This window comes from Tachypleus tridentatus, chromosome 6 (genome assembly GCF_004210375.1).
Source record: "Tachypleus tridentatus isolate NWPU-2018 chromosome 6, ASM421037v1, whole genome shotgun sequence".
NCBI classification, from domain to species: Eukaryota; Metazoa; Arthropoda; class Merostomata; order Xiphosura; family Limulidae; genus Tachypleus; species Tachypleus tridentatus.
Window position 1 is genome coordinate 141583126 of NC_134830.1, and position 71007 is coordinate 141654132.

General features: G+C 31.9%; 2 protein-coding genes across 5 annotated transcripts; both read left to right on the forward strand.

Moving 5' to 3' along the window:
- Positions 1-356: 356 nt before the first annotated feature.
- Positions 357-47816, forward strand: LOC143253876 (clathrin heavy chain 1-like). The gene is given in 31 exon segments (XM_076508382.1): positions 357-739; positions 7406-7613; positions 8120-8269; positions 8513-8631; positions 11034-11195; positions 15073-15186; positions 18059-18232; positions 18557-18754; positions 19440-19640; positions 19895-19987; positions 22613-22795; positions 22984-23121; positions 23278-23370; positions 24096-24167; positions 24988-25168; positions 26488-26558; positions 27010-27228; positions 28067-28332; positions 28641-29021; positions 29921-30104; positions 30389-30581; positions 31575-31732; positions 33193-33357; positions 34475-34631; positions 35508-35626; positions 38521-38802; positions 39841-40101; positions 40103-40123; positions 43806-44027; positions 45122-45197; positions 46546-47816. Coding segments are annotated over 31 exon segments (5007 nt in total). The 5' UTR covers positions 357-697; the 3' UTR covers positions 46650-47816.
- A 14204-nt stretch (positions 47817-62020) lies between these two features.
- LOC143253877 (dnaJ homolog subfamily C member 30, mitochondrial-like) lies at positions 62021-68074 on the forward strand. 4 transcript variants are annotated; one of them, XM_076508387.1, is made up of 2 exons: positions 62021-62084; positions 65819-68074. In XM_076508387.1, the coding sequence occupies exon 2, from the start codon at positions 65917-65919 to the stop codon at positions 66613-66615; it is 699 nt and encodes a 232-aa protein (XP_076364502.1). In that variant the 5' UTR covers positions 62021-62084; positions 65819-65916; the 3' UTR covers positions 66616-68074. The 4 variants fall into 4 exon arrangements, with proteins under 4 accessions (XP_076364502.1, XP_076364498.1, XP_076364500.1 ...); XM_076508383.1 differs by having other exon boundaries at positions 62032-62162; XM_076508385.1 differs by lacking the exon at positions 62021-62084 and adding an exon at positions 62236-62432.
- The last annotated feature ends 2933 nt before the right edge of the window (positions 68075-71007 follow it).

The following is a 71007-nucleotide window of genomic DNA, read 5'->3' on the forward strand; positions in this document are numbered from 1 at the left end:
CACATAATAAGGAAAATCGGCAGAATTTAATCTTATAATCATTATTCGTCCCTATTTATAATTAAATGTTTTATATAGTAGATTGCCGACAACTTCTTAAACAAATACTTCATTCAAAATCAACTGTAAATCATATGTAAGTTTCAGTAAACAAATTCTCTAGAACTGGTTTTTAACTTTTCTTGTTATTTGTCAGTTCAAAACTATATAAAGGTAAATATATACCTTTTGTGTAACTATGCACAAATAATTCTGAAACAAACAAGCGAAAAATGAATAAAAAAAATCAACATAATTTTTTGTTTGTTTTTTGGAGATTACTAAAAGTATTAAATGTTTATAAAACCAGGTAGCGCAACTAATATTTTAATATGTGGCACCGACAATTTTAAATGTTTTCATCCGCAAGTAATACAATTTAGTGGTATTTTATCGTTATTTTCTTGACATTGTAATTGATATTTTTCATTTCCGACAAGTTTTAGAAATTGTAAAATAGGTTTTTTAAACGCCAATTTTTTAATTTGAAAATTTATCTTAGAAAATTTTGGGAACTACTTTTTGTTGAAATTTACAGTCACTAGTCACCATGTTGGGAGGCAGTGGTTGGTACGAAGTGGTAGATGTCGCTGGTTATAACACTTAGTTTGAACCATCGGAATAGTTTAATTGATCACAGAAAAAGAAGACATTAAAAATGACACAGATACTTCCAATTCGGTTTCAGGAGCATTTACAGGTGAAGTATATAATTGTATGAAACTTATTACGGGCGAATAAAAGTAACCACAACTAAAAATTAAGTCTCATGTTTTGAAATATACAAGTTAGCTTTATTACAGAATATTTGCTGCATTTCAATGCTACTTGTAAGGTGCAATGACTGGTCACTATCATAATTTATAGTACTGTATTACTGAGTTAGGCTTAGAATTAAAGATACGCCCCCCATTCATAAAACTGAAAGTGCTCTTAATTCTTAATTTTGTTAATTCAGTTATAAACCTTAATAGTCGAAATACACAAAAATGTGTTTTGTTTTCAAATTACTCTTTTATATCAATGTAGTAGTTAATTGCGAGTAAGGTGAAAAAATGTGGGTTGAACCTAATTTCGTGTGTAAATTTATTATTACCATGAAAATTAGTTTGACGCCTACGTAGGTAGTACTGGTAACATGTCATAGGTTAATTAAGATAATTTTATAATTTCTACCTCTTGTGTTCTTATTTCTAACTGAATAAAGTTATTTTTGTTTATAATCTGACTGCACAATTTTTATTTGTAAAAGTTTGAAAGTGCAGTGTGTCTCATGTTGATTATTGCATTATTAGGCAGTATTGGCATAACTTTGAAATATTATACCATTACTGTGCTACTGCTGGCATGAGTAAAAGTAATATTATTAATACTTTAGTGGATACTATATACTTATGAAAGCACTGTATAATATATTATCTTGCCTTCAATTTTAATTTCAAAGGATTACACATGGTTTTCTATGTTTTTCAAGTTTTGGACTACAGTTAACAATGTACTAAGGGTAAAACTTTAAGAGTAAGCTGTTATCAAATGACCGCTACTGTATTATTATATTTTACAGCACGATATGTTAATATTAACTTCCAGTCAGAGCAAATATAAAAAACAGCCTGGTCATGAGTATAGCTAATTATATATACTTTTCTGTTTTTGATAATAAATTAGAATGTATTGTCACATCAGTTGAGTTGCTTTACTGTTAATGTAATTTTTGGCCATAATCCCATGATGTTCAACAACCTTATCTGAAGAGATTTAAGTTAGTCCTAAATACATATGTTAAGTTATCACTGTTAAACATAATTTATAATGAAAGTATAATAATAAACAATACATCAAAATAAAAAAATAGTGACATTTGATGTACTAAAAAATATATAGATTTCAGAGGTAAATTAAAAGTGGAGATGCCCATAAATATGTAATTCTATGTGGTAATTTTTTTTAGCATTGTAACATTAAAAAATGTATAAGCATATTGGCCATAAGTCTGTGTTAAACACTAGCATAAAATACCCATGCTCTGCTGTGGGGTTCTGGGGTCAACTCATGATTCACAGAGCCCTCAATGTACCAGTGAAATATCTCCATTATATTAATTACTCTAACTTTTCCAATGCAACAATTCTTTTATTGATTTGTCTTTTACTAACTGAACATAATTCAACTCTTTTTAAAAGCATGTAGATTTAATTTAGTTTCTCAGATTGTTTTCCTTCCTATGTTTTTATTTGAATTTGTTTCATTTTCCAATATTCTTTCATTCATATTTTGTTCTGTTCATTGCCATTTCCCAAACTTAATTCACTTTTTTTATTCTGATTTGTTTGTCTTCCAATGTTTGGGTTTGATTTTTTTTTTTTTTGAAGCCCCACTTATCTGGGTTCCAGTTAATAATTTTATAAAATTACTGATAACATGACTACATACATACTAACAAGCTGTTTATGAATGTCTTCTTTGCCAAATTACCAATAACATGACTGCATTCAAACACATACCAATAAGTCCATGATCGCATTGGTCATACTTATTTATTTTCCTGATTATATTTTGCTGCTATGGGTTTGATGCAATTGATTGAGCAAATTGCCACATATGAAGGGGTTTATGGGTTCCTGAAACAACATTGATTCTTATGCAGCGTTGCTCCAACGTGCCCCAGATGTAACTGCAACACGGACGTAGCACATTAATAATAAATATTTTCAAGATGGAGGTTGGTTGGTTGGTTTTCTACAACTAATGAATGGGACAAAGCAGTTTTTGATCATTTACTTTCATGATAATATCAGGCCCCAGATAAATTTAGGGACTTCGATAACTGGGATTGCTGTTTTTTTTTCCTAATTCACTAGTATTCTTTAACTTTTATTCCATTTCCCAAACTTATCTTTTTAAAACAAATATTTGTATTTTATTTTTACAGGTTTATTTGTCTGAACTCTTATTGCAGAATCATCAATATTTTTCCACCATTTTATTTGATGCCTTTTCTTAAACTTAATTCAAGATTTTGAAATCAATAATATTAATTTTAACTTTTCTATTTTTATTTTCTCCTTTCCACTAAGATGGAAGAAATATAATTTTTCTTTATTGGTGTTATTGCAGATGCCATTTCCTGAATTTTAAAAAAATGTATAATACAAAATTTACATGTTCAAATTTTGTAAAAAAAAATTTTTTTCTATTCTGTTGTCTTTTCTCCAGAGTTTTGTTATGTCACAAACAAAACTCTGTTTGTGATCTTATTTCCTAAATGTTTATTTAAATCAGTTCTAGTATTCTAAGGGTCTGTTCTCTAGGTTCTGATACCTTTGTTTCCATGCCTGTTACATTTGACTGGCTAAGAAATGTTTGAATCCATACCCTATTGAATCTTTATTACTTTTGGTAAAATCTTTTTTTTTCCCTAAATGTTTGCTGAATTTGTTGTGGATTTTTTTACCATTATATTTTCTTAAATAGTATTTGGCAAAAAAAACCTCCACAGAGCCAAAACATTTGGCCATATTTTTTGAGTTAAACTAAAATACCCAAGTATACTCCCTCAGTCCCCATAGTATCCATGCCAAGTTTCTGGTCTCTAGGTTCTTTCTTCTTGGAGCTATGGTGGTCACACTCACACTTATTACTACAGTTTTATGGTTTATTTAAAGTACTTTATTTTTTAAACCTTGGATTTAGTAAATACATATAGAATATTTTAATTAATAGAGGATTTAATATAATTACCAGTTTTAGTAATTTGGTCAACAAATACTGGTGTATCATTGACTTGTAATTTGTAATTACTTAGATTTTTTTTTTTTATCTTAAAGTTCAAAGAGAATAATAAAATTTAACTGGTGATTGATGCTACAGGAACTTAGTGTTTATATATTAGTATTACCTACAGTTGTATTTGTAACATTATCTCAAGCACGCACACTTGGTTAAATATTGTTTTGTTTTATGATATTAAAGAAGTCATGGATATTATAGATTAAGTGCTGGACAATGTTTTTCACTGGGGTAAGATATGTTAGGCAAAAGAAAGTTCCAATATTATTTGATATAATGTAGTAAGTATGCTAGAGCAGATGTTATACCAGTAGACCATGGATATTTAACTTCATTGAAAAGTAGTGTATGTAAGACACACAAGTTTATTTAAAGAAATGATTCACTTTTAATCCACCAGTTTCTGAATGATAGAAAACAGTACATATTAAAACTTCAAAAAGATTATACAATTCATTGAGATAATTTTGTAATTATTTAAGCTACTTTATTTTTTAAATAAGAAAACATTTTTAATTAAATATTTGAACATTATTACACAAATACATACAAGTTAACTATAAATAAATCAAAAAGTGAGATCAAATGTGTGGGTACAGCTGTATGAAAAACATGAATGATTATTTACATCAATATTACTGTTCCACACAGGCTAGATTTGTATGCCAAGCAGAATGATGGCAGTTGAAAACTGGAATGAAAATGTCAGTGTTTTGTGTACAACATAATAGTTACTGAGGAAATAGATGTATTTTTCATTGTTTGAAATGAGTTCAAATTACTTAAGTATAACTTTTCGTGGTATGTAATTTTTTTGCACAAATTTGAAAGATTGGCTAAGTCCATCTCTTCGCTATATGTTTATATTATACCATTAAAATCAAAAGTATGTGCAGTCATGTAAGAATTAGGTCAGAAGTTACATGCAAAACATTGAGTTGTATCATCTATACTGAAAAGAGGAATTACATATCCTCTGGTACCTACCAACTATTTGAGGACTAACAACAATAGTGGCAAGTGGCTCACATATTTAATCATTAACCTCCTTCAAAACCCTTAAGGAAATACTATTTGGACCAGGATCTTTATTGTTTTTTAAACTTCCCAGTTTGTTTTCTTAACCAGCTCAGAATTAATGCAGTCATCTTGTTTGATCTCATTTATCAACTGTTCAAGATGTCGGATACTGCCTAAATCTGCCTTTGTACAAACCAAAGAAAAAGCAAAAAAAAAAAAATTTAATAACTCTGACATCTCATAATCATCAGATACTGGTCTTGTTTTTCATCTCAATGGTTTCACCCCCATTTTAACGTTTTGTTTTACCCTTAATGGGTTTAAAGAAATCCTTGCTGTTAATTTTTACATTTTCAGCCAACCTTTTCTCATATATCCTTTTTTGTGTCCTATTTTTATGTTTTACTAACTTTTTAATATTTTATAATTTTCTAAACCTTTCATATTACAAAATAAACCAAAATTACATTTGTTTTCTTTATAGAACCATTTCTGATTGTATGGAGGAACTAATTTTGTTTAACTTGAATAACAAATTTACTGATATATAATATACTTCATGAAGAATTCTTATTTTTTATCAAACCTAAATTTAACTTTTTCTGGACTTAAAAGTTTCTAAATTTTACATTTTTTTGTTTTATAATGATAAAGAATGTTTAAGAATAAGAAATATAGTGCTTACCTTGTGAGCTTTCACTTTCTCTTGCCAGCTCTGGATTGTTAGCTCTGAAATTTTAAACTAATGATAGTAATTCTCAAATAAAACATTATTTTATTAAATAACACACCAATGAACATAAAATAACAATTAAGAATTATACAGTATCCTATAATATAATTTCTTTAGCTTTCTATCTATGCAACAACAGCCTTTCAAAATGGTCGTACTTTTCTCAATCCGTTCACACAGAAAAAGTTTCCAAATTAGAATTTATTTGGTTAATTCTTTATACAAGGAAGTGGGTAAACCAATACATTATTTTACAGCTCACTCTGTTGGCTTTCTGTTGGTTATAAACACAATACCTTTAAGCCTGAAAATAGATCTTTTGGGTTATATATGAAGGAAAGAGTAAAAAAGCTGGCATGACATGGAGCTCCCAAAATTCCAGGAATTATGCTGAGTAGAGAATAAGATTTAAACCATAGTTTTATTTTAGCTGAAGAATGTCAGTAGGATACAGATTACTTGACAGCACTTTGACCAGTTATTGCAGGGGTTATAAATAAATCAAATAAACCAATGTTTTAGATTAGGGTTTTGAGACATTTTCACACTAATGAAGATTGAACATATTTCTAAATGTTTTCTTGTAAAGCTATGAACTTCAAACTTGTATAATGTTAGTTTGATGCATTATCTTTGTGTTGATGTCGGGTTTATTTGTATTCCATGACAACTGAGTAGTTTAAATAAACTACTTTTATAAAGTTGTGACAGTTTGACCTGCCCATACAGAAAGGGCTAAAGTAGAAACTTTTAATGCAGTCAGTTGCAAGGCCATCCCTCAGAAGACACCAGGCCTGGTCATCAGTACCCCACCCCTAATCAGCCCTAGTTACAGTTCTTATTAACCATACTTGTGTTTGGAAAGTAAATTAATTTCTTGTTATATTTGTATGATACAAATACTGTTATATATGAATTCTGTTTAGACTGTAGCATTTCCTTGTTTAGCTGTTTCTCAATAATACATTTGCTCTTTCAGGATAATGATGTATAAAGAGGAAAATTTGTTTAAAATTTTATCATATTACAAAAATTATTGGATTATGCTTCAACATTACTCAAACGAAATCCCTTTATACAATTTCTGAGCTAAATAAATTAAAATAACTAACTGAAAAAACATAGCATTTTCTCAGTTTTAATTGGGGCATTTTTTATGAAAGATGTTTGCTTTTATAATGTTAATAGTAAACGGATATTGCGTAAACACATTTAAGGACAACAAAGGATCTGTTGGTCTTTCTGTGACATCTTATCCACCATACTAAATTTTAGAAATTAAATACATCACTCAAAGTTAGCCCTTTTCATATATTTATCATAATTTTCTTTAAATGCCAGTAACTACTTTCAACACTTGTGAAGGCATCCATTCCAAAGGTAACCTGCTATGTTAGAAAAATAAAGCTGTATTAGCTGAAGATGACTTTTGTTGTTTAAATTTATATTTGTTTTCAAGCCTTACATTAATCACTGGTAAATACAAAAAAACATAATTCATCAACACAGTCATTTCCTTGAACAAGCTTAGCCCTATCTATTTAGATATGAGACATCTTGCAGTACATTTTCCTGAAACAGTACAATCACCTGGTTGGAGAACTAAAAAATTGGGAAAATAGTTCCTGGTGAAAATATTGAGTGTCATTATATTTTTAACCAAAAAACTTTCTCCTTTTTTCTTCAAGTTGCACCTGAAATATTTCATAGGATAGAATTGAAAAGAAAAAGTATGAAGTCATCGTTATATAAAAAATAAGTTTACAAGTTTTACCACTTATGAAAGTTTGAGAAATTTTAAATAACTTTTGAATTTTGTACTAGCTCACTAATATTGGTATCAATGCTGCCAATATTGGATTCAACACACTCACCATGGAGTCTGACAAGTACATTTGTGTACGTGAGAAGGTTGGGGATTCTGCTCAGGTTGTTATTATCGATACTAACAATCCAACAAATCCCATTCGAAGGCCCATTTCTGCAGATTCAGCCATCATGAATCCTGCTTCTAAGGTTATTGCCTTAAAAGGTATGCTTTTTGTTCACTTTTGCACAATTTTATGAGTGTTGTGGGTTTTATTTTCTTGACAAACATGTGAAGGTTTGTTGATTGTTTCAGTAACTGAATTTATATTAAAGAAAGGTGTAAAATTAGTTGAGCAATAAGGATGTTTATTTTTAAACTAAATAATTATGTAGTTGATGATTCTTGTATATTGTACAATGCAAGCTAAAATTATTTGAATAAATAATTTGATCAAGGTTAGAGTTAATGATAAATATTTGACCAAATTGTTTGTAGTATTTCTTGATGATGAGAAACCCACTTGAAATAAAAATGTATCTTAGAACAGCTGGTATGGGTGTTAAGACTTTTATTGATAAGCAGAGAACAACATTTTGACCTTCCTAGGTGATCTTCAGATCTGAACAAAAGTGTTAACACCCATACCAGCTATTCTGAAATACATGTTTGTAGTATGTAACAGTGTTGTTCCTTCAAGTCGAATTCGTACATTTTATTTTTTAATTCAGCCATGAGAACTCTACAAATATTTAACATTGAAATGAAGAGTAAGATGAAAGCCCACACTATGAATGAAGATGTCATATTTTGGAAGTGGATCAGTGTAAACACAGTTGCCTTGGTGACGGAAACAGCTGTCTTTCATTGGAGCATGGAAGGTAAATACATATTCTGAAGTGTTTTTTTTTTATTTATCCATCTTCTGACAGTTACAGAGAATTTGGTATGTTTTTTACATGTTGCCAATTTTCCACATTTGTTTAACATCTCCCTTGTTTTTAATTTCCAGGTAGATATGAATTTAAAAACCACGTAAGGAAATAGCTGATAGTTTGTTTTTTGTTGAACAATTACACTTTGCACACATTAACATTATTAAAGGTAATTACTTGTAAAATTAGGCGATTCCCAACCAGTGAAGATATTTGACAGACATTCCAGTTTAAGTGGTTGTCAGATAATCAATTACCGAACAGATCATAAACAACAGTGGTTATTGCTTATAGGAATCTCTGCTCAGGTGAGAAAATCCAATATTCTGTAAGTTTGCATTTTGTTTTCTTTTTTTAAATTGACTGGAAAACTTTTAAGTTTCATTTTCTTTGTTTCTGCAGTGCATATTAGAAGGACATACAAGTATATACATATGCACACGTCAAGGCTTGACTTTTTTCCCAGTTTGATTGTCAAAAGCTTCTAGTTGCATAGCATGTTGACTTACAATTTTTGGTAGTTGACTGGTATTTAATTTGTATGTACAGTCTTCAAACTTGCTTTATTGTGTGTCAGTTTTGTTTTTTGGCCTGGTGTGGCCCGGTGGTTAGGGCACTTGCAATCTGAGGGTTGCGAGTTTGATTACCCATCTCCAAACATGCTTGTTCCTTCAACTGCGGGGGCATTGAAATATGATGATCACTCCCACTATTTGTTTGTAAAGAGTAGCTCAAGACTTGGCAGTGGGTGGTGTTGACTTAGCTGTTTTGTAGTTTTTCACTGCTAAATTGGGGATAACTAGTGCAGATAGTCTTTGTGTAGCTTTGCAAAAACATGAAGGTTTTAGTCTTGTTTTGAATTTTGTGCAGACTCACTGTCTCAACGTGGATATTAATAAGTTTTATTTTACTCATGAGTATCTTAATTTTCATAACAATTAAATATTTACAGCATTAATTGCATCTTCCTTCCACTTGCTGGTGCATTTGTTGTTTGTCTCTGTTGTCCACAAAACCTTTCCATCTAGTTGGGGGGGAAGGTTTGGAGATTTAGGAATGAATCTCAGAGCTGGGACTTTTTGTGTAGTTTATTTAGATGTTATTTGTTGAGTATGTTTCCAGATTAAATGATCAGTTTTAAAGGTCTAGAGATTATTTATTTGAGAAGGTATCAGATATGCTTAGTGAGTACGGCAAGCGACAGCAAAGTATTTTATCTCAAACAACATAGTAAGTTGGTTGACTTAGTTATTTGTAATTATGTTTAAAACATATTACAATTTTATATGTTATTACTGATGCCAGTAATATTTTTTTCATCACTTGATTTATATGAGAGCAATGGGAATTACTGATATTTCAATAAGAAAATGGTGATGTCATGACTGCAGTCATCTTGATGTCAGCAATTCTCTAAGTAGGAAGTGTTCAGAATATATTTCTAAAAAAAATGTGTGAATTTTTGTCCATTTTTTTTTCTTTACAAGAAATTTTTTCACATAAGATGTGCAACTGGTGCCTGCTGGAGGAAACCTTATGTCTTTTGTTAAGAATATTGAATTTTTTACAGTTAGCAATACTGTAACACAATTGTCTATCAACTTTTCATGAGTATTGATAGTTTTGTGATGCCACATGATAACTTGGAGCTTTTTGTTCACTAATGAAAGTACTCGGCACATTCGACGTGCTTACCGGATCTAAAAGTTCCCTGCTGGGGCAGCAGTAAGTCTTCAGGCTTACAATGCTAAAATTAGGGGTTCAATTTCCCTCAGTGGATACAGCAGATAGCCTGGCATGACTTTGTAAATAAGAAACGAACACCCGCACAGATCTGAAATTTAAATTGTTGATAAAGTAAACTGTGTGATTCTTCTACTCTCCAACCAGTGTGTAGAATCATTGGAATTCTGTATCATGTCACAAGGAAACGTTTTGTTCATGGAATGATAATTCAAAAAGCCACAGCAATTGCTGTGAAAATAATGAGCAGCAAGGGTTAATTGTAAATAAGCAGTTTTTGTTTTCTGTGATAAATATCCATGTATTTCTTGAGTGATAAAGGTTTCTGGTTACTTGAGGCTCTGGTTAGGGAAAAAAAAAGGAAAAACCAACAGTTGTCAGCTGTCAGATTCAAACCTTGCACGTGTGTGTGTGCATATATGAAAATTGTGTATAAATTTGTATTCTGAATGAATAAGACCAAATATTTGTTTTAAAATAATTTATATGTTTAATTAATGGCTCTTATTAAATTGTTCATTATTTTGTTATGGTATCTCAGTAGAAAACAAAATTATTGATTATATATATATAATGTAGTTGATTTATCACTTGATTTATGAGTTCTGGCACAAATAAGGAGGTGTAATAAAATGAATGTATGTTCTAAAGTTACTGAACTTTCAATTTTTATCGTTATTGGTTGAACTGGTTGAAAAATATTGATGAGAAAATTCATTCCTTTTAAATGATAAACAATAAAGCGTAACAAGGAATAATTTATTAAACGGTTTATTATGCTTTTGCTACAGACTTAAACTTGACTCTAGTCTGATAAACATAATGTTGGGATTCTAAATTATTCAAAGGTTTTTTATTGTCATGATGATTTGTTTAGTAAATTGGCTATTGACTTGTTACATTTAGTGAATAACAAATAAGTACATTACTAATTGGTAATTTTATGTTTTAAATTTGTTATGATTAGCAAAATAGAGTAATAGGAGCAATGCAGTTGTATTCAGTTGAAAGAAAAGTAAGTCAACCAATTGAAGGTCACGCGGCTGCTTTTGCACAGTTCAAAATGGAAGGAAATCCTGAACAGTCAACTCTTTTCACATTTGCCGTCAGGTCAGCTCAGGGAGGAAAGGTGTGTATTTGATTTTTTTTTTCTTTTCTTGTACCAGAGATTGATTTTTGTTTCCCCGATACACAGAAGTTATGTCTGTGAATTCTTATTCAAAGAATACTTGTGAAGTGTATTTGTTTAGCTTACTGGCTGACATAGTTAGAAACTGGTGGTGTAAATTTTCCAGGTGACTTTTTTTTGTTTAAATATGAAACTATGTGAACAAGCTGAAGACTGTTTTAGAATATCTAAAGATAGATGGAAATGCTGGAAATTGATGAAAAATGTGGGATAATGAATTTTGTCAGCAAAACAAACTAGTGTTTTCTTTGTGGGAGGGGGCTACACACACAGGTTGAATAGGTCTTGCAATGGATGAGATTTGAGATATAAATAACTTCCTTCTTTCAAACCATCTGTTGATTGACATAAATGACCCCTTACTGGTGTTGGTGGTGTGAACATTGAAATAGTTCAAGATGACTGAAATATAACTTTAATATAGCAGTTTTCTAATATCTAATGCAGTCAGTAGTGGGCAACATCAAAAGAGAACAATGATGTTAAGCTTGACATGGCTTTCTTAAAGTATTTGTTAACTAATTGATAAAAATTGAGCAAACCTTTTCATCACACAAATATTGAAGTGTGTATGAAAGTTAGGTTTATGTGAGTTTGTGTATGTAATCCGATGTTGTAGCTTGTACCCTGGGATCACCCCCTTTTTTAATGTGCAGTGCATTTAAAAAAAATTAAATGTCAATGTGTTTTGGTTTATGGGATAAATAATTCAGTTATATTTAATCAGAGTTTGGGATTATCTGTTTTAACACAGTCTTTTCTCATGATTTTGTCTATTCATTTAACTTCATTTAGATATAAATTATTTACTTTCACTAAAATGTGTTATGATTTTATTGACTAATGGAAAATAGTTTAATTTTAGCTCTATTGTAATGTTTGTTTTGGAAGTAAAGAAAACTTTTCATAAAAGTAACTGAATGTAGGAATGGCTAATACAAACAATTTACAAACAAGATAGCACAAACATATAGTAGTAGAATGGTAACAGAGAAAAATAGAACAAATTAAAACTAGTTTTGAATTCATACCTGTGCTGTTACCTAGAGATGACAGAAATGCCATCCCTACTGTTTACATTATTTTGGGAGGATTAATATTAGCTATCCTTTTGTTTTACTTCCTTATTTAGAAAACTTTTTCCTTACTTATTTTTTAATGCAGTGTTTCAACAGACACAGGAAGGTTGAATTTATAACCAAGTTCTAAATACAGTGAGGTTCCAACTGTAATATTTAATGTTTTACTATTATTGACTGATAATTCCTGTTTCACTCTGTACTCAAGCTTTTTAAAGGAACATCAAGTATTCTTAAGAAAGCTATCTTCAGGGGATAAAGATAACATATACACTAGAATTATGATTTTTTAAATTGCTACTAATTATTAACAATACTTAAAAGCAGATACTCTATTCAAAACTATGCAACCTCAGTGAAAATGTTTGACACCATTGATCCATTACTTTTAAATATATAGTCATTATTTGTTTCATATATCTTCTGTCATTTAAATATACTCAATGTGTTTCACTTGTAGTTGTGTATAACCAAAAAGGGTCAAACAGTGTATGAGTTGATGAAATTAGTAATGAGTTTTTAAATTTTGACAATCAACTAAGTTCATGGGGAAGTTTTTGTATGTCCTTTTTTTTTGCAGTGGTGTTTAGTTGAAAGAGTTAAGATTATACACTGAAAATCACATTTCTATTATGCAAAAATGATAGTTGTTAGGAATAGTAAAAAAAAAATGTTCATTTTGAGTTGCAGAAAGAGGCTTAGATATCTATATTGGTTGGGAAAAAAGCAAAACAAGTACTTGTGCTGGTGTTTGTGCCTACTTAAATGAAGTATAATTGCAGTTAGAATTAAAATAACATTTATTAGAGACTGAATATTTTCTTTTTCAGATTCAAAATGGTTTTGAAATAGTTTTACTCTTTTATTTTCATGGAATGAAGTTAAAATATGTGTGTGTGTTCAAAACCATGTTTCTGATAACATTTTAAGTTCAAAAATAGGGCAGTATGTTGTGTTTTTTTATGGTGATGTCTAATGTTTAACTGTTTTGTGTCCATATTAAAATGTAAGAAAAATTGTTAAAAATTTAGTGTATTTTTGTTGTTCCAGTTATTCTGTTGAATTTTACATGCTTTCTTTCATTTGGCAAATATTCTTGGCTAGTGAAAGTGGGTAAAGCTGTTTTTTGTTTAACACCCAGTTTTGTATTTACTGCTTGCTTCTTTAATGTATATAATTGAAATTTCCAGTATTTTCTGATTGCTGTGTGATAGTCTTCATTTGTATCCAATCTTCAGATTATGATCTGTATTTTATTTTGTGCTTAAGGGTTTTTCATTCACTTTGTTCTTATGAAGTTCTTTTCAAATATCAACAAATGTTGAATATAGTAGACTTAATTTTCAGAATTACAACATGTTCATGTGTTTTTATTTTGATCAAATTCATAGCTGACATGGCTGTACTTAAAGAATCTTTTTGATCACTTGAATGTCCATATTACTCAATGTTTCAAAATCACTATCTTCTCATTTTTATCCATCCACTGCTTTGCATATTGGTTTGCCCCTGTCCATTTGTTGTTTGTTCAATCCATTACCCAGAGTCATAAGGATGGATTTTGACCAAACATATAAAACAGGTATTACATACCAGGTTCTAGACCTGATTAACATTGAAGGTAAATTTTATTTGAAGGACTTAAATTTTTAGTATAACATTAATGGTGAGTGTAGGTTTCCATAAACACAGTTTACATTTGTTTAGGTAGCATCTGAGAAAAAAAAACCCAAAAAACTGAGTTGTCTCATAAATGTAGAGTTAATGAGGTTTCTAGAGACACAACTTTTATTTTGCCATATTATTTAAAACTGATAATTTTAAAAGCTATTTTTACCATCAGAATTGCAGTATTTTTTTATTGTGAAAACGTTTTTAGCATTTTTGACAACTTAAACTATTCAGTTGTAGAATAAGCCATTCTTTAAATTGGTGCCATAACACAGAATGTGCATGCCCTTTCAGCTGTTAGGGTGTTATAATGTTAATCAGTCCAGCTATTTGTTGATAAAAGAGTAGCCCAAGAATTGGCAGTGGGTGGTAATAACTAGCTGTTTCCCTCTAGTCTTATACTGCTAAATTAGGGACTGCTAGTGCAGAATGCCCTCAAGTAGCTTTGTATGAAATTCAAAAAACAAACATTTTAAATTGGTATAAATCACATTAGTTTTTGTTTGTTTGTAAAATTTCATATTGATATTTGACTATCAGATTTCATGTACCAAATCTTAGAGTATAAAGTGAACAGGTTAATATGTTAAATTATTTTTGAAGCTTTCTCATAATACTTAACTACTTGAGGTTAATTCTGAGGGTGAAAGTGTCATACCACACATTTCTGATTTTGTTTACACCTTCTAAAAATAGTGATGAAATTCTAGTGATACTTGTTGGTGCTTATGTCTTCAAGTTTTTAGGAATGTGATTGGTCAATTTGTTGACAGTACAGTGTTTGTTTTACTGTTGAAGGTTTACACAATGTATTCAAACATTTACAAACAATGCTTAAGCTAAAAGTGCAACATGTTTAGAATAGTGTAATAGTAAACAGGCTTACAGTATTTGTATATTTCATATGGAAGTTTAAAACAAGGAAACTAACAAATGTATTACTGAAATGAACTTTTTTTTTAATACTTTGACAATTTAAAATTTCTATAATTGTCACTTTTACCTTTTTTGAATGTCCTTTTACAAAGTAATTTGGTTTATAAGGTTTTTTTTTGCTTAATTTCTAGCTTCATATTATAGAAGTTGGTCAAGCTCCAGCCGGGAATCAGCCATATCCAAAGAAAGCCGTTGATGTCTTTTTCCCTCCAGAAGCTCAAAATGATTTTCCTGTAGCCATGCAAGTAGGTTTTCAGAACGTTTTCTAACAATAAGTGGTAGATTTTATGAGTATTTGTTTTTAAATTATGAGCTTGGTTGATTTGACCCACCATGCAACCTCTACTTGTATAGTCTACAGGTTGGATATTACTATTGGGCTGAGGAATAATTCATGAGCGTTTTTTCAAGTTAAAAAAAAATATTCATAAATGAAACGCTTTTGCAAAATATTTCATGTCATTTGGTAGATAATTTTTTGCTCTAATAGATGGTGTGTTTGATTTTCACATGTCTTTAATTTTTGCTTTCATTTTCAGCTCATTAAATGGAATGTCAAGTGGACAAAATCGAGCATTTTCGACACCATCTGCTTTTCGCAGTTAATTTCTTGCAATTTCGTTTAAAACAATGCATACTACATACCTAGGTATTACATGAAATAAAGTATCATAATAAATGTTTTGGGTGTAATGTGTTCATACATTGAAGTATTGTATAGTCTTGCATGTAATGCTTGAATGAAATTATTTAAAAATGCTCACGAATTATTCCTCAACCTAATAAGTTTTAATATTTGGAAAGTTTAAAAGTTGTTCAGTAAACATAAATCTTTCATGTACAGAATTCATATTTTTCAGTGAAGTATTTTAAATAAACTAAAAAATTCTCCTTGAATATATTGAGTATTGTTTTGAATAGCTGTGTGCAAAGCAATTTTCATGTTAAGATTAGAAGTACTTCATTTCATTTATATAATCCCTAAAACCTCCTTAGTACATTTAGAATATTTGTTTTCAGTAAAATTTTATATTTTGTTTACCCTAACTCTATACAACACTGGTCAGTTCGAGTTTGGTTAAAAAAAAATAAATTTAACTTTTCTTTCTATAATGACTTGAGATTTCAACATGAAACTACATTCATTTAACCTAAGTAACTTTAATAACAGTATACATTTATTTATACTTAAATTTTATTGTTGTCCTTTGATCACTGTTTAACTGCTGTTTGTGTTGTTATAAGTTGTAAATCACTTGGTGAACATGGAGCTCATGTTATGCTCTTGAATGACATTTCCCATGAGCTGCTCATGTAGTGCCTTGTCATACAATATTATTACATGATGACGAGAAACCCACTTGAAGTAAAAATGTATCTCAGAATGGCTGCTATGGATATTAACACTTTTACTAATAAAGCAGAGAACAACATTTAGACTATCTTAGGTCGTGTTCATGTTAACGATGTTCAGGTTAACTTGAAGATGACCTAATAAGGTCAAAACATTTTCTGTTATTAGTAAAAGTGTTAATTTTGATACCAGCTGTCCTGCAATACATTTTTATTTTTAATTATTTTACCTAATCTAACCTAACTAACCTAAAGAGATCCATGTTTTTACAAATGATGTGTTACATTGTTTTTTGTATACAGGTTTGTCTATTTTGCTTCCAGTTCATACTTGGGCCTAGCGTGGGGGGTTGTGATAACTAGGTGCCTTCTCTCTGGTCTTACACTGCTAAATTAGGGACGCTAATGCAGGTAGTTCTTGTGTAGCTTTGCGCAAAATTCAAAAACAGTTCGTACTTTATTCTCATGTGTCAACTTGAAGTCATTATAGAAAGTAAAAAAATTGTAACATTAAAGAACATTTATTTATCTTAAGTAGCTTTAAACTTGTAATGGTGTACAACTGTTTATATGTAAGTTTTGTTGCCTTTTGAACACTGCCTAATCAGTACTCTCTCTCTACGCAAGTAGAAAATCACTTGACAAATATGATGTTCATGTTGCCCTATTGAGTTGTACAGTACAAGGGCTACTCACAAGTTGCTTGCAAGAGTACCTTATAAATTTTTTTTTTTATTTTGCCTAATTAACCTAAAGAATTTCTGAAATAACTGCAATCGTTACTAATCTGTTTGCGTTTGTGGTAGTAACTAACAGAAGTCTTGTTAATCCCTGTTGATAGGAATGGATGTAACATGCATGGAAATATAAATGAGCAACACAACAATTTTTTTGCAGGCTTTTTAGATGTAAATAAAGCTTGTTTATTGTGTGCAGTAAGTGTAAGATATCCATAGTAGAGTATTGCTTATATTAGTAGAGAAGTAAATTCTCTAAATGCTCTACACAGCATTAAGCAAGTTTGTTGTCGTGGTATTTTCACTGTCATATTTTTCAGGGGTTCTGGTGGTGATCTTGCTACTGCATCCCACCATTACCTGAGCTGGCTTGTTTATGGTAATTATTCAAATTGTCTAAATAAAATGCAACATTTGTATCAATGTCCTTTGTTGGTCTTTTTATTGAGGAGTGATGGTGAATGTTTTATGGTACTTCCAAAGTGTTAGCCCAGGTTGTTTGGTGAGACAAAAGTGGAATATGCTGTGATGTCAAGTGTCACGTGTCACTGTGAAGTTGCTAGAAGGTGCTGCAAATATGAACTTATGAATTGCTCTGTTTATATTTTTATCTAAAATTATTACTGTGCGACCATCTCAGCAAATACTTGAAATTTGGAATAAGTTTTGGAGGAAAAGTTTTTTACCTACGGAAAGACATTTTATTTTAATGCAGGACAGTCAGACTGGTAAATCTTTGCACAAGTATTCAGAATTTCTTAAATTTGTTCACTGATGTGATTTTTATCATGAAATGCAGACAATCATAACAAAATGACCACCATTGAGTCATCAATGAATTGATGAACTTGCAATACTAAAATTCAGGGTTTGGTTTCACATGATGGACAGAATGCAGATGGGCCATTGTGCAGCTTTTCATTAAACTAATTGGATTAAAAAATGTGATCATGTAATGATATTTATATTTGGTAATCCTAGTTATGTGTATAAAATAAGTAACTTCCCTTGTTTTTCTTTTTTGTAGATTAGTCCAAAGCATGACGTAATTTATTTGATTACTAAGTATGGCTACATACATCTGTATGACATAGAAAGCGGTATTTGCATCTACATGAACCGTATTAGTGCTGATACCATTTTTGTCACAGCCCCTCATGAACCTTCATCTGGAATAATTGGTGTTAACAGGAAAGGTCAAGTAAGAATTGTGCATCTCTGACTCTTTACGGTATATGTATACCTTGTGTTACACATATACTGTGATTTTTTTTTTATTACATAAGCTTGTGTTTGAGTATGCATCCAAATTTTTTTTATAATAAATAGAACTGAAAGCAACTGTCGTGTAGATACGTAGGAATGATATAAAGATATTAGATGAGAAAAAGTCTGAAATAATTTAAATAACAATTAACATCACACAGTTGTTCAGAAATTGTTTAAGCATTTACATTTGTGTGTAATTTTCTTTACTAAACAGTATTTGATTAACAAACACATTTTCTTTTAAAAAAAACAAAAGGTTCTGTCAGTCAGTGTGGAAGAAGATAACATTATTCCATACATCACTAATGTTTTACAAAACCCAGACCTTGCATTACGAATGGCTGTCAGGAACAACCTTGCTGGGGCAGAAGATCTGTTTGTCAGGAAATTCAACACATTGTTTGGAAGTGGACAGTATTCTGAAGCTGCTAAAGTTGCTGCCAATGCTCCAAAGGTGCCTCATATTTTACTAATAATAAACCTAGTGGGTAAAGTTTACCTTTTTATTTTTTGATGGGAAGTAGTAGAAAATTGTAAACATTATATTGTTTGCATTGGTGCTTTATCCTAGTCATAAATGCTTATATTTTAAAATCAGGAACCTTGAAAATTGCTTGTACCTCAGGGATTTAGACCAAAATTACGTTATTGATCCTGTTTGCCATCTAATAGTATTAATAAAATTGAGATATTTGCCTGCATTTTTTCTTTTAGTTTGCTCAAAAAAGTCTTTTCTGTTTCAAGTAATGTTGAAGAGAAATGTTTTATTCTAGTTTATGGAATTTCTCACAGAGCAATGTGTACGTGGTATGATATTTTTAAAATCATGCAAAACCACTGAGGAGGACTATGTGCAAGGAAAACATTGTGGACATACCAGTACTACGTATAAAATGTTAAAAGTTAATACAGTTATTCAGTAGTTAGTGATAATTTCCAAAATTCTGAATTTTTTGGTAAATATATGAGGGATACCATCTTTTTCACAAGTGGTTGTGTTTTATGGTCTCGAGACATTTAAGTACTAGTACAAATAATAAGACATGAAATTTGGAAAAGTAAAATTTTGAACTGAATATTTAAACAGCTTGTATGTTGTCCTGTTCTGTAAGTACTAAATAAGACTTGTTTGATGCCAGGGTATACTGCGTACTCCTCAAACAATCCAACGCTTCCAGCAAGTTCCTACACAGCCTGGTCAGACATCTCCTCTTCTTCAGTATTTTGGAATCCTTCTGGACCAAGGCCAGTTGAACAAGTTTGAATCCCTAGAATTGTGTCGTCCAGTTTTACAGCAAGGAAGAAAGCAACTTTTAGAAAAGTGGTTGAAAGATGACAAGGTATTTTCAGTATTTATTGCTAAGTTTCCATCTAATGTGGTATAGGTATGTTGTTTTTCTTTCTGAATATTATTTCTTTTAAATAGAATATTTTGATCACAGACTAAACTCTTTTTTTGTGTTATGTGTCTGAATAAAATAGTTAATTTTACAATTTATCGTTAAATGTAAAGTCGAAGTATTTATTTTTTGCTTTGAAATGTGTTTATTGTAACTAAATGTATTTAAATAAATGAATTTTGTATGTGACTTAGCTTGAATGTAGTGAAGAATTGGGAGACTTGGTGAAGCAAGTAGATCCAACTCTGGCCCTTTCTGTTTACTTAAGAGCAAATGTTCCAAACAAAGTAAGTGTGGTAATGTTTTTTTCTTTTATGTATAGTTTAATCTAACATACTTTGGTTTCTTTTTTTAAATAAAAAAAATAAAACCTTCATAAAACTTAAGTGACTGAATAGTTTTGATGAAAGAATGTATATGTGAAAAGTTACATTCAAACAATAAATATTCATCTATCTATGAATAAAAATTTGAACAATAAAAATGAACAAAAAAAAAGAGAAGTAGTAATGTGTGTTTGAAACTTTGAGTACAAAATCATAACCAGAGGCAAGTAGTCTAAATCAGTAATGCAGTAAACATAAGTAAGTGTAGGAACTATTGAATATAATGTTCTGCAAAAGTGTTGTCTCTTTACCAAACATGAGCATTTTACTTGGGATGATGACTTAAAATTTTGTTTCCTGGTCGTGTCTTTTTGATATGTGGATTAATTGGCTTTATCAGTATTTGAAAAATGTTTTGAAGTTGTAGTGTTATCATACTTAAGAATTGATTGAATCATTTTTTTTATTATTCTGTAGTTTATATAAGACTTGCTATAGAAGCAAGATGTAAGCTAATATTTTTATTTATTAATTTCCTTTTCACTTTCTGTATTGTGTGCTTAGCTTGTAAGATTTTATTTTTTATAGAGATATTTAACAATGTTTTCTTGTTAGTTTTTGCCAGTTAAAAAAAATTCATAAAAAGTTGATGATGTTTGAGAACTCTCTAATAATACAAATAATTTATCTAAAATTCACTTCAAGACTGAATTCTGATGTATTTCTCGCACACACATAATTTGAAGAATATTATCTTTTATGTTGGAGCCAATTGTGCGTGGAAGTAATAAAACATTTTTTGTGTCAGAAAAACTTCATCTTTGTATAATACAGAGGTAGGAACTTGTTTAACAAAAGAAAAATTTGTTGGACTTGAGGAAATTCTACAAAATGTAAATATCCACTAATTTTTTTCCAGGCCAGGCTTACTGTCATGCCTGTTTTATATATATATATAATTTTTTATTAGTAAGCATTAATAACCCATAAATGTCACCAAAGTCGAAACTCGGATGTTTCAAATACGTGACATAGACATCTATTGAAGGATAATAAACAAAAAAAGAAAGTGATCAGGTTTATGGTGATATATTTAGGATTTCAACAAGTTCAGAATCAAGGTTACAAAAGTAACCTGCAGATTATTATTACAAAAACTCGGTGTTTTTAAACTGTTTTAGGTAAAAATCAACTTAAACATTCATAAGTGTACCAATTTTTAGCTTTGTTTCATCTATTGACTTGTTTCTGTACTGACAAAAAATGTAATGACTTGCACCATCTAAAAAAAATTCTAACAGGTGGCTAAAAAAACAATTAGGAAGTGTTTTGAATTTTTATAATTATTTCATATAAACTTTTATTGATGAGCAGAGAACGTTTTGACCTTCATAGGTTAACGATGGCTCAGGAAAGTTGAATTGTTTTTCTCTGCTTGTCAGTGAAAGTCTTAATATGCATACCAGCCATTCTGAGATACAATTGTATGTTTTACATAGACATTTTTTATGACCATGGTTTTGCCAGTAAAGGATATCATCAGTTACAAATGATGTGAAATGTACAATTGTCATGTTTTTCCTTAATTCTTTATGGATTACATTTTATAAATATGTAATTGTGGTTTTAATTCTTGTTTTATTACTTTTTATAGCAGGATTTCTTAATTCTAAAATTTGCAATTTTTAGTTCTCTCATTTGTTTACCTATAACTGTATGAAATAAACACTTTATACCTTCAGAAATTGCTGTGTGTTTATCCATTGACACAGTTCTCCATCTGTTGGGTTGAATGGGGTCTAAAGATAAATTTAAATATGTGCATGACATATTTACCATTTATATATATAAAAAAACCTGTGTTTGTTCATTGAAATATCAAAAGTGTATACTAACAGACCAGTTGAGTAAGCTGGAGATAACTTGTAGCAATAGTCCAAACCATTTTGGGACTAACCATGCTGACATTATTAGGTAGATAGTAGATGAAAAATTTGCTGTTTTAGAAAGACGCACGGTTTGCATTAATCAATAATTGTGTGTATGTATGTATGTATGTATGTAATACTACTGTCATTGTATGTCCATGCAATTACATCATAGGGTGTGGATAAATCTTCACCAAAATTGGTATGGGGGTTTGCTGGCATTTTTTTCCCACTACTTCACTCAATGTAGACAGATCTTAAACATTTGGTCCAGAGATTCATTGGGTCTTTGGGGAGATACATGCAAAATTATGGTTTCATATTTTGTTTTGCAGTTTTTAAGGACTTTTTTTTAAAAAACAAACAAACTTTATATGGGAAGCAAATTTTCATATACTAAGATAACCTTCCATTAATTATAAATTTACATAACCTCCATCCAGGGGTCAGTTAATCCAGCTGGTATATAAATGAAGGAAATTTTTATTGTTAGTTTTGTAAGGTTTTCTGTTCCTAATTATGGAAGTGATTATGAGTGGATGATAAGAGCTAATTAAAACTGATGTATTTATGTATGTACAAGTTTTATTGAAACTGAAAACCAAATTTGCTTTTAACCAACCCAATTAAAACGAGGCTCAATTTATTTCAATCTTAGGTTATCCAGTGTTTTGCAGAAACTGGTCAGTTTCAAAAAATAATCCTTTATGCTAAAAAAGTTGGATACACTCCAGATTATAACACTCTGCTTCGGCAGGTGATGAGAATTAATCCTGACCAGGGAGTCTCATTTTCACAGATGCTGGTTCAAGATGATGAACCTCTTGCAGACATTAACCAAGTAAGGAATTCCACTGACAACTTTTAATTTAGAAACCTACTTTTTCGTATATATATCAAACTGTTTTTTCCCTTTTGGCCATTTTTAAAAAGAAACTTCTAATGTGTTGGAAATTTGAAATTGTACAAAATCTTTTTGTCATTATTGGGAAGTTTGTTTTTAATTCTGAGGTTTTTGTAAAATCCCAGATTGTAGACGTGTTCATGGAATTCAACTTGGTGCAACAGTGTACTTCATTCCTTCTGGACGCTTTGAAAAATAACCGACCTTCTGAAGGACCCTTGCAAACTAGACTGCTGGAAATGAACCTTATGACTGCTCCACAAGTAAGTTTGACTTTATTAATTTTCATGTATTACAGTGGTAAGTTACAGGACAATGAGATTGTACTAGGTTGACTATCTGTATTTTAACACATTAAGATATACTTTTTATCAGGATGTTATTTGAAAATGAAAATTACACTTTTTTTCTTTTTTTAGGTTGCTGATGCTATTCTTGGTAATCAGATGTTTACCCATTATGATCGTGCACATGTTGCTCAGCTGTGTGAAAAAGCTGGACTTTTACAAAGGGTTTGTTGGTTTTTATTAAATTTCTTACAACCAGATTTACTATAGTTCTGTGAATTCAATAAAACAATTTGTATCTGTTCATATTACAACTGTATAAATAATAGTATGATATAGAAATGTAAAAGTTGCATGTAAAGTAATATATTTTGATTACCTTTTTTATGGTTCCTACATTATTTTTTTCAGTGATATTGCTTGATGCTGACCTTGTAAATAGTTACAAGGTCACCATGTTTTTTGTTCTCTTGTTTTTGAAATAGTTACTCCATTGTAGGAACATTAACCTGTTGCTGTTAAAATTAGAAAGCAAAAGATGGAATTTTAGTTACTGATTTACTTATTTTTTTAAATAATTTATTTTTTACTTCATAACTATTTCTTCTATTATTTGATATATTGTTTGATTTCATTTGAAACAAGCTGAAAGAAAAAACAATACACACTTAATGCAGAGAGAGAGAAAACTAGGATGTAAAGTTCAAAATGAAAGTTATGAAATGTATCCTTATCAGAGAGACTTCTGAAGAAGTAAGACCTACATAGCAGTGAGGATACACCACTATTTTTGTGAGCAATAGTTAACATTGCTTTGCTTTCACTTGTTGAGTATTTTGTTTATAGAAAAGAGGAATCAATCCTATCAGCAATGTAGGCTGCAATATTTGTGTAAAATTGATTTTTTTTCCAATTTAAATCAGTCATTAATTATAATTTGTAATAAATAGGCCCTGGAACACTATACAGACCTTTATGACATCAAACGAGCTATTGTTCACACACACCTGCTTAATCCTGAGGTGAGTATAAAAACAAAACTATTAAGACATTAAGTTAGGTATTGTGAAAATGTTTCAAGCTGTTATTGAAGCAGTCAGTTAGGCATTATAAAAAGGTTTTAAAATTAAAATTTCTCCTTGATGAGAAGTACACAAGTTTTTATGTAAACTACAATTTGTTTGAAACTTTGATGATTCAAAATAAATTAGTTATCTTGTCTTCTGACATTTTAGATTATTGAAGAGAAAAGGAATGTTAATTTTAGAAAATTAAATCAGAAAAAATAATTTGATATAAGTTCTTGATTTTGAAACCATTTTACTTTCATTAATTTCAAAGCTGTAATGGAGTTACGTTAAAGAGTTAGTGTGTGTGTGTGTGTGTGTGTGTTAAAATATAGACATTATACAACTGCAAAATAACTTGATCATTATTTTTAAGTGGGTGAAAGATGTCAGTTTTCTCAAATTGAGAAAGTGAAAATAAAATGGGAATAAATACAAGGATGTATGCTAACTTTTCATATTTTACATATTTTGCTGTTATTAGTGAACTATTTAGGCTTATCTGGGGCTGTGTTATTTATTTTTTTATTACTTGCATAAATTAAATGTGTTTTTGGTTCAGGACAATAAGGTTTCAAGCACCTGAACCAGTCTCTCTAATAATTTTGGATGTACTGGTGTATGACTGAAGAGACAAGATTGTATTCAATGATATTTGAAGGCTAGTATGTAATTATAAATCGCTCATGACTGTAAATTTATTTTTATTTTCCATGTATTGTCTTTTGGATTATATTTTAAGATGTACTGTATTGTTCTTTTATATTTAATATAGTGGCTGGTGAATTACTTTGGCTCACTGTCTGTTGAAGACTCTCTTGAATGTCTGAAGGCCATGCTTACTCATAACATTCGACAGAACCTGCAAATTTCTGTACAAGTAGCGACTAAGTACCATGAGCAGCTGTCCACCACTGCCCTAATTGATCTTTTTGAATCATTCAAGAGCTATGAAGGTTTATAGTTGCTATTTATGTTTTACTTTACATTATGGTATGAAGTAGTGATAATTTACTTCTGAAATACTTTTCATTTTACATTTCACTTTTGTAATGAGGCATGTGAACATCAAGGTTTCACAACATAGAACACAGATGGCAGCACACACAGGTTTGATGATCGTTTCAAGGGGGATAATACCGCATGTTGCAATGAATGGTTTTTGGTAACTGTGGGGTAAATCTGAATATTGCAGCCACTGAGTGTAAATGTCTATTTGGATTTACACAAAACAAAGCAGCTAAAGGGTTAAAGAAGTTTTAACCCAGGGTGTAACAGATAACATGTTTTGTTTTTGTACTTTTTGAGTTCACTGTTGTGTGGATACAGTAATCTGTAGTTGTATATTTATTTTTCATACTTTCTAAAACCCGGTCACTCTAATTATGCTTTTTTATTTAATAAAAAAGTGTTATTTGTGCTACTTCTCATCTTCCCCTACTAGATTATGTAACAGATATTTTGTCATCTACTTGTACTATTCATTCACCAATAATGTTATCACAGATTTAAAACTCTCCATCAACCAGATACTTCAGCAACACCACTACATTAAAACAAAGGTTAAAGATACTTCCAGGTCTTTTGTTAAGTAACACCAACTCTTAATCCTTCTACTTCAAAATCAGTTTAGATTTTTTTTGACGAGACTATTTGGTCGCGGCTCATGGTTGAGATAGGTTACAAAACGAGTGTGTGCTCTTTCTGATATGTTATAAACATCGTGACACAAAGATTCCGTTAATACTCAACCAACAGTTTCTATAGTCTTCATTATTGGTTAGTTTTATATATTTGCCTGTTGCATTGCTTAGTGTAACAAAATTACCAAAAACAAAAGTAGGATAAAATCGTTTTTTGTTTTTTAGTGTAAAATACAGAGGGGACTCCAACTGTTATTATTGAAGGTAATTGTATTTTATTGGTACTTTTTATGTGACTTGTATGATTTTTAACCACAAAGACTTGGGGACATTGATATGTGGTGCATAAATTGTTTAGAAACATTTTAAAAGATTAAGTTAATAATTAACCGGCATGTTTCTATGGCCGAACTGTTGAGTGCTATTAGACCTCCAACAATCCTTCTCATTGCTCATTCTATCTGATCTGTTAATTGATACTGCTTTGCCACTTTCACTGTAGTAGTTTATTATCTTTATATGAACTGCTACTGGCTAGTCTTAACACAAGTCTTTGTTTCTGGGTTGAATTTCATTGCTTAATGTTGTGTTTTGTACGTCTCTAAAGTGTAATGTTTTGTTATTATGTGTAGGTCTCTTCTACTTCCTTGGATCAATTGTAAACTTTAGCCAAGATCCAGAAGTTCACTTTAAATATATACAGGTCAGTATATCCAAGTAAATCACCAATCGGAAATTTTCAGAGTGTATCTTCTACTAAAAAGGTTAAGAAACAATTGTGTGAGGAGGTGGTGTGTGAGAAGGATGTTGAAGTTTCACATATTGTACTTAACCAGGTCTCATATTTATTTCACATATTTTTAGAAAAGTTTCACAAAAGGCTGTGGTAATAACAGTGTGATTATAATTTATGGTAAGCAAATAAGCATGCTTTTGAAATAAAGCTTTATTCAAACATTGTGTGTGTGTGTGTCCACACACAAACACATATATTCTTGCACACACAATCTCATTCAACCTTTAACCTTTGAACTCTACATACTACTAATTTCTTGTGTAGGAGACATCTTACTTTATATGATATATTTTTAACAAATTTGTTTAATAAGTTATCTCTCAAATAAGTTGAAATTATGTATTTTGAAATATTTCAGGCAGCATGTAAAACTGGACAGATCAAAGAGGTGGAAAGAATTTGTAGAGAAAGTAACTGTTACAATCCAGATCGTGTGAAAAACTTCTTAAAGGAAGCCAAACTTACCGACCAGTTGCCACTGATCATTGTCTGTGATCGCTTTGACTTTGTGCATGATCTAGTGTTATACCTGTATCGCAACAACCTCCAGAAGTACATTGAAATTTATGTTGCCAAGGTACTTTTGTTGTTGATCATTTTAGTACCACCTTAAGTCATGTTCCTGTGCAATGCATAACACTTTCACAGCTTTTATGTAATGTTCCAAGTTTGCAAAATTAATTATTATTGAGTTGTTTTTTTAAGACATTTATTCTCTTTAGTCAAAATTAATTTCATTACAAATTTGTAGGCATGCCTAACCATGTAGAAGAAATGCATTTCTTTCAAATAGGTTCAAGACAGTTTAGGCTTGTTTTTAATGTTGTTGTTGTATTTTTAACTAGCTGAAGTTTTAACTAATTTTGAAGTTTTGAATGGTATCATAAGAGCTCTTCAATATATTGTAGCTTCTTTCAACATTACAAAAGTTAACATTTAGGTGTTACTAAATTTCAAGATTGAAAAATTGAGAGTTTTCTCTCCCATACGGAGTGATATTGTAGCAGTTTAAATTACATTAACACATTTGTTTAACCTTTTTTGTAATTAATGTTTATTGCATTTCATAACTAAAAATTACATACTTAACTCTAGTTACCTTGACCCTTACTCACTTATCTAGACTTTTAGAGTACACTAGTAAGACCTTGATGTTTTCAGTTCACTAGACTTTGAAATATGTAATTTTTAGTTTTGAGAAAATTGTATTCTGATGCCAGTTTTAAAACATTCAAAGTAATTTGAGGTTTGTGGTCTTTACAAGTTACAATTTAATAAACAAAAAACATTTAGCTTTTCAATTTGGTTAATTTCTAGGATTGGGTTATATTACTTTTTATCTAAATATAATAAATAAATAAATTTTTGACCTAATAAAATTGTTTCCTCTCATGGATTTACCTTGACTTTACTAGGTCAACCCTTCTAGACTCCCTGTAGTTGTAGGAGGATTGTTAGATGTTGACTGTTCAGAAGATGTCATTAAGTCGCTCATCATGAATGTAAAAGGCCAGTTCTCCACTGATGAACTGGTAGAAGAAGTAGAGAAACGGAATCGACTCAAACTGTTGTTGTCTTGGCTGGAAATGAGAATACACGAGGGTATTGTCGAACCTGCAACTCATAATGCCATGGCTAAAATTTATATTGACTCGAACAACAATCCTGAAAGATTCTTAAGGTGAGTTCGAATTTTCCGATAAAACTAGACTTTCATGAATAGTGACTAAGTTGACTAAATTATACTAACTACCTGACATTAGAATTTAATAAATACTGTCAGGTCCCAATGCTTGGAGATCTTCTCTAGTTTTATATAATTACAAACAGAAGAGTATAATAACCTCTGAATCAGTTCAGTTTTTTTTTGTCTTTAAAAATATTTTCTTCAGATTATAAAAAATAATGTAACTTGTAATATATAAAAGTTATTCTTTAAAAATAGTCGTGTGCTGTACTGATGCATTCTTGTATTTTTTAATCTCCCAGAGAGAATCAATACTACGATAGCCGTGTTGTCGGTAAATACTGTGAAAAACGAGATCCACATCTGGCTTGCATGGCATACGAACGAGGAGAGTGTGACCGTGAGCTCATCAAAGTATGCAACGAGAATTCCTTGTTCAAGAGCGAAGCTCGTTACTTAGTGAGACGTAAAGACCAGGAGCTGTGGGCTGAAGTTCTCAATGACACCAACCCATTTCGTCGCCAACTTATTGACCAAGTTGTACAAACTGCCTTATCTGAAACCCAGGATCCTGAGGACATTTCTGTCACTGTAAAAGCATTCATGACAGCAGACTTGCCAAATGAACTCATTGAACTGTTGGAAAAGATTGTTTTAGAAAACTCTGCATTCAGCGACCACAGGTATGTTAGGAGAGCTTTGCATGTGTTAAAAAAAAACAAAAAACTAGTTGATAAAGAAAGTGAACTAAGTGTTTCATATTACAATTTTGGTTGTAAATCTATCAGTAAATAAAAAATAAGTGGTCTTAAAAATAAGCACAAAAAAGTAACTAGAATAACATCAATTTCCAATTATAAACCATATCTAAAAATCTTTCATTTGGATTATTTCTGTGTGCAAGTCCTTAATAGGTATTAACAAATTTGCTTTATGTTGTAGTTTGTACCACCAGAGTATAAAGGAAACCATGGTTTGAAATGTAGTTTGAAAGCTAGCTTGCATCAGTTAAGTATAATTTTCATGAAACAAAACCGACACCAGGAGTTTTGGTTTAAAACTGAAAAGCTAGTTTAAATATACTAGTTGTACTGAACTAACTGCCAGAATTTATAATTTACACAAGAGATAAGTGAAAGTAATTTGAGTTTTCTAATTTTATCAAATATTTTTTGTATTATCTTTACAGAACAGTATTATGTGCTGATGCCCATGTCTTAATAGTGTTACACACTTAAATATGTTCTGGCATGGCCAGGTGGTTAAGGTGTTCGACTCATCTGAGGGTCGTGGGTTTGAAATCCCATCGCACCAAACATGCTTCCTCCCCCTTTCAGCTGTGGGGGCATTATAATATGATGGTCAATCCTATTATTTGATGGTAAGAGTAGCCTAAGAGCTGACGGTTGGTGGTGATGACTACCTTCCTTCCATTTAGTCTTACACTGCTAAATTAGGGATGGCTAGAACAGATAGCCCTCGTGTAGCTTTGCATGAAATTCAAAAAACAAACAGAAAGACATGAATTAACCAAAGAGGTATTTATAGTATGTTTCGTTTTTCACTTCTGTTTATTTTTCAGAAACCTACAAAATCTTCTGATACTGACAGCTATCAAAGCCGATCGAACTCGTGTCATGGAGTACATCAATCGTCTCGACAATTATGATGCTCCTGATATTGCAAATATTGCTATTGGAAGTGAACTGTTTGAAGAGGCTTTTGCCATATTCAGGAAATTTGATGTCAACATTTCTGCTGTACAGGTATGGACAATTTTAAATATTTATTTATTACTGGAAGAGAAACCAAAAGATTATAGTTTAATCTTGGCACCTTATTTTGTAAGCTTCGATGATTAAATCAATTCTGTTTAACTGAGTAGATTTTGCTTAAGAAATAAAATATTAAGAGATATAAGCCTGGATTTTTTTTTTAAATCTTTCCTTACCTGAAAATTTATTCATAACTATGTTAATGTTGTTGGAGAGCATTGTTGTAAATAAGTATATTTTGAGAAACTCTGCTGTTTTTGTATGTCATATTCCAGGTACTTATTGAGCACATCCAAAACCTTGACAGAGCTTATGAATTTGCTGAACGATGCAACGAGCCTGCAGTTTGGAGTCAACTGGCAAAAGCACAGTTAGATCAAGGACTTGTGAAGGAGGCCATCGATTCTTTCATCAAAGCCGGAGATCCGTCGTCCTATATGGATGTTGTCCAAACTGCTCACAAGACAGGTAGTACACTTCCAAATCTTTCTGTTCTTGTACTGAAGAATCTCAGCACTTAGATACATTAAGATATGAAGAAAATTTAACCACGTGATATATATTCTCTATGTGAACAGAATATGGTGTAATCCAAGTAGGATATATGTCTGTTTTTAACCCTTTATGTATAAGATTTTTCAGGACTTTTCAGTTGGTATAATAGAACAATTTGAGAATGAAATTCAGTAACCATTAATGTCATTGCTCAGAATTTGCACAGGTTTTGAAATTTTGTAAAGTTGTTGGAAATGAGCCCATTTCATTACTGGGAATGTTGCAGAAATGTTTAGTCACCATAATTCAAAAGTGCTTAAATTACAGTTTCAAATATAATAATATATATAATCCATAAAATTATTGGCTTAATGTGAAGAAATTGAACAAAAAAAAAAGGTTATCATAATCAGGTTTGTATATACTTCATGTAAACTGTTACAAATGTTGTGACTTCCAAGACATAAGACTTGTCCACTGCAGGCACATTTTTTGAACAAAAATACCAGGAAAATGAAAGTTTTAATCACATGTAGCAGGATCCAGAGTCCTGAACCTTTTGTAAAGTCTGTAAGCCGTGATACTCGGAGATTGTGTTAACACTTTGAAAGAACAATGTACCAGTAGGTAGTATTTACTGAAATAACCAGATAGTTCTTTAATTTTACCAAAAAAGAAGGAAGGCAGGGTTGTTTTGCTTGTATCATAATAAACATACTTCAAAACAGTAATAAATGCTCTTGAAACTGATGGAATGTTTAAAGTAATTGCATAAAATTTAAAATTACGTCAAACATGCATGCACCAAAACTTTCAGTAATGTAACTATTGTAATTGGAAGAATTAAAAATATAAAAGTTGTGTTGTTAGAATTTGTCTTTAGTAAGTAATATTAAAGTTTCCATTATTTTCAAAAAGGATGTTTTGGGAAAATTAAAATTTTTGAATTTTTGAATTTTTTTTTAGAAAACTGGGAAGACTTGGTTAGATTTCTTCAGATGGCTAGAAAAAAAGCAAGAGAGTCTTACGTAGAGTCAGAATTAATCTATGCCTATGCCAAAACAAACCGTCTTTCAGACTTAGAGGAATTTATTTCAGGGCCAAATCATGCAGATATCCAGAAGGTAATTTTAATTGATGCTGTATTTAACATAATGTCCAACAAAATCAGTTTTTTTGTTTATATTTGAGCAGGAGATTTTCTAAATACAATATAGAAAATTCAGTGACAAAAATCTAATTTGGTGTAAACGTTTTTGGTGTTACTTTTTGTTGTCCAGTATAGCTAAGAGCATAATATTTTATTGTAATTTATTTATGGCTAAACAAAACCACAAAGGGACCATCATTTATATAATTATAAGTAGCATAGATGTATCATTTTATTAAACTTGTGTCCTTAGTTGATGATGCTATAATTGTCTGATGGATTGACCCCTAAATTTACTACAGGGTACCTATGTGAAATGTAACAAGTTTTTAGTGAAATGTACAAGTTTGTTAAAAAGTGTATTTACACAAGATGTTCCTGTGAGTTTCTGAAGTCGGGGTTTAAGGTGGTGTTCATGTGAAGAATAAAAATGTGCAAGTCCATTGTATACTTTCCAGATTGAACTTACATAGCTTCTAGAACCTTCAAAACTAGTATGTTTTTCTTCTGTATCCACATGCATTTGGTATTTACCCTCTATTATCACACTGTTGATAAATGGACAGTGTAGTTTAAAACAACTAGTTGATAACTGGCATAATGTCATATTGAATGGCACTCTTGTAAAAGGTCATGAATGCACACTTTGGTTTCCATTACTGTACACATGTTTACCCCTTAAACAGCAGCCATCATCAATTGATACTTCTACCTAGAACATTCTCATAGTTTAAGGGTTGAGGTAGGAGATCCCATATTTTCTCAGCACAATGATTCGATCAACATTGTGTCCTGACTGAAGTCTTTCTTCTCAATAAATATGTTGATACTGAATAACTTACTTTTATTTAAAAGATATGATTTATGAATTCAGTTTTTTTAAGTTTGCTTTTTAATGTTTCAAATGCAATTTTCTTTAATTAACTAATCTTGTTTATGTATTATGATGACACTTAAACACTTTTGTCCTCTCAGTCAGGGAAACCTTGCACAAAATAATTATAACGTATTGTTATTAGCCTGTAAATGTTTTCAAGTTAGCTGATTGATGAGAGAAGCTTGTTCATTGCTACAAAGAGCATTAAAATTTAGCTAAATTTTAATAAAGATTCAATATAAGTTAGTAGTTTTATTGTATTATTAATGTAATATTTTGGGCCTGGAATGGTCTGATGGTTTAGGGTGTTGAACTTGCAGTCTGAGGGTCACAAGTTTGAATTCCTATATGGTTACTATACAAACTGACCATCCTTTTGTAAAGAGTTTTAGCTCACATCATACTATCCAACCCTAAACTAGTTTGGACCAAAATCATTAGATAAAAGTTTAATGATATTAATAGGTTATTTTAATTAGTTTTCTTTGCTTCTAAGTGTTTGTATAACGTAGTTGATTTAAGAAATCTGTAAATGCATCTTGAGTTTCTGTTTTCAGATTGGAGACCGATGTTTTGACAATGGTCTCTATGAACCTGCCAAGTTACTCTACAATAATGTGTCAAACTTTGCTAGGCTAGCCATTACATTGGTTCACTTAAAGGAATTCCAGGGTGCTGTCGACAGTGCTCGTAAAGCAAATTCTACACGTACTTGGAAAGAGGTAACACCTTATCAGCTGACTAAAGGATAAACTCCCAAAATGAAATTAGAAATAGAAAATTAAAAGTTTTCAATATTTCGTAAGCAGTTGTTTATTTCTTCAGTACATTTTCATCAAATGTAGGAATGATTCTGTAATAGGTAAATGAAATCCCAAATACCTCCTCAGAGGTAGTCATTATATATATTTTTCAGACTTTACCTTTAATATTTTTCTTAAGCATTTGACCATTTGTATAATGAAGTGTGTATTCCAAAAGTCAGTGGTCAGCAACTCGTAGTTTAAATATTTGTTGTTTCAGTTGAAATCTGAATAACTTGTAGATCAGGAGTTCTAGTTGTGAATGAAGTTTTTGTGGTTTGTAATTCAAAATAATTTAATCATTAAAGTTAAGGTAATTCTAGTATTACAGAAAATATGCATTATTTTATGAAATCACTTGTTTATATTTCAGTTTGTTGTGTACATTTGTAGTTTTTTGTTTTAAGAACTTAACCTGCACTGTAATGTTAATTTTTCTTTTTGTACACTTGTTGAACTGTGTTTCTTTATAACTGTTACAAATGACTCAAAGCATTCTTTTTAATATAGCAGTTGCTTATGAGTTTCCTTAAATGAGAAAATAATATTTGAGAGTACATTGGAATTTTCTAAAATCGCAAAAGAAAGTAACTGCATTCATTATCTTGTGGCCAGGTGGTTAAGGCACTAGACTTGTAATCTGAGGGTTGCGGGCTCGAATCCCCATCACACCAAACATGCTAGCCCTTTATGATGTGAGGGCATAATAATGTGACGGTCAGTCTCACTATTCGTTGGTAAAAGAGTAGCCCAAGATTTGGTGGTGGGTGGTGAGGACTAGCTGCCTTTCCTCTAGTCTTACACTGTCAAATTAGGGACAGCTAGCACAGATAGCCCTCGAGTAGCTTTGTGCAAAATTCAAAACAAAAAATACAAACAAAACACTATCTCTAAGATTGGCAATATTTTAATTTATACTGCAAGCGAAATTGTTTTGTGACAGTTATTCATTTTGAAATGTGGTTTAATTTACAGACAATACAAAAACAATGTACACTTGATACAACTAAGTTGATGATTGCCTCTCATGTTTCAGGTGTGTTTTGCATGTGTGAATAACGAAGAGTTCAGACTAGCCCAGATGTGTGGGCTTCACATAGTGGTCCATGCTGATGAATTGGAAGACCTCATTAATTATTATCAAGACAGAGGACATTTTGAAGAAGTGATCAGTCTTCTGGAAGCTGCTTTAGGTTTGTGATGCCATTATTAACTTAATACAACAGCATTTTACTTATTAAACCCATTTTTTGTGAAATATCTGGTTTCGTAACTAGGTCTCTGTAATGAAAGATATCAAACATTTTATACAAAATAAACCTCCATTTCTCAAAGATACATCTCCTTTATCTGAACCTAACTTTCCTGACATCTATTACTCATGCTATTTGATTATAATGGAAAGAATAACTCAGAGTTTGTAATTTTTCTATGTCACAGTTCTGTGTATGCCTTGTTTATCTTACTAACTTTCTGTAATTCTGTAAGTCCACAGTTTTAATGGAGATGTTCATTTTTCTTGAGGGGTTTTAAATGTAAACATAAAGACAGCTGATAATTATTTTTGTTTTTGGTTTGATTGAAAAATCCATTTTGAAGTATAGTATACAGTAGTTGTGGTGTACAAACTAATTATTGTTTCAGTAATATTTTAAAAATAATGCTGGATATCTGATGCTCAGATGCATATATACACGACTAGATCTTACTTAGATTATTTGTATCATTGAATATGTACATGAGTATATCTTACTTGATTATTTGTATCATAGAATGAGAATTTAATGGATTTTCTAACTTTCATTCACAATTTGTGTGTGATAATTTTTGAACATTTTAAATGTGGCACTTGTGTATCTGTAATTGTAATCTGGTGATGAAATATTATAATTTTGGCAGTTTGCTTTGTTACAAAACTAATGCATTCTTGTACATATCAAGTTTTGTATGATCAGTGTTAGAGGTATGTTTTGTCAATAGTGTATGGGGCTAGATGTACACTGTTTCAAATATTTTACTTGTATGATTTGTTTGAAATATAAATATAGCTTAGATTTTCATGGCTGCAGGTTTGGAGAGGGCTCACATGGGAATGTTCACAGAATTGGCCATACTGTACTCAAAGTACAAACCTTCTAAGATGAGGGAACACTTGGAACTTTTCTGGTCTCGAGTAAACATTCCAAAGGTAAATTTCTTTTTTTTCACAATGACTGTTCTGCTTTCCTTCCATATAAATGACTTGGGGAAAAAAAACAATACTGTTTCAGGTGACAATGAGTTAAACAACCCCTTTTGAGTTGCTTTTAACTGGATATGTGAACTGATATTATAAAACGTCTTTTTTAAGCTTGTATTTTTATAATTTGATAATATGAATTATTTCACATGACACTTCTAGTTGTTTTAGTTCAGTTGACAGTTATTTTTAGCCTTTTGAGAAACAGTAAAAATAAACAGGCTCAGTGAGCATAAATTTTGGAATTTCACGTTCCTTAAAGATAAAACCGTAACACAATCTACACAAATAAGCTTTTTTAAAAATAATTTAAGTGTTTAGAGTCTGAGTGAAAGGTGATTTTTCATGTGAGTAACACTTTTTTATAATGCTCATATTTTATTTGCATGATCTCCAGAAGTTTTTAATTGAATAACAAGCTTTTTCCAGTAAAACTTTATTTTGTTGTACTTTCTCTTATCTTTATAATAACTGTTGCAAAATTGTTGAAGTGAAATGAAATGAGAAGTTGAAAAATATGAAATAAAATGAACATCTTTTTCTCTGAAAACATAATTATCTTGAAAGTGTTACCTTATGTATTTTAACAATTTCACCTGTTAACCTTTTCATGTTTTCGTATAATTTTATTATAGAACTTTGTACTGGGGAAATAGCTTATCTCCCCCTGAAAAGCAATAACTTATAGCAGGATCTCATTAGGTGTTTGATCTCTGCATTTGTAGACATAACTTTGCTAGGCCTCTTTATTTTTGTACTTGGGTGGTTGTCAAGATATAAATTAATGTACTTTCCAGTTATGTATTTTAGAATGCAAAGATTGTATTAGTCAATAGAATAGAATGTCCCAAAACTAAGGTAATTTAGCTAGCCTTCTAAGTGAATTATAAATAGGTTTAAGAAATTCTTGTAGCTGCAAGGAACTGAACAAATTCAAAGCTAACTATCCATGAATGCCTATGACAAATAAAACTAATACTCTTTGTGTAGAGGAAAACCTGGTCTTTCTTTTAGTTGTAAGCATCTGTTAGCTGTGTTGAGATGAAGTACTTGAAACTTGGGAGGGGTTCTGTAGTAGGTTTTACAAATTTTGTCAGCAAACCAAGAAGATGGGAGGTTCATGTTGTATATTCTTCCCCACAGTTAGTTATCTATAGTATGTTTTTAATTCACATGAGACACTGAACGTTGTGTGATTGAAGACAATTTATAGTATTAAAGTCAGAGTTGAGATAGGTGACTCAAAAGTAAATACTATGTTATAAATAAATGTTTTCTTTTGCTTAAACAGTATAAAAATTTAAAGTATAATCTATTTTGATCCCACACTTCTTGACATGCACTGATACATTCAAAATTTAATTGAATGTATTGACACTATAAAAGGTCATGACTGTTGTATGGAAAGACTTAAGATCTTTACTACCTAATCAGTTTTGACAGTAGAAAATCTTCCAGCTCTCATCGCATATTGTAGAGTAGCACACTTTACAAAGTAAACATAAATGTTGTATGTATTTATATGGAGGTAGCACACTTTACATAGTATACATAAATATTGTCATGCTTATCATGATATTAATGTCAGGCCTATTGTATTTTTATCACTTTATTTATAAAGTCGTATGGGAATCATTAAGAATTGGAATTGATAATAGCATTATTCCAACCACATTATGTTTGCAATATCTATTGCTAATAAAGAAGGCAGTGTCAAGAAGTATGATAGGCTTAATTGTAGTCTAATTTCAGATGTAATAATTAATTATAATCATGCTTAACTAGCTTGGAAAAAGTGTTCACATCATGTAGAAACAGTATGATTTTTGAACTACCTCAGTCTTCATCTTAAAAATATAAGCTAGCCTTTTAGTGATGACGAAAAACCCATTTGAAGTAACAATGCATTCTCAACATGGCTGCTATGGGTATTAATACTTTAAAAGTATAGAGCAACGTTTTGACCTTGTTCAAGAAGGTTGAAATGTTGTTTGGAACTTTAAAGTTTTAATACCTTTGAGAATACAAGCTAGCCTCATGATTAAAATTCACAATTATGTGTTTTACATATTTATTGCATTCAAATAAATTTTGAAACTTTTTTTTGTATTTAGGCATTTAAAGTAAATATGTAAGTATAATATGTAATGTTTTTCTCATGGTAGTTGGACAAAATCGTTTTTTGTTTTGTTTTTAATTACCTGTCTTTGGACTTAAACAATAGTAACCCTATTTCATCTCATACATTTGAGCAACTCTAAGTAAGAAAAATGAAGAATTATTTTCATTTTTTTAAAACCTACATAGGTGGGTAAAACAAATCTATATATCTTTTGTACTGAATCAAAAGATTCTAATATATTTTAGCTTATTACTGTAAGTAAATCCTCTTTCTCATCAAAATAGTAACTCCTAGTTAAGCATGGATTGTCCCATTAATTTAGTTTTCAGTGTTTAAGGTTATGCATATTCCCCCTCTTCCTGTTAGCATAACTGTTATAATTTAAAAAAAAATTAAGTAAAATTTGCTAGTTAGACAGTTTTTTATTTTGTTTTCATGAGGTCATCTGTATAATTAATTCATTATTAGTAGCTTGTATCAACTTTTAAAAGTTTTAACAAATTTTCTTTGAAACGTACATTTTGTGTTTATATTAAAATGCTATTTTTTCCTCATTTAAATTTTTTTTTCTGTCTCATTTTGGAAATACTCAGGAAAAGCAAATTAAGGATATCTTAACACTTCAAAAGGGAAATTTTGTTTTTTTCCATAGATTTATTAGAATTATAACTTGGTGTTTAATTACGGCTCATCCACTTGGGTGGGTTTTTGAAATTAACAGGTGCTTCGGGCAGCCGAACAAGCTCACTTGTGGGCCGAATTGGTGTTTCTTTATGACAAATATGAAGAGTTTGACAATGCAGTCATCACCATGATAAACCATCCAAGTGAGGCCTGGAGAGAAGGGCACTTTAAAGAAATGATAACCAAAGTGGCAAATATTGAGCTGTACTATAAGGCCATACAGTTTTACTTAGATTATAAACCAATGTTGCTTAATGACTTGCTGCTTGTTCTTTCTGCAAGGATGGACCACACACGTGCTGTCAGTTTCTTCACCAAGGTGAGATCAAATTTCTTCACTAATGTGTGGATGTTTAGAGCTTCCTAGAAACGACTCATTAACAAAGCATCAAGTTTTGTAGCTACTCGTTGCTGTTATTCACCGTCATTTATTATACCTGGTTTACCTGTCATGTTTGTCTATAGAAAAAAAACAAATTATGAAAAATGTCACACTTTTTAAATCATAGCTGTGCAAGAACGAAAAATGTAATGCTGGTATTTTTAGTAGCATTCATATTTCTTATTCATTTGTTTTAATAAAATCAAAAACCAGTTAAGACTAAACACTTGTGATAATGCAGGATGTTTCACTGTTGTATTGTGGAGAAAGATGTTTTACAGGATAACACTTGAACAACAAGGTACCTGTTGGTTCTCCTAGGCTAATCCCATCCATTATACTAACCTCTAAAATAAACTCAAAGCCAGTCCTTATCATTCAAGTATTTATCAAGCTTTTCATTAAACTTAACAGCATCCATCTATCACATCTCAAGTCAACCTATTCCAAACCCATCCACCCTCTTAGAAAAATAAAGCAATCTTATCTGAAGATGACTCCTACTTTGCCATAATTTTTATTTGTTTTATCATCTTACTGTTCTCACCACTAGATATGAGGATGAAGCCTCAACAATACCAAACAGTTGTGAACATCTCAAAAGAATTTCAGAAATCTTAATCTTTAGCAAAAAAAAGATAACTTTCAACATATGGAAGAAAACAACCATCTTAATATCAAGTAACTAATAAATTTTCAGCTTTACATTTTGTTAAATGTTTATTATAATTCCTCCCTTTTTGCTTGGGAAGTGCTGAAAGGAGTGACATGGTAATACACACAGTTCCATCCTGTTTGTAGGTTATGAAGTTCTTTAAGCCTGTTATAAACCCAAATAAATTGCAACTTATTGACATGACATTCTATTTTTAAGTTACAATGATTTTCAGTTTATTTCTCTACTTATTACTGTGATTAAGTTGTTTTATTTAATTTTCACTTTAGTCAATTTAATGTTTATTGTTTTTAATATAGGTGAATCACTTGCCATTGGTGAAATCATATTTGCGCTCAGTCCAGAACCTGAACAATAAGGCTATCAATGAGGCTCTTAATGGCCTACTCATTGACGAAGAGGATTTTCAAGGCCTCAGAACCTCCATTGATGCATTTGACAACTTTGACAACATTGCACTTGCCCAGCGTTTGGAGAAACACGAACTTATTGAGTTTCGGCGTATTGCTGCTTACCTGTACAAAGGAAATAATCGCTGGAAACAATCGGTAGAGCTATGTAAAAAAGGACAAACTCTTTAAGGTATGTTTAATTTTAATCTCCTTTGAACTTATTAATAAGTTGATTTTTTAGGCATGAAAAGTTGGTTTGTGTAAGAAGGACAAACAATTTAAGATATCTTTAATCACCCATGAATTCTTGTATTGGTGCATGTAATCAATCTGTAATGGTTGAAATCCTGCTGTAGTCTCAAGTTTCTTCAAATACAGTTTGTTTTTAGTATTGCACTGTTTAAATCAGATTGAAAAAACATGAAATGGTTTTCTAGTACGTAAATATATTCCAGAAATTCAAAAACTAACCACAACTTTTTAAATTTTAGTACAGTATATTTAGTACAATATGAATGGAATTAAAATAACATTTTCAAAAATACTGAAGATGCTCGCTTCTCACTATTTATTTTCTGTTGAGCGTACCCATGTGCAATATGTACCTGTAATTTCTGACAGAATAACTTGGTTTATGTTGACTACAGGATGTTGAATGTTAACCACAAATTATAATAAAAACATCAGGGAGTTAAAGTTCCTGTTGCAGATTAAGTATCATCGACAGTAATAAAAAATATCTGATTTGTATCTGTAGTGTGAATTATATACCAACTACGGAAATTAGTGAAGAAAGTAGATTTTATTATCAAATATGGTTTTGTTATTTTTTGAGAGAATTCTTATTATTATTGTTAAATCTAATGTGGTTTATTGGGAGCTTGCATAAGATTTGAGAACTTTAATGAGAAGCAACTGCCTTGTAAAATCAAAATTGGCATTGTTTCAGCTTCTTTAACAAACCTTCTGAAGAAGGCTTCAGTACAGAAGCAGAGATATGTTCTTTTCTTTCTACAAACAGCTGCATGAGACTTTACAGAATTAATACGGTTCACATTTATATAATTATAGTATTCTGAGCTCTAATAGTGAAACATTTGTAAAAGAGATTGTTTTCTTCAGGTTCATCATTTTTAAATTTTTGGTTGCAATTTACATAGTTAAAAAAATTAAAATATTCTGTCTTGCCCTGCCTTATTTCTTTGTCTATTTTCCTAATTTTAATCAATAGATTTGTAGATAAAGAATTCAATTTGTACATGGATAAAAACAGATCTATAGTACTTTATTGGAGTATGAAATCCTAAAATATATTAAATACTGTTTTAAAAAATTATTTGAAAAATACTTCCTTTGGTATTGGGCTATCTACCTTTTGTTGGTGTTCAGAAAATTAAGCTTCTTTGATACTTAACAGTGTGTGCAAACACACATCTCACTTAACAGAAGGTTCAATTAAAATGGGACATGTGTCCTCTAACTAGGTTGCTTTCACCTTTAGTATACAGTATTTACTAAATCGTAATATCTTAACATGAAGCTATCATCAGGAACAAAAAGAACATTAGAAACTATATTTACAAATTATCCTGAGTCTCAAGTGGGAATTATTTTAAAGCTTTCTCTTTAAATAACTTTATTTACTATGTCCAGCCTTACCATTTTCTAACATGATTAACTTGTACATGCAGCCACTGTAATTTAGACTACGTAACATTAAAATAAACATAGTATTATGTTTATTTTAGCACTGTCACACCTCAAAGTAAGAAACTAGTTCAAGTTCTCAAGATTCAACAAGATGGTGCAGTAAACATGGATTTAACCAATAATTACACATATAAAGTGCAAAATGGTAAGCGTAGAAACACAAAACTAAGAAACCTGAAATCTGAGTGGGGGGGGGGAATAATTATAAGCTTAGGAGCTAGCAACAAATTCAGAAAGGGAATGTTTACTGTTTGGATACCTTGACACACTGATGGAGTGATGTGCTTCCAGTACTTTGAATTTAAGAAGAAGAAAAAATCAGACAAGCTTTATATATTGGAAGTTATTAATTCTACAAAATTTTTTTCTCAAATGAATTTTCAGTTGAAACAAATTTATCAGGTGACCATGTTTGGATAGTTGCAATAGGTTTTCTGGCTGACCAGTATACATGACTGTGTCTGTTGAAATGGTTACTGACAGTGAAAAAGGTTTATCTGAGGATTTCATTTGATCCATCCTGTAGTATATGCTTTTATCAGCTTTAACTGCATCTTTGTTTCTTTCACTAATCACGAGGAACCTGGTACACACCCAGTTGAAAGTACCTTGTACTCTGGAAACTTGTTCTTTTAATGACAGATGTTAAGTATCTGTTACTCTAGAAGGATGAGTTCTTTTAATGACAGATGTTAAGTACCTGTTACTCTAGAACAGTGGTTCCTAACCTTTTTTATGCCCCGCACCCCTCACAGTGATTATTTATATAAGAATAAAGGTGAAGGTGGCCAAAATAGATATTATCTCCTACCCACTGGAACGCTCTCTCACACCCCTTGGGGGTGCGAGCACCCCTGGTTGAGAACCACTGCTCTAGAAGGATGAGTTCTTTTAATGACAGATGTTAAGTACCTGTTACTCTAGAAGGATGAGTTCTTTTAATGACAGATGTTAAGTACCTGTTACTCTAGAAGGATGAGTTCTTTTAATGACAGATGTTAAGTACCTGTTACTCTAGAAGGATGAGTTCTTTTAATGACAGATGTTAAGTACCTGTTACTCTAGAAGGATGAGTTCTTTTAATGACAGATGTTAAGTACCTGTTACTCTAGAAGGATGAGTTCTTTTAATGACAGATGTTAAGTACCTGTTACTCTAGAAGGATGAGTTCTTTTAATGACAGATGTTAAGTACCTGTTACTCTAGAAGGATGAGTTCTTTTAATGACAGATGTTAAGTACCTGTTACTCTAGAAGGATGAGTTCTTTTAATGACAGATGTTAAGTACCTGTTACTCTAGAAGGATGAGTTCTTTTAATGACAGATGTTAAGTACCTGTTACTCTAGAAGGATGAGTTCTTTTAATGACAGATGTTAAGTACCTGTTACTCTAGAAGGATGAGTTCTTTTAATGACAGATGTTAAGTACCTGTTACTCTAGAAGGATGAGTTCTTTTAATGACAGATGTTAAGTACCTGTTACTCTAGAAGGATGAGTTCTTTTAATGACAGATGTTAAGTACCTGTTACTCTAGAAGGATGAGTTCTTTTAATGACAGATGTTAAGTACCTGTTACTCTAGAAGGATGAGTTCTTTTAATGACAGATGTTAAGTACCTGTTACTCTAGAAGGATGAGTTCTTTTAATGACAGATGTTAAGTACCTGTTACTCTAGAAGGATGAGTTCTTTTAATGACAGATGTTAAGTACCTGTTACTCTAGAAGGATGAGTTCTTTTAATGACAGATGTTAAGTACCTGTTACTCTAGAAGGGTGAGTTCTTTTGATGACAGATGTCCTTCATCAGATTTTACCATATCTCACAACAGCAATACGTTTTGCCTGATGCATGGCTAACAATAGTATCCTCAGTTGGATTAAATAAGTTGTGGTACTTAAGTAAACTATAATATATTTCAGTTTTGTCTTTCCTCTTGCTACCAACTAAACCTAGCACTGGAATAAATCCACTATACCAAACATTTTTTAAATGAGTCCATTTGTTTTCCATCATAACTCATAGTGAATTACAGTATAAGTATTATTGCTAACAATAATTTTCTTGTTTTAATGCTACACTAGTTTTGTTAACCATTAACTGCTGATGTGTGTGTGTGTGTGTGTGTGTGTGTATCATTATATCCACTTCTGTACACACTAGGATGCCATGGAATATGCAGCCGAGTCTAAGATAGGTGACATAGCAGAAGAGCTTCTTGCTTGGTTTTTAGAAGAGAAGAATTATGAATGTTTTGGGGCCTGTTTGTTCCAGTGCTATGATCTTCTCCAACCTGACGTAATTCTTGAACTGGCCTGGCGTCACAAAATCATCGACTATGCCATGCCTTACTTGATCCAAGTCATGAGGGAGTACGTCACCAAGGTATGTACGATACTCGTGTAAGGAAGAGATTAATAACTAACTACTAACCTGTGTATCCCACAGTGTTTGAGAATTTCAGATGAGCCATGAAGAATAAGAGATATGATAAAAAAAAAACTGCTTACCCATATTTTTGAGATTGGAATTATGGGGTTTATGGGTGTTGAATATATAGCAATTACAGGAAAAGGAACAACTTCCATTGCATTTGGCTCATGTTAACACAGGGTGTTCGGAAAGTCACTGTGCATTTATATATTTATTAACAGACATGTTTCAATATAGAGTACAGGAGGTAAATATGAATGACAATTATAAACAACGTTGAAAGTGACCCCCATTGGCATCAATACAGGCCTGAATTCTAATTTTGTTTTTAAACACAGCTATCAGTTGCTGACTTGAAATAGACAGAATAAAATATTATTACAAAACTGTACAGTGACTTTCCAACACCCTGCATAAATCAGTGTTTCGTAACCTTTTTTGATCGATGGGCCCCTTTGTGAATCTAATTTCAAAGTTATGTTTTTTGTCCCTGGTTCATGGACTCCCTGAAGCCCTTCTTTCAAAAACCTTTGTCTCTTTAAAATTCACATTGGTAAAAATTTTCATGTGTGAAGTTTACAAACCTACTAGTTCAACATATGGTTGCTGCTATGTTGTAAGCCATATTCACATGTAAACTTAACAGTACAGTATTTCATAAAGCCATATTTAGCTGTGGAATAATTTGCTGGAATCTGTCAATGATGAATAATTGAGCACATAGGACAAAAAAATATTTGGTGTTTTGACTGAATCTTTTCTAAAACTGACTAAATCTCTGCACTATCGAAGTGGTTGTAGTAGACAATGTTTACATGGTTAGTTATTTCTAATTGTTGTGTTATGATGGCAGACAGTAAATTGCATGAACACGTAAGTAACAGTGGAATTTATTATGGTACTGTTTAGATCTGGATGGTATGTAATGATTTAGCTTTATTATAGATTACTTAAACATTTACCTCAAAGTTTTTAAGTTATGAGTTTTTAATTTTTTAAATAATTTTTAATAGTTGGAGATATAAGAATTTTTTTGTTATTTGTAGGTGGACAAGTTGGATGAACAAGAGAATGAAAGGTTATTAGAGTCATCCCAAAATGAACAAAAGACAATATTTTATGGTAAAGAAATGTTTATATATATAGTTTATTGTTAACATACCATCATTTTCATAAGTGAAGTTACTTTGTGGGATCTAAGTTTACCATTTTTCATCATCAATGTTCCATGTACTTGGTAGAGCACATGGTTTCTCTCATGAAAATATGCTTTAGTAGTCATTAAAGAAAGCTAAGTTTATAAAGGTATTCATGATGTGCTAAAAACACATGGGTCCAAGAAGTCTTGATAAAACTGAAATAGAAACCCTTATATAACCTGAGCACTTTTCAAAGGTGGACCTTTCTTCTTCAAGGGTAATCTGGGAATGCCTAGTACAATTGAAAAAGTGATATAAAGACTTTGTTTAGTAAAGTCATAGAGATCATCAGTCTGTGATGTTACTAAACTAAATCTTTATATATCACTCATTGAATTATACTGGACATTCCCAGATTACCCCTGAAGAAGAAAGGTCCACCTTTTGTCACTGCTTTGGTTATAAGAGTTTCTATTTCAGTTTCTAAAGGTATGTTATTCAACATCAAAGCTGGTATTTAGCTTGTAGACACATAAGTACAAAATGTCTGAGTATTGCTTAAACAAACATTTACTGATTGCCTTTTTTGGCTTTTAATTACTTTAAAAGATTATAAATATTGTACATTATGGAAAGCTGTAAATAAAACAAGAAAGTTGTTTTTGAGTTTTAACTTTTATAAGTTAAATTTCTTGATAAAGAAAGGCTTTTGTAGAATAAACCATAAAGTCACATTGACTTGTAGAATGACTACTTTTCCTGTGAGTTCATTAGAATTTGTTGCCTGTAGAATAAAGATATTAAATTAGACTACCTACAAGAAATAACCTTAAGCAGTTCAGTGATAAGTCTGCAGGCTTACTACACTAAAAATCTGATTTCAGTAACTCTGGGCAGAGCACAGATAGTCCATCGTGTAGCTTCGTACTTAACAATAAAATATCCAAATGAAGCCCAGAGGAACTTGGTTGTAACAATGTTTCAATTGATTCTTAACTGTGAATATTATTTCCTTAGTATTTTGTTACTTACAATGCACTTTCTACCATTTCCTCTACTTTTTCAATTTTAGTTGATTATAAACATACCTCAACATTAGTATTGACTTGATAGTTGGTATTGCTTTTAGTTACTTGGAAATACTGTTAACCAATTAAAAACCTGGATGTAGTTCTGTATATGTGTTATTAAATACTCACAAAAAGGAGCAGGTTTATTTTTGTGAATTTGTTTAATTATAATACCTCTAAATTTCATGGGCTTTAAGTTTGTTGAGCACACAGTGAGAAAATATAAGGTTTTTAAGATGATGATATTTGATTTTCTTTCAGCTCCTGAACCTCAGCTGATGTTGACTGCTGGCCCAGGCATGATGGGACCAGCGTACCAGTCATACAGCCAGCCCATGCCAGGCTATCAGAGCTATGGCATGTAAAACCATACCATTAGTGAAAGAAAACCCACTTTCTTCCTGTTCGAGAAAGAACAACCTGCAGGCACAGGACTAAAATCTGAATGAAATTGCTTTTGGGGAAATAGTCTAGTGTTGTACCTCTGTCTCCTGTTTTATTTTAGTGTTACTTTTGACAGAAAAAAGTGTAATTTTAAACAACTTATATATAAATTATTCAGCTAAAATTTAGCATTTTCCACTTTCTTTGATCAGCTCATTCCTGTGTTTGTAATAATATCACATAGTTGTGTTTTCCTTTTTGTATGAGCATGAGAGAGAGAGAAAGTATTGTTCACTGAGACATTATTTAAGATTGAGGGACTTGAGGATAAAGCAAGGACATGAATGTGTAGTTCTAAATATTTTTCTCTCGAAAATGAAATTTCCTTCTCAACGTTTCTTTAAGTGTGAATTAATTGTGCATTCTCCTTATAATGTTGAGGAATGACTTTCATTTACCATCATTTTGAATACTTATAAATTAACGTGAAATATAACCTTTCGTTGTAGGAATTACGAAGTAACCTTTGACATTTCATTGAGGAAGATGTGTAGAAATAGTAGAAGGAACATACAATAGCCTAATATTGTTTTATTCTTGAATTTAGTTAGACGTGAAGTACAATATTGTGTTTAGTCTAGAAACCAAGAATCTTTTGAAACATTCTTCTGACAGTACATGCATTGTAAACACCCAGATGAAACCCAGGTTTAAGAAGTACTCTAAAGCAGTTCAGAAAAATTTTAATATTGTATGGTAGAAGTGGTAACTTATTGGTGGTGTTTAAATTATCCAAGTTTTCAAGGTTTGGTCAAAATATGTAGAATAATGTTTTGATGGTCCAAAATGCTATAGTAGTGAGAATTTAGTCTTACTGGCTGTATCTGTACTAAGTAAAGATTGCAGGCTAAGAAACATACAAAACCAAAAGTTGCATTAGTAAATCATAATCGTTTTTTGTTGTTTTTTTCATTCACCTCCATTAATTAAATACTATTATCTGACTATGAACTGCAATGTGTTTCAAGTTATTATCATTTGGAAATTAGCCCTAATAATGTTATGGGCCAATGGCATTGTGGTTACTTTACAATGTACCTTTACAACACGAGTTTTCATAAGATTAATAAAAAGGTACTGAAGTTGTATTTTTGTTTGTTTCTTTCATGTTGTGTTAATATTTACAAAAAAAAAAAAAACTGTTTGACTATCACTGCAGAGCATTTGTTATTGATTTGTTTGTGTTACACTGTATATGTGAACATACTTGTTGGATAAAAACCTTTATTGGTCAGGTAAGAGAGTAGAATAATGTTTGTATAACTAAATGTTTTCTGGAGTTCTAGAGAATAAAACTTCAAGAGTTATCATAAAATTACAATTACTGTATCTCAGAAGGCCACTAAAGTTTGCAACATTCACAGAATCATCTAAATCTTTTTTCTTTTTCTTTTTTTTATTAAATAAGTTAATTTACTTTATGGTTCTTTCCCATTGTTTTGAGTAACTGTTTATCGGTGCACTGAAAAGTGAGTTATACCTTCCAGAAACAAAAGAACTTTTTGAAAAATCTATGAAAGTAATTTCAGTTAATACTTGTATCACACTTTTAAGTCTCGATTTTAACTAAGGGATTCTTTCTGGTTTTATTAACTGGGTTAAAAAAAACACATTAGAAATCTAAGTGGTATTAAAATAACTAGAATTCCCAAAGGTTTGACACAGAAATTAAATATATTCAATAATATTCCTGTTAAGCTTTATATCTGTTTCATCAATGATATATTACTCTACGTGTGATATGGAATGTGTGTGAATTACTGCCTTCACATGTAATGTTATTTTAATTACTGTAATGAGTCATAGATCGTGAAGTATATTTTAATAGTTTGTCGTAACAATATTTATCGTTATATTTATTGCTTACGTTATGTTTAGCTCACTAACTTGTTTTCTCATCCTTTTTTTATCATTTGAATATATTTATCTATAATTCTATTTTGTTGATGGATAATTTGCCTGAAATTATTTTATTACCATAAACTGATGTGTATGGTTAGGAACTTAAACTAATAAAAAAGTTTGAGAGCTTAGTAATACTGATAAAATGAAACTTTTTATCTATTTTGAAACTTGGTTTCTACGAACTAATAGTAAAACAAACGTTATAGATACTTATGAATTTCAACATTCAAATTAACGATAAATGTTCCAAATAACTTTCTAATACCGTATTTAACGTTAAGAGTATGTGAAATGAAAATTAAAATGTATTTTATGAAATTCGAACACGTATATTTTCTCAAACTATCGCACCAAAAGTGTAATAAATCCACCAAATAGTTTTGTGGGATTTAGAAACACGTCGTACACACTTTAAATAAATGTTTTCTACATTTTGTTATTCCATTATGTTCTACCATAAACCATTAGTTCAACAGTTAAGGTGACTTATAGTGCTAGAGAACTAGTGGTTATGATGCTAAATTCACAACCTGAGAATAAAACGCTCGAATTCCTATCACCAAAAGTGCTTGCCTCTTGATCTATGGGGCATTATAATGTGAAGGTCAATTCCGCTTTTCCTTGGTAAAGAGAGGATCCCGAGGTTTGTCGCGATGTAACGTATATTCACACTTTACTTTAGTAAAAGAGCTGTTGGTGGGTGGTATTGACTAGTTGACTCCCATCTAGTCTGTCACTTCCATATTAAGGATAGATAGTGAAGAAAGGTCTGTGTGAAATTCACAACAAACTAATCAATTATAACACTAAACCAAAGACTGATTTCAGTGGGGGTGGTAGGTACAACACATGTAGCCCTCTCCTCACTGTGTAGCTATGTGACAAACGGAAAAAAACATTTTGTTCATTTATTTCTATAGTGACTGGTAAGTAAAATTCTTTCTCTCTCTCGATGGATGATTTGAAAATGTTTTGCACTGGAAAGTGTGCTTCCCTATTTTTGCAAGAAATCCACTTCCGTATCCCCAGCTGTGGATTCTTGTGGATCTGGTATGGTTACCTAATTCCTGCTTTACATAATTGTCAACTGCATTTATTTGCACGTTAACTACTGATTTCAGGATTTTTCTAATGCTTAACAACATTAGGAACACTTGTGTTTTGTAACTGCATGCATTAGAAATAGCCACTTTCAATGATATAAAGACTACATAGAAGTGCATAGTTAATTACGACTTCATCTGAAACCTTGTTTGCATATATTCTGTAACTTAGGATACAAGAATCTGCATCCTAGTTTTTCTCTTCCAAAAGGACTCCTTCTCCTCCAAGAGGACAAATGTGGCTACATACATTTTTCATTTTCTTAAAGTTGATATTTATGACGTTTTTGTAAAGTAATGAGAAATATTAGAAGCCAACTTAGTATATGTGTTGCAGTAGGTCAATTTGAACTGGACTCTGACGACATGCCCATTGCCCTCGAACATGACATCCGCCCAGATGGTGTCCCCTTAGTGCTTGTATACATATTAAATGTTGTCATACCTTTGTGTCATTCGTGTTATGTAATGAACCTATAGCTCCACCACACTGGACGTTACCAATCATATTTGATATCCATTACACCATGTTAATATCTTTTTCTTGCTCTGTTTGACATGTCTCGTATAACATGTCCATTCATGTTTTCAGTCTTAGTTGCATGTTAATTGCTTACTCTTCGGTTCTTCAATAAACAATAAGAATCAATTCGCGGCTTTACACTGCAATACATCCAGGTATTATTTCGTCATTACCATTTATGGAGTCGTTATATTTCGTTAGTTAATTGGGCCAGGTGGTTATGGCGCACGGGTTCCAGTCCCCCCTCCCCAAACATGCTCGCCCTTTCACCCGTGGGCGGGTTATTATGTTTCGTTCAATTCCACTACTCGTTTGTAAAAGAGTAGCTCGAGTTTGCAGCGAGTGGTGATGACTACCTGCCTTCTTTCTAGTCTTACACTATTAAGTTAGGAACAGCTAGCGCAAAATAGCTCTCGTATAGCTATGCGCGAAAATCAAAACAAAATCCATCCGCCACCAACTCTTGGGCTACTCTTTAAGCAAACAATAGTGGGATTTATCTTCACAATATTAACATGTGATTAAAATGCTTGATTATTGGATTCGATCCCGTGGTCGGCAGATAGCGAGACGAATGAACTAACTACTAGGTTGCCAAAGTAAGAACTGCCAAAATGTTTTTTCCTCACACAGACTATTGAAGTGAAACATCGCATCACGCGGTGAATCATTAAATTTAAATACAAGTAAAATAATGTAGGAATACCAATGACAAAAAGTATTACCTTGAGGGAGTTATAGTGTGACAATCATTCCCACAATTTGTTGGCTTAGAATTACTGGTAGGTAGAGTAGTTGCATATTCTCTCACTTTATCACTTAAATTGTAGACAATTTGCGCACAAAACTGTCGCGTAGCTTTGTCTAAGATTCAACAAATAAACTTTATTTGGACACTACCTTACACAACGAAGGGGAGTACCTATCAGGATGTTCATTAAAATAAAACCGTATAGAAATATTGATGTACGTACTGAAAACCGAAGTATCACAGTAACAAAAAATTGCATTTAACAAAATATTTCATTCATAGTAATTTTCATTAACATACTATCTTGTTAACTGATATATGCTTTAGTTTCTGAATGTTATATTTTTAGTAGCTTACCTGTGAAATGGACAAGTTAAAAAGTTATGTGTAAATGTACCTTAACAGCAAATTGAGAAATGGATACAGGTGCTGTCGGTAAAACGCACAATATATAACATTGTGCTTACACCTTGTTTGTAAACATACTATTGTCTTAGCACAATATACTTGCATAAAACTACTTGTTTATGTAGTTGTTGAAATGAGTTTGTTGTCGGCACAAACAAAACGTATATACACACATTTTAATGTGGGTTGAAGTGTTATTTCAACAAAACACGTTACAAATCGGAACTTTAAATATTGTTACTACTCTGAATTGCGGCAACATAAAATCTTGCATGAAATCATAAGACATGAAAAGTGATAAAAGATCTTTCTAGCTCACGAGATTTACGGGAAGAGTGGCATTGGCATTCGTTATTTTGGAAATCAAGCTATCCATTGTTTTGTATGGTAACAATAAACTGGATGAATATGCTCCGCGTCTTGAAAACTATGCCAAAATTGCATATGAAAATGAGCAAAAATAGCGTTATATGGATAACTGTTTGATCCGTATATCATTCTACGAATGATGTGGACAATTTATTCATGCCGGTGACTTGTCTGATCACGACACAAAGTTACAATATCATCAGCTCCTACAGGGTGGCCTGTAAATCCCTACCCATCCATATATCTTATGTATCCAGTGTATCTGTGTGCTGTTCCTCATTCTCGCTGCATAATATTATGCGAGGCCATGTTCTGTGAGACATTTTCCTCAACATCGGCCATATTTCTCTTAAAAAAAAGTAACAAATTTGTAATACATGCGTAATTGAACATAACATAATAACATATGAATGGGTAGGGACTGACGGACCACCCTGTACATACTGTGGCATTCACAACACATTTTGTTGATTCTATCAGTAGCCTAACACAAAATTATGAGATGCTACAGTCATGGCTAAAATGTTTGCAAAACATTCTAGATTTATGTCATTGTATACATGTACGGAACAGTTATTGAGTGAATGCCCGAGTGTGACAGAGGAGGTAGGGTACGATTGGACTAACAGAATTAAGAGACAGACATAACTACATATTCTTATAAAATGATTTTTAATTTTTCGTAATAAGTATTAAAAAAAACTAAAAAATATGGTAATTAATCTGTTTAACACCATTATTTTTCATTTTGTCGTTTACATTTATTAATTTAAGTATAAAGTTATACAGTGGGCTATATACGAATTGCCCACTGCGAGGAATACAGCCCATTCCATTATTTTAAATTTATGTGATATTTTTGTAACCAATCACGTAAGGACGCTATTCCAGTATTATTGAGACAACAATACCTTTGTTGACCAACGGTACTGCATAAACAGTGTTCTATCTGTATTATCTACTACGACTAATATTGTCAAAAAATGTAAAGCGAACCTTTGTAAATATTATATTTATTTTTATCTGAACTCCAGTTTGAAATATTAGGGAAGTTTTCGTTTTATTTATTACGTCTAATTTACTTGAGTTGGTACTCCAACCACGTTAAAATTTCTCAGTTCACGTGCAAAATGTTTGATTTCTACTTTTAACCATAAAAAAACAAATTTACAATCACTATTGTCAGTAAATCTTTTTCACTTAACATTGTTGTAACAGTTCTTGATGTCACTTATACAGTAATACTTTGTGCCCATATTTGCCTCAAATATTTCTCAGTGAAAACAATTTTATATTGATGTTTTACTTTTTGTAAACAACCAAGCCGGATGTACATACAAAGAAAAAGGAAATGAATTCTGTCATTATTTATTCTTTGGAGAGCATTATAAATACAATTTAACTGTCATCAAAATTCAATAACAAATATTTTATCAATCTAACCATATGTTTGCAATATTTATTTCTAAGCTAATTCACATTCGTTGGTTATAGTTACAGAATTTCTGGTTGTGTTTTAAGGCTTAGCAGATAACGAGGCTAAAAGTAAACAAGAAACACTCTGGCAAATGAACCCCAAGAATCCATAGTTTTCGTGAAAAAAATTGTAAACTTAAAGAATTTAAATCAATAGTGTGCGAAAATCACGTTTTAGATCTAACGTTTCCAATAATGTGAGAGCACCTCGATATATTAAATACTTAAGTTGGTTTCGTATGTTTCGAATTTCGCACAAAGCTACACGAGGGCTATCTGCGCTAGCCGTCTCTAATTTAGCAATGTAAGACTAGATGGAAGGCAGTTAGTCATCACCACCCACCGCCAACTCTTGGGCTACTCTTTTACCAACGAATAGTGAAATTGACTATCACATAACATCCCTTCGGCTGAAAGGGCCAGCATGTTTGGTGTGACGGGAATTTGAACCCGCGACCCTCGGATTACGAGTCAAGTGCCTTAACCAACTGTCCACACTGGGCCTACTTAAGTTGGTGAAGCAACAAAGCTTTTTGTTTAACAATGGAGTCGAAAACTCACTTAAAGCGATATTCTTTGGCGACGTTCCTCTCAAAATTACTTGACACTTTTTTTTATTTAATGTCTGTGTTGCACTGAATTAAACAAAAACACTTCTGTGGTTAAAATAAATTTTAATTAAAACTTTTAATTAAGTATTTATTTGTTAAAAGTAGTGTTTTCTTTTGCACCGATCCTACAAAAGCCAACGGTGACACAAAAGATGCTAATAAAGATTAATGCTCTATTGATTTTTTCCAGTGTATGTTCCAGCGGAGATTCTCGCCTGCACTCGAGGATACAGAAGAGATGCTGACAGGTGTTGCAAGTATGACACCCAATTACTTTAACTGTTTACATTAAGCACAACAGATGAGTGACCTTTAAGAACATAGAGTTTTAAAAAATAAATACGTTTTTTGATACTAAACTCGATGTTAGGACTATAAAAATGAAAACTGAGTAAATAAATGCCAACTTTGTACTTTGAACGTTTTTTGATCCCTGTCCTCCTGGTCACTATAACGACGGAACCACAACTTACTGTCTGCCGTGCCCGGAAGGGACTTACATCACATCTTTCGCAGCTGACATCTGTACAGCTTGTTCTGAAAGCAAAACAACTGACGAAGGAGCCAATACTGAAGATCTTTGTATAACAAATGGAAAAAAAAAAAGGTTTTAAAGTCTTCTGTTAATGTTCCGTTAAAAGTTTAAAAAATATTTATTTTTGTTTAAATTTGTTTTTTCAGAATTTCGCACAAAGCTACTCGAGCGCTATCTGTGCTAGCCGTCCCTAATTTAGCAGTGTAAGACTAGAGGGAAGGCAGCTAGTCATCACCACCCACCGCCAACTCTTGGGCTACTCTTTTGCCAACGAATAGTGGGATTGACCGTGACATTATAACGCCCCCACGGCTGTGAGGGCGAGCATGTTTGGCGTGACGCGGATGCGAACCCGCGACCCTCAGATTACGAGTCGCATGCACGCCTTAACGCGCTTGGCCATGCCGTATATTGTCGTAATAACCCACTCTTTCGGTACTTTTATCGTTTCTGAGTATTTTTTTTTTTTTTTTTTTGGAATTTCGCACAAAGCTACTCGAGGGCTATCTGTGCTAGCCGTCCCTAATTTAGCAGTGTAAGACTAGAGGGAAGGCAGCTAGTCATCACCACCCACCGCCAACTCTTGGGCTACTCTTTTACCAACGAATAGTGGGATTGACCGTCACATTATACGCCCCCACGGCTGGGAGGGCGAGCATCGTTTCTGAGTATATTACAAAACTTTGCTTTTATTCAGAAAAGCTGTTTCACAAGTTGCGTACAATTGTTTATCGATATAATGAATTCCAAATATATCGTGAAAAGTCTGTTTAGTTTTATATAGTTTTAGAGACTGACTTCTAAAACTATACAAACATTTATTGAGAAATTGTATTTTTACATAATTCTAGTAAGTCATACGACTGAATGTTAGTTTGCATAAACATTTTATATTAACATACCATATACATTCCAAATATGTTTTGAAAAGTCTACTTACTGATTCCAGTTCGCAGTGAACTGTTAATCAGTAGTTTGTTTAACATTATATTATAACGATAATAGTTGTAGAGCGATCAACTCATAATCTGAGGGTCACAGGATCGAATTCTCGTCACACCAAACATGCTCGCCCTTTCAGCTGTAGGGGCATTATAAAGTCACGGTCAATCTCACTATTCCTTCTTAAGAGTTGGCAGTGGGTGGTGACGACTAGCTGCCTTCCCTCTAGTTTTATACTACTAAATTATGGACGGCTAGCGCAGATAGCCCTCGTTTAGCTTTGAGCGAAATTCAGAAACAAACAAACTTTACTGATAATGTGTTATGGGTTTCCAGTAAGAAGAAGCATATTGGTATGAGATAGGACACTTGATTCCCAACCTGCGGGTCACTGGTTCGGACTGCATCACCAAACACACACATTCACCCTCTTAGACATTGGTGCATGTAAATATAACAGTCAATCCCACTATCATTTTTTAAAGATGGGCTCAAAAATTTACGATGAATAGCATTGAATAACTGTCTTTCATCTAGTATATGGCTTCAAAATTAGGAATGGCTGGCGTTGATAGCCTTCTAGTTGTCATGCGCGAATTTGAAAAACAAAAACACAATGGTAGCTCGATCGCCGCACTCCTTGTGTGCTTGACGCCATTACCAAGATGAACTAAAGACCTTAGTTATAACAATAAATGTTTCCAAATTCGAATGCATTCTTATATTGCATACTTACTATCGTTTTTGAAATAACAGAAAAGTAATATGTCAAATACAAAACAAATGGTTTAATATAGAATTATATAAAGGTATTGGACCATCAAAATGATAGCACTGTGTCATCTGGGCAAAAGTACGTTTTATATTGAATTATCAGACAAAGGAACTTTCATAACTTCTCGCTGAGTATCATCACCACATAGAATTTTCACAATCAAGCAGCTGGCAAGTAGAATCAGTTTTTCAGCTATTGTTTGTGTTTTTTTTTCGTTGAGCAATCAATTCAGCCACTTGGTAAGATACAATCTGCATCTTATCTGAGACTGACATTCGTTTTTCAAAATACGATGGTTGGAATTCCTGTTGTTCCAAAAGTCTTTCAAAATATTGAACATTCTTGTTTGCCAGATTTCCATGTTTTGACAACAGATGTTTTTTCGCCTTATTTGGGACCATATTGGCATTGAAAAGCTTCTCACCACAGATCAAACACAAAGACTGAGATGTGTTTTCAACTTCAGTCCATGTAAAACTGACTCAGATAGTTATAAATTTATTGTCGACAAACGTTTTTTTTTTTAGGTTTGTTTGGGCCTGCTACTGGTGTCGAAATCGACGAGTCTTCTTCAGCACTCTGTTGAACCCGCTGACACAGTTTTGAAGACGATGATTCTTGATCACAACGTTGATTTTGATCGTTTACGTCCTCACTTATTACTTCTGCTCTCACTCTGGAAAAATATCTATCCATTATTTGCAAATAAAAAATACATATTCATTTTTGGCACATAAATATTTTTGAAAATGTCTTTAAACCTTTATTTGTCTTTGAATCTTCCCGTCACAACTGCCATCCTCTCGCGCCACACCGTTTGGGAAACACTGATCTACAATATTAATGTAATTACTGAACTGAAATTGCTTTGACAATGCCAACTTTAATTGTGAAAACTACATTCAAATAATATATCAAGTTTTCATCTTATTCATCCTATATTCTTGTACCACTATCCTTGATGAAACAGCAAGGGAGAAACGTTGGTTGAAATAGTTGTTATTATTATCTACAGAGTATAAGTCGTTTTTTCCTTAACTTTATTGATAAAATCTATAAATCCCTCCAGTTTTAAAAACAACATTCCATATTTACTCGACTGTCTTTAACTCTGACCTCCACTGTTATATAACTACATACATTAGTCTATCCAGTTTTAACTTCCTGTTCTTTATAAAATTGTACCTGTAACTTAGATTATCCACTCCTGATTTCATGCTCTTTTGTGGAATGGTTCCCGTCTCTGTGACACATCAGTCCTGAATATCTACTTTATATGGTATGACCCATGTCATTAAGATACTAAAGTGTTGCGTTTTTGTAGCATATCCCTTGACCTAACATTCTCCAGATATTCCTCCCTGATTTTATTAACGTGAACCGTATATCTAAAATTTTGCAATCCAGTTTTCCTTTTTTGGGGAGGGAGACATAATCCCTACCTCTTAGATTATATGGCCCTAGTCTACTGATGTACAAAAGGTAAGTTTAGTGGTTTATAGCGCTATAAATCGATTCTCAATACTTGCGGTGGGCGCAGCACAAATAGTCTATTATGCAATTTTGGATTAATATCAAATAAAGAAAACTTCACTCCAGTTTTTTTTCCTGATATTACTACTGTCCCAGAGTTTCTCTAGCCCTCAGTTTTTGCTTCTGTGCGGCAGAGTCCCTATCTATAAAATCCTAGTTTTATTTTGGTTTGACCTTTCTCTTTGAGATGACACAGAACAAGTTTATTTCAAGAACATTAATATTACCATCATATCAAAATCAACCAAAATGAGAAAAACAATTATGGTATTTCCAGTTTTAATTTCAGACATGATTAAGATATTAGAAAGGTTAACTTAAAATCTTTTATGTTTACTGTTTTATTTAAATTGTAAAAAAATTCTTAATTTTATAAGTTATGGCCTGATATTTACAATATTAAGTAAATAATGTAGTGGTTGATGTTGATGGATGCCGCTAAACATACTTCATGCCTTACAAAAAAGCTTATTGTGCTCCTGTTTGTCTGCCTTTCATCTGATTACTAGCTCATATTTGATCACTGCTTTAAATGAATTCTGGGGATCTTTGATCTGATGTTTACCACGTGCACACGAGGTGTCGCACAGGTTGAAAAATCACAAAAGTATTTCATAAACAAATAATACATTTTCAAATAGTAATCAGATGATACTTTTTAAATGTATTATTGCCATACAAACAAAATAAATACAGTATAGAATAACTGGGTAAAATCACGTGCTTTGCATAAGAAACATGTTTTTGATTGTTATATTTTGTACTTGAACGACAGTTATATGAAATTAAAAAACATGCTACATAATTAAAATGGTTAAAACAGTTAAGTCAATTATCTAGACCACTTACGGGTCAGATACGTGTGAAGAGAATGCTATTAACTGCAGAAAAAACTGGATGACAGATAGATCCCATGTGCATCAGGGCATTTTTTCAACCACGGGTTAGCCATGTATGAACGAATACCTTTCAAAAAGTCCTATATAACACAGATGTATGAGAAATGAGGTTAGTCACAGATAAAACACATGAGAAAAGAACAGTAAAGTGTAGGATCGATCAAAGTTTTCCCATGTGTGAAATGAACAGGATCAGCTAAAGATTTCCCAAATGTAAAGATATTGGGATCTGCCCATTTTGATGAATGTCTTAGAAAAATGAATCAGCATCAAGACCAACATACGTGAAGACATCAGAATAGTCTAACGATAAGACACATATGATGATAAAAGTATTTACCACATTAACGATGGGAGAATCACAGAAAAAACAGGATGTCTAACAGATTAAATCTACGTGAAGGCTTTTGATTCAGTGAAAGGTGAGTTATTTGTGAAGACATTTAAAAAATCCCAGGTAAGATAGACAAGTGAGATATTGGAGTAATTCCAGGTAAGACACATGTAAAAATAATAAGATTAATTAGTTTTCCCACATTTGAAAATATCAACATTAGCTAAAGATCTCCCATATTTTATGACAATAAGGTCTGACCCAGTTAAAAAATGTATAAAAAACAGAAACAGTATCAAAACAGACATATGTAAAGACATCAGAATAAGGCATAAGTAAGACACATGTGAAGAGAAAAGTATATACCAAAGGTCAGACATCATGATAGTCCAGAAGTAAGATAAGTTTTAATGTCATTAGCCATGGGAGACTCACAGGAAAACAATCACCAACATATCACATATACGTGAAATCTTTAAGATTACTCACAGATGAATCATGTCTCAAATCAGATAGATATGTCAGGAACTGGATTAACAATGGATATGGAACGAGTGAAGATAATATGATCGATCAAAGTTTTCATAATGTGAAAAGAAGATCAGCTACTGACCATAAACATTCGAGGGCAACAGGAAATGTCATATAGAACTCTAATCACAATGCTTCAGAGGAACCACATACTACAGCTGCTCTGTTGTCTTTTTTGGTAGAGTTGGCTTTGACTTCAGCTGAGTGATTGATAATATCCATCTTTTCCATCTAAACAGATTAATATATTCTAAGAAAACGAAAAGATTAGCAGCGAAGTGCATGGTCTCTTACTTCAGTCCTATCAGTCATGTATGGGATACTTTCAAAGATAAGTAGCATTCTCTCAACTATCTAAAGATACTAAGTGTGTTATGGAAACAATTCTTGAAGAAAACTGATTCAGGATTTTACTAACATTCCAAATTATCGCTTTCGTGCTTATGGCAACTACTTTCCAAATCAAAATGAAATATCATAAATTACAAATCTGACAAACTATTTCTTAAAACTAATAACAGATTTCGATCAGAAAAAGCTACGTATTGGAGCAAAACTTATCATGAATCTGGCCACCAATCAGTGTTAGTGAATTAAAAAAATCTCTTACGTTTTTACCAGCAAAGATTAGAAGACATTGTTTCATCAGTTCACTGGTAATCTCTTCGTTTTCAAAGGATATATTAATCAAATTAGATTGCAAAGGTGGGTTTTACCAATCACTCATTGAAGTTAAAACCGACTGTACCATACAAGACAACAGATTAACTGTAGTATGTGATTCTTCTGTAACATTAAGATTAGTATTCCACAGGATGCAGAGGTCAGTAAATCCACTACTGCTTATTTTTACCTATATCACTGTCATTTGGATCATATTACTGTATGAAAAATAATGATGTGGTTCGAGATTATCACTAAATGAGTTTATTTGAATCGAAGATGATAATAAACTCATTTGTAAAATAACGAATGTTTATTTCTGTATCATTCGTCACACAGTTGTTGGTGAACTGTGTTGTGCTTTGCAGGAATTAGTATATGCATTATTTGATATCTTGCATAAGATTTCAATGAGCGTCAGAACACATTTCTTATGGTTGTAGAAAGTCAGAATCAGGAGGTGTCGTTATCACAAAAACTTGAAGTCCGCTTTCGGTGAATCTCCACAAGAGTGTTTTGCGAAATATCAATGTTCCTTAAGGGACTGGATGAAAATATTTACGTTTTGCAAGTCTCATGGATAAGACGGTTTGTTTCGTACCATGTAGAAGAAGGTGCGAATACACGTAGTTGTTTAGGGTGAGTTACATGACATACACACACACACAAATTAGGAATACATTCTGTCATCGCTTGGCGTTTATTAGATAGGGTGATATTGCCTACAACTCACTGCTCATCAAAAGGGTTTGTAACAACGCATTTCGGCGCAAAATATTTAAATCGGGATTTATAATTTCCAAGACTGTGTTATTTTTTGTGTTTAATAATATTTGGAAACAGAGAAATATAGATCAACTTGGGGCACCAAAACCATAAAAAACCCGCAACAAGACGTACCTAGCCATGGTAAGTAAAGAGCAATATCTTGTAATTGATGAGAATCCACAAACACAAAAGAAGTGGCTGAAACTGTTCACGTGGCCCAGGCAATAGTGCACAACATAAACAAAATGGACATCGGTTTAAAAACAAGGCCAGTAGGATATTGGTTCACCAAGAGAAGGATTTTAGTGATGCTTCTTGTTTGAGTATTGCATACTTCATACAGTTGAGGAATTAGATGTATATTTATCTTATTCCATACAAAGATAAATATATAAAGTTGCCTGACGCAATGCCTTTGGATTTCTGTGACATAATATTGTTGAAATAAGCAGCGAGAACCCGTCATCCGTTGGACATGACAGAAAACGTAGTGAAGCTTCAAAATTAGTTTAATATAACGTTCATAATTGATTAAACCATTTTCAGTCTTCAAATCTTTAACTCAAGGAAGGTGTTAGACCTCCTTAATTTTTTCACGATTAGGTTTTCATGTTTTATTTTTCAGTTTTTACACACATCATATGAATATTTTTGCTGTTTTGTTTTTAATTTCTAGCAGAATTACTCGATGACTATCTGCAATAGCCGTCTCTATTTCTAAAGTGATAAACAAGAGGAAATTCAGCTGTTTAAACCACCAACTCTTGGGATATAACAGTCCCATAGGGAAATTTGACTGTCATCTTTAAATCGTATCCACTGCTCAAAAGTACGGAGCGTAAACTTTCAAATTACAAATATAAGTCCGACATGACAACTACTGACTTCAAATGTCTTTATATTATAACAACTTCGTTAATTCTGCACATAAAGCTGTATATAAAAATTAAGTTAGTATATATAATTTCTGATCGATGTTATATAAAGTATAAGTTTTGATACTTTGTAACAAAAGGAACCACATTTTGTAAAAATACAGAATATTTTAATTCAATGATGAATACTTAGATATATATTTAATACGCAGTAATTCATTATCAGATTGTGTGATATTTTGAAATGTAATATAATATACAATTATATACAACATTTTAAAACTATTATTTATAGTAATATATTTGTATTGCTTAGCACTAGGTGTTGAAGAAGAAGAGAGAGAGATTTAGCCTGGTAAAATTGGAGACTATTGAAAATATTTTACCTTTATTTTGTGTCTGCTATTTGTCAATACACAAGAGGCTTTTTTCGGTAATAACTATTACTTCACATTAAAGTTCTATGTGCATTATTTGACATATATATTGTTTTTAGTTACTCTCGTTACCTCAGCCATGTTACTGCTCGTAATACTGCTGTTAATAATATAAGGCTTAAGTAGTAGTATTTCAATTAAACATATTGTAACCTAAGTATGAATGTGCTTTGTAATTATCATGAAGAAAATATACACTGGAAATATGACGTAACTAAAAAGTGTCTTTGGCCACGGTTCAGTTCTTCACATTTATCTGCACAATAGTAGGTATATTAAATAAACGTAGTATTTTAAGTTCTTTAATCTCGAAGTTTAACTTTTTAAGGCTAAGTGAAGGGAGGTCTATTCACTGTCTAGTTCAAACTACACTTTGATCAACGTGTGTTATTGGGTTAAACTAGTTTCAAAGAATCCCACTTCTCGTAAGTAAATCTGAACACAAGTTAAAGAAAGATAAGCCGAACCTGTATGAATATCACAGTGTAAAATATCAAACATATTGTGACGTGGTTTGTAGCTACCATGAGAAAAATGTATACATTGAATAGGTAAAGAAAAAGTGTCATTGACTCGGATTTACTATGGTTACTTTTTTTTTTTTGTGCGAGATGTGATACCATCCATTAAGCTAAACAACTTTCAGTTAATTTAAGGTAATAATACAAAAATCATAATTATAGTATTTTGTTTATCAAAAGCAGGTAGAATTGAAAACACATATTAATAAGTGGTTATTTTTACACAATATTAGTCCATGTAATCAAAGCTCATAAGCATTCAAGTTAACTTCCTGGCTCTTATTTCATAGCAAAGCACAGAAGATGAAAGCAAAATCTTAATAGCATTTCAGAGCATATATACATTCCAACCAATATACCAATGTTAAAATGCTTGTATATTATTTTCAGCCCTATTATTGTACATAAATTGAGTATTATTGGTGTGTCAGAATATTGCAGAATACATTTCTTCATCCAGTGTTGTAGTAGTGTATACATTCAGTTCTTACTTTAGGTTACTCTGACAAGTTGGAATGCATTTCTCTTTTTGTTATTATTATTAAAAGGTCTTTATCAAACTTATGGTCCTTTGGGGATACAGAGTTTAGTAAGTCTAATGCCTATGAATTTGTGGAGGGGAGTATGCCAAGAAAATTCACTTTCACTGATCAGGCACCAAGTACTCTACCTTACCAGTGTCCAAGATATCCTGAAGTAGAAAAAAATAGATATAACAACCTATTGCTAATGTGATATGTTTTTGAAAGGTGGTTAACTAAAACTTGTAAATGCTCAGTTATTGGTTGTTAAGATCACCATCATTGATTGGGTAAGACATCTGGAATAAAATCAATGATTCACTTGGCAAAACATTAAATGTCTTGTCATTGTAGCCATATCTAAGGTGCACATGGTTGAGGAAACATCTAGTGTGATGAGTACTTCTAATCAGTTCTTGGAATTTGGCTGAGGGCTGGAGTCAACTAGTGTATTTAGTGGGGTTTCCTTTCTTCATGTGGATGTTTAGGTATGTGTCCATTGGCTTCATGTCTTGTTGTGAGTTTTTCCTGCTGTGTTTGTGTTGGATTTTCTTCTTGTTGATCAAGGTTTTGGTCTTTATCAGATATGCTGAGTGAGGTGTTCAGAAGCAAATTTAATTGGCTTTAATTTAATCTGTTGTTCTTGGCTTCTTGTATTTTTTAGTTATGTAGTGAAAAAATGTTTAAATAACATTTATTAAGTATTTCTTCTGCAGTTTGGTTGGATGTTGAATTGACTTTCACAAAGTGTGTTTGTCTTATCTTCTTGAATATAATTCTGTTTACTGCATGGATTTTAGAATGGGTGCATTTTTTGTGAAAACTGGTGTGTTTCTTGGGTAGTTCTGATTAAGTCCATCATGTTTCACAAGAAAACTGTGAAGATTGCCATTACTTTAGTGTGGTTGACACTGTACAGATAAGTTGGAATTCAGTGGCTGGTGGATGCATCTGAGGTATTCCAAAGTTTTAAGTTGTAAAGGAATTCTTCCTTCTGATAGTGTTTTGGTAACTTAAGAAACCAGGCAGACCTTGTGCTTGTATCTGCAGACGAAGCCCACAACCGAACATGGTGAATAATCACTTACTAGTCCATCAAGGATTACAGGCATTGCCATCTTTGCTAAGTCAAAGGCTTCTTAATTGAATTTTTTTACCAAAAACATCAATTTATCTCAAAGGAGAAAAGTACCTCAGTGAATTTGCTTCATAAACACTTAAAGTACATAGATTTGTAATATATATTTCAATTTGTATGACATTCAAGTACAAATGGATACCAGCAGAACATTAATAATTTAATACATCCAGAAGTTTACAAATCTGTGGCATTTCATAGTTCAGGTTAATCTATATAACACAGTGAACTCTCGTTTACTGTGGGTTTTGCCTTCTCAACAATAACAGTTAGTTAAAACAAAACAATATTCTTGTTTTAATTAACTAACATAGCTTTGGCATATTAAACAACAACGGTTAACAACAGAAGCAATAAATATTTACTATCATCCATACTGAGGTTACATGACATCATCCACATGATTGTAAAAACATTACAAGTTTATCATTATGAATCCACAAATTGTAGGTAAATTGCATGGTCACAAACATGAACATTCATGCTTTCATTTAGCAGTTTTATGCCACCATCAAACTAACTCTGTCCTAAATACTAAAAGTCTTTAGAATCTCATACCCACAATAGAGAATTACATAACTTAATGATTATAAAGGCCACAGTATATGCATCTACACAGTGTCAGCACAAGATATAAGTATCAGTAGTGACTCTTCATATGAATACAAGTGTTAATAAGTGGTCTGTATATCAACATAACTATGAACAGGTTTGATTCCAGCAAGTTACATCATAAACAATGCAGAATGAGAGAGTTATAGAAAATGACTAAAGTAACAATGAAACAAATGAGTTAATGACCTTAAAGTATGCATTTACAAGAATTATTTAGAAGTGTTCTTCCCATTTTTTTCAATCCATATGAAGAATCATTTTTCTTGTGCATTACCAGTTTGTTTTTTGTGTGTTTATGTTTTTGTTGTTTTTTTTTGGAGGAGGGGTACTTTTATACTGTTGACCTTATTTGATCATTATAACACTTTGCAATACTACCAGTTGGTTATTATGGTTTTAGGCCTAACAACTACTATGGTCATTAAGAATCTCGGTGTGTTGAGACTTTTGAATATTAACTGAGTGTGACTGAAATTATGAAGTGCATGGCACTTGATTGGTTGTTGTGTGGCCATGCAGCTTAGGGGGTGCACTGCTTGTGAATGGAAATAAAGAATAATGTAATATGTCAATCAGGCTGTATCTGTTATAACCACTGCAGGCAACACCTTTCATTCATTGCAGTGCTTGTCAAGCCATCTGAAATATAATAGACATGGTTGTGGTAAATATGATACTTATGTTATTAGTTTACTTGAGCAATGAGTTTCAGCATAAACTATATTAATTTAGTGAAGTATAATTTTTGTCAGTTTTAAGTCATCAGAAGTTAGGTTTATAATGTTGATAAGTCTTAATTTAAATGCAGTTCTTCATATAGTGTGATTGTGTGTTATGTAGCATTTTGATGGTTCTAGGTTGAAGAAAAAATGAGAAACAACAGCAGTGAGGTAGCATCAAGAAAAATGTTAAGACTGTAAACATCGTTATCCACGTCACTTCACATGTAACAGGAATGCATAGGGCTCTATTGTCAAGATGTAGCGTTGAATGTGCAACATCTGGTCGCTGTCTTGCTACTTTTACTTCCAATCAGGTCAAGGGTAAAATAAACCTGTATGATATACTAGGAGTAAAAACTAAAGCTACTCAAGCTGAAATTAAGTCAGCATATTACAAATTATCGATGGAATTTCATCCTGATAAAATCGGAGGAAATAAGGATGGGGGAATAAGGTTTCGAGAGATTACAGAAGCCTATGAAATTTTAGGAAATTACACATCTAGGAAAAGGTATGATCGAGGGTTACTATATCCTGGTAGTATTGAACCTCATTATGATCAGCCTAGTTGTGATACTGGAGATGACAAAGATGATTACACAAAGTTTTACAGAAGCAGACATCAGAGATCAAAACCTCCCCCTCCAAGAGGCCGGACACCAATTTATAATTTTGATGAGTTTTACCGGATGCATTATAGTGAATCTTTACGCAGAGATCAAGAAAATGAAAAATATTACCGTGAACGCTTGAAGTACAGATCAATAATGAGACAGACACAAAAGACTGAAAATCTTTTAGGGTTATTAGTACTTGTCGTTGGTTTTGTAATAGGACAGAATTATATATCAGACTATGATAGGCCTGAATATTCAGGTAAGACATCGCCTGATATAAACATTGAATCAAAAAGTAAAGTTAAAGATTTCTAGAACAGCTCATGATGAATTGTCATCATTGAGCCTTAAACAGTAAAATTATAAATATGCATCAATAACTTGAAATTATGTGTAACTAAGTTAGATGCAATTACATGTATTCAAGTTCTAATTATTTAAAGTATTTTGTTTGAGTTACATGGTTAGAGAAGAATATATAGATAGTCCTCTTTTCAGCCTTCATAAATGGAGTTTATAAGGTTTGAAAATATCAGGAATATAGGATTAGTGGAGTTATGAATTACATAAACTTTAATGAAAATGAGAGAACTGTTGCCCATGTAGGTCAGGGGTCAGCAACCCATAAAAGAAGAATAGTCTTTTTTTTGTTTGTTTATTTCTGTCTAATATAAGAACATTTCAAGAGCTGCAACATCCTCTAATGGTCAAAGATAAAAAAAAAAAAGAAGGGGGATTTGGGGTGGACACAACAGATAGCTTGATGTGGCTTTTATAAAAAAAACAAAACAACATACATTCTGTTTGCCTTCTTTTTTACCTGGCTAAGTCATTTTAAGTTAGCTAGAATGTCAACAAAGCAAATCTGAGTAAAATTGCAAATGTTAAGATTAAATTTTTAACATTGATTACGTCTGAAATATTTTCAACTTTTCTGCATAGTAATAGTTAAGATTGAGAGTCACATAAGACACTAAAGAGCTGCAGGTTGCTGACCCCCGACCTTTGACACTGAAGTCTAAAAAATTCTGGCTCTTTTAGGTTATTCACAAAGCCTTCCTTTAAAATCCACTGTGCACCTTATCTGAAAGTAACCCACTTCAGATACCAGCCATCCTGTTAGAAAAACAAAATTGTATTGGCTAAGGTCAACTTTTACCATGCTAAAATTATAAGTTATATCCTGTAGTCCTACCTTTGTCATCATTAATTCTGTTAACAATCATAAATACCTCAATCAGATCTGCTCCTCCCCTTTCTTTTCAAGAGATAATTTCAGAGATCTTAACCTGTCCTTGTATGACAACCTATGGTAAAATTAACCTACTAAGCATATCAAGAAGTTTCAGATAACTATGACTAGCAACTTAACTGTTTCTGAACTGTAATGTTTGCTTACACACTAGTATTAAGCATAGTAATTATATGTGAGCACTAATATCAAGTGTAGTTTGTGTACAAGTTCTTATGGTAACTGCGGTCTAAACTCGTGTGTAAAGCCTGATATATACTGAATGCTAATCAGCTTTACTGTAAAACACTTTGTTTTTGTATAGCTATTACACATGAGCCCACTGATGGTTCTTGAATAAGTAAATATGTTTTACATTAGTCTTTCACATATGATTTTTAATAATTAAGAAACCTGAGTTTAGTTTTAATATTTGTTGTAGGTATTTATGAGCCAAATCCTTTGTTTGGTACTGTGAAGAGAGAATATTTCATGTTGGTAATGCTGTGTATATGACAGAGAAAATAAAACATAAATTCAAAACTTGCTAGTAGTTTAACTTTTTATGTTTTTGATACATGAACAGCTGAACTGCCATGTGAATTTTTTCATTGTTAATCTTATTTAATATATTAAAGAAATTTAAGTTGGTTCTTTCATGACTTTTGGACATGAAACATTAAATAATAGACATAGCTTCATTTTCTTCTTTATCAAAATGCATATTTTGGGTAATGAAACATGAAACTAGCTTTCCTTTACATTGCCTCATGAGGATGCATGTCTCCAGCAATCTTGGAATCAGTAAACTACATTTGAAATAGTTTCATGAATAATAATTAATGAGTAAACAGTTGAAACACTTCTCATGGAATAATACATTTCATGAAAAATAATCAGATATTTCTTTAAATATTTATCTTGGGGTAAGTATACTACAAGTGAGTGAGTCAGAAATTTTAAAACCACAAAATGGGAACTGAGCCAAAAAATCAAGCACACATATATATATATGTGTGTGTGTGTGAATAAAATACCACAGAGGCTGGAAATAATGAATGTTTTATTCAGTACACACAGTTTAGAATGAAAATTAGACTTCACAACTTTCTCTCTGTTTTAACCAAAATATGTTAAGTGCTGAATTAAAAACATAACTTACCCTACTTCTTTTGCCTTGTCCTCCCTAGTAGCACAACAGTATGTCTGTGAATTTATAAAACTGGAATCTGGTGTTAAGTACCCATGGTGCACAAAGCACAGATAGCCCTTTGTGCTTAAGTTGCAAACAACATTTGTTTGCCTCATCTAAATGAGGTTAATTATAAAGTTCCTAGCAACCTGTTCCAGCAGCAGCACCTATTTATGTAGAGGGGGGGAGGTAGATTTTGGAAAAGGTAACACAAAATCAGTTAACTTCTGTTCAGTACTATTAAATGTGTATATCAAATAGATTATATGACAGTGCATTATTGTGAAAAATTCACTGTTATTATTAAGGCATTACAGACCTTTGTTATTCATTATATTTGCATCCAATTTTTGGTTTATATTTTTCACAGACTTTTTCAGATCAAAGTGGGATCTGAAAGTGTGTGTGGGGTACAGTATCTAAACTGAACTTTCAAGCCATCTTTCCCCAGATGATGCTGGCTTTGCTATTACACTCTTCCTTTTTCTTCTTTAATTTGATGTATAATATCTGTGCTGTCACTGTTGTGCAAGCTGTGTGGAGTATACATCAATCTTCACCATTTCTTGGCTCTCTGCTAGTTTGAACACAATAAATATTTGCGAGTCGAGCATTTTTGCCTTCAGAAATGCATTGGCTCACCCACCAGTAAAATGTACAGGTGCATTTTGTACATGAATTTTTACAGTCCACTTGTTACGTATTTTATACTTGTACAGTAAATACACAGCTGATATAGGAGAGAACCAACATGCTTCAACTGTCTGGAAAGATCAGTTCAACTATTAATGAATAATAATATTTAAATACTAACAGAACATAATTTACAAAAAAAGTATATGTTGTTTTTTAACATTTTTATAATAACAAACTATGTTAGATGGACTTATGGAGTAACTTAAATATATTGCTTAAAACAATGATTTTCCCTAACACAATGGCCCAGCATGACCAGGTGGTTAGGGTGCTTGACATGCAATCTGAGGGTCATGGGTTTGAGTCTCTGTCACACTAAACATTATTCCCAATTTCAACCTTGGAGGCATTATAATGTGACAGTTGATCCCACCATTTCTTGGTAAAAGAGTAGCCCAAGAGTTGGCAGTGGGTGGTGATGACTAGCTGTTTACCCTCTAGTTTACCTCATTGCTAAATTAGAACAGCTAACACAGATAGCCCTATTGTAGTTTTGTACAAAATTCAAAACAAACAAACAAACCCTACTACAATAGCGTGTTTTTCTTGTAGCAAAGCCACATCGGGCTATCTGTGGAGCCCACAGAGGGGAATCAAACCCTAATTTTAGCGTTGTAAATCCGAGACTTACTGCTGTTCTAGCGGGGGGCTACTACAATAACATTTGTATTGATGTGTTTAGAAGTCCTATGTTCAACATATTTCACACCTATGAATTTAGGTCATAATTAGCTTAAGTTATATTTGTCGTTAGACACAAGTATTAATCACAGGTTTTAACACTGCATTACTTATTCAGTGTCTTAGGAATTTTAAAGAAGAAGGAAACTTTATAAAAGCATTTCAACCACATTGTCTGCAAGAGTGATTGCTGGCAACGCATCTCACTTGAAAGAAAACACTCTTGATTTGGTTCTACGCCATAATATGCAGCAAAATGTGCACATGGCATATTGTAAGTGGAAAAAATGTACATAAACACAATACGTTGCACATCTAATGAACTATTTTCTATTTCTAATCATTAAAGTAAATATATCTGTGCCATATTACGCTTATCGTGCAAAAGTTTATTATATCTAGAGTATGTAATCATAATAATATTATTTTTAAACTGTCAAAGCTCTTAAGTTTTAACAATTTCAAATGAGAAATAAAACTTGTTTTTCAATAGAAATTACATTAGATTAAATGTTCACTATTTTCGAAAACAATTGCGGATGGCATAATTATCAGGTAGCATACTGAAGTTCTGTAGTGTCCTCACAGAGCTTGATAAAATCATTTCTCATACAGCAGTCATCATCGTAATCTACAACTTTTATTATGAAAAGAGACACAAAAAGTGAACTAAGTTTTTTTCATGTATAAAATCATGTTTTACATCACCAGTTCAGTGGTTATTTATATATAAACTTACCAAACAATTTTTAAGTTAGTTAAGATAAACTAACTTCTTGACATCAAAAATCTGAGAACATCAACCCACTGATAAATTTAAGATTTTTTTGAAATAATATAAATTATTTTGACAACTCTATGTTTGTAACACTTCCTCAAAATAAAATTAATCTTGCATTGAAAAATG

Coding starts and splice junctions, on each gene's coding strand:
- LOC143253877 (XM_076508387.1), top strand. CDS start 65,917: ATGCATAGGGCTCTATTGTCAAGATGTAGCGTTGAATGTGCAACATCT.